The 56,326-nt window shown below is 39.7% G+C and overlaps 1 protein-coding gene across 4 annotated transcripts; it reads right to left on the minus strand.

The window, feature by feature from the left end:
* Positions 1–5,621: 5,621 nt before the first annotated feature.
* On the minus strand, positions 5,622–49,375 carry CCL20 (C-C motif chemokine ligand 20). Of its 4 annotated transcripts, none has more exons than XM_046643048.1 (6): positions 49,223–49,375; positions 48,997–49,056; positions 8,795–9,092; positions 7,594–7,705; positions 6,799–6,876; positions 5,622–6,105 (listed from the first exon to the last, which is right to left on the minus strand). In XM_046643048.1, exons 3-6 carry the CDS (start codon positions 8,871–8,873, stop codon positions 6,084–6,086), a joined length of 291 nt encoding a protein of 96 aa, XP_046499004.1. In that variant the 5' UTR covers positions 8,874–9,092; positions 48,997–49,056; positions 49,223–49,375; the 3' UTR covers positions 5,622–6,083. The 4 variants fall into 4 exon arrangements, with proteins under 4 accessions (XP_046499004.1, XP_046499003.1, XP_046499002.1 ...); XM_046643047.1 differs by having other exon boundaries at positions 7,594–7,708; XM_046643046.1 differs by lacking the exon at positions 8,795–9,092.
* Between the last annotated feature and the right edge of the window lie 6,951 nt (positions 49,376–56,326).

Genomic DNA, 56,326 nt, shown 5'->3' on the forward strand with positions numbered 1-56,326 from the left:
AAAATAGTACCTACCTCATGTTTGAATAAGGTAATACATTAGCGATGTCAGCAAGTGATATTAGCACATAATGCTTACTAGTCTAGATGTTATTAATGATGTGATTACTACCCAAACCCAAACCCTTGCATTCATCTTTCCTTTCTTGTACTTCTCATGCTTCTATCCCAATACTGTTGTGTGCCCCCAACTCATCTCCATCATGTCCCACTCTGACCTTCCTTGGCAACTCTTCCCTGTCCTTTCATCTTTTACTCCCCTATCTCCTTGCCTCCGTTGAAACCTGAGTCTATAGCAAGAACATCACTTTCCCTATGGTCTTCTCAAGACGATCACAGTGCCAGGAATAAGTGGCACTTCTTACGCTTCTGTGCTTCCATGATGGCACTTCTCTATTCCTACACACCTTCCCTGTCTCTTCTTTTGAAGTACATGTACATCATTAAACCATCTACTTCCCCTGCCTCTGGCTGTCAGTTGAAGGTCTTGAGCAGTTTTTCATGTTGCTTGAAGACTTTGGCACAAGCTCACAATCTTCCCTTTCACTCCTGTTGCTGACATCAGTTTAGGCAAATTTATACCCATGTGGCAAAATGCCACTTCTAAAGTGGTCTTGTTTCCCTCTGCCAATCAATCTTCAACCCAGCCTCTATTTGTAGCTAGGAGTCGAGAAACATGCTAAATGACACAAGAAAAATGCAATCAACAAAACCCAGAAGGTGGAAAACTATAGAACAAACATCTTGGTTTCTCCAAAACATAAATTGCAAAGGAAAAGAGAGAGGGTGGGGGTGGTGGTAAGAAAAATCGATTAAAAGTGAAAAGAAACAAATTTTTTAAATGCAGTGTGTGAACCTTATTTGAATATTCATTCAAACAAATCAACTGCAAAATGAATAATTAAAAACAATCTTTTTTTGGAACAAACAGGGAAATTTGGACACTGACTGGATATTTGGTGACATTAAGGAATTGGTGTTGATCTTTACATCTATGGTAATGAAATTGTGTTTTTAAAAGCCCCTGATTATACATACATACATATATATATATATGTGTGTGTGTATATATATATATATACAAAATAATTTGATATCTGGGAATTGATTCAAAGTAATTCAATGGATATAAGTGGAGAGAAGTGAGTTGGGTGGTACAGAAGTAACAAGACGGCCATTAGTTTGTTGGAGGTGTGTGACGGGGGCTCCTTATATGCTTTTCTACTTTCCTTAATATAAGGTGGGGAGAAAAATCCAAGTGGACAGCCCATCCAACCTGGCAGCCTTCCAATCCCCCTTCCACTTGAGCCACACACACACAGTCATACCAGGACTCCATACCTTGGCTCCTGGAGCCTCCCCTCAACCTCCAGCCCACCTCACTCTCTTACTCACTGACCACATTGGAGTCTTTTCTCTGAGGGCTTCTCCATTTTATCTTAGTCTCTCAGATACCTTTGGATGTCATCTCCTTTTCTCTGGTCTACATGCCATGGTTCACCTCTTCAACCCCTCTCTCCACCCTCATTGTTGACTCTCTTGTTCTTTCCTTGCACTGCATCCAGGGGCAAAGGCTAAGCCTGAACTAATCTAATTAGTTCTCTGTTCTTACACCCAAGCTGCAGCAGGCTGTCTGGCACACGTTGATTGGAGGCCCAGCACATTGATTATCTCTGACCTCAGTAAAACCGCAACACAGTTGAACAACCCTTCAGCGTGTCCCTGTGTCCTTCGCTGGCTATCTCAAAGCTTCCCCTTTCGTCTCGAAATCCCACCCCTGTCTATTCACTCATCACTCTCAAAAGACAGTGAGTCTTTCCCCAAGAAAAGCAAGACCACCTGATGCGAACTCCAACAATTTCCTGCACGCCAAATCATAAACCTGTCTCTATCTACTCCCACTCTTTTCTTAGTGCCTCTTGTTTCAAAAGAAGAGATACCTCAACTGACTCATGTTCTGGAAACCATTTCTCCCACCTCTTGAGGGAAGTCGAACCACAATTTAAGCTCCTCTCAGAATCTTCAACTCTTTAATATCTTCAATCTCTTCTCAACATCTCTCTCTCTCTCTTAACTCTTTCAATATTTTTCCACCTTGGGGGGAAAAAAAAGCTCTTCTTCTGGTTTTCATCTCCTCTTACTTTCACTGCCAAACCACTTGTCACTACTCATTCTTCAAGGCACTACTTTCCAAATCACCAATGACCTACATACACCAATGACCTATAGAGTCAATTGCCAGAGTCAAAAGAGATTATCCCATAGTTATCTTATTTGACCTCTTAATGACAACTGACACTAATGGGAAGCGCTGATGAAGTGCTGAGGAATTTGGAGACATCCTAAGAATACAACAAATCAAATCCACATATCAGGGCTATGGCTATGGTCAGGCTTTAGCAGTTTTATACGAAAGACTTTGGGAAAATATATGACTAAAAACCTCAAAAACGCTCAGGTGATCAGAGATTAATTCCAGTGAGAAAGGATAGACTCTGATTATAAATTAGTGGTGCAAATCTGTGCTCTCATGAGGACTATGCAAATGGAAAAGCCTATTAGACTAGGAAAGAGTAAAAGCCATCCTGTAGAGTTATGTCTGGAGAGGCAAGGGCCTTGATGGAAGTTTAAAGGAGGCCTTCGCTCCTTCACTATAACTCGAATTTAAGAATGAGAACGAATTCATGTATTACACGTATAATTAAAAATAAGTTAAAAAGACAGAAGATGCTAGTGAAAGGAGCCACACACCAAAATGTACATTCCATATAGTTTTACTTACATGATATCAAGAAGAGGCAAACTAATCTATTGCGAAATAAGACAGAACAGCTGTTAGCCTGGGACTGGACAAGGTAAACGGGCATGAGGGAGCCTTCTGGGTGCTGGAAACATTTAATCTCTTGAATGACCCAGAGTTTCCACGCAGCTATGTACATATGGGAAAATTCATGAAGCTGTACGCTTAAGATTCATGTATTTTACTATACGTAAATTATATCTCAGCTGAAAATTAAATAGAAAGATATATATTTTGCAAATTGAAAAAAAAGAAAAAGAAGAGCTGTGATTTGGGCATGACTTCCCTAATCCAAGAACATGGTTAGCGCGGTAAGACTAAGGAATTAAACCTTCAAACTGTGTTTGAGACTCTGCTCTGCACTCTGACTGCAGGCTTAACAATCTGGCTTTGTGAGTCCAATTTGACCTCATGAGGGGAATGCACTGATCTGCCCATCTGCTTATGCCCATGCACTTAACACTGGAATGTTTTCATTGTTGCTTAATAAATTGGCTTTCTGGCCTGAAAATTTCAGTCTGCAGGAACTCAGCTAATAGTTATTAATACTCCTGGCCCCAAAAGATTCAGACACCTTCAGAACAGTAACAAAATGTGCTACTTTCCTGGTTCTGCAGAGCTCGCCTGGTGAGGCCTCCCAGCAGTTAGCCAAATGTGTCATCCCCTGACAATGGCCCTCTCTGGCTGTGCTGTTCCAAGAGGGAATGACTGGAAGGGGTAGGAGTGAGGGCTGTCCAGGATGATTCTCAGGAATCCCAAACCCATCTCTTCTGCACCTTTCTTTTTGCCATGACTTAAATTGAATTCTCACCTTACTCATTGCAGCTCTCTCTGGTGCCTCTGCTTCCATCATCTGTCTCTCCTCTCTTTCCTCTTCCTTTGACTTTTCCAGTGGTTCCCCACTGTTTCTACATCCAAGTTCAAACCACTAAACTTAGTTGAGGTTACAGTTTCACCTAATCTGCAACTACTCCACCCTAAGCCCCACTCTTTACATAACATTCCACTTCAACCAGTATTGCTCAATTGGTGGCACAATCGACATTCTGGGTAGGACGGTTTTTCATTAGCCAACCCTTGTGGTCTTGTGGTTAAGATTTCGTGCTCTTTTCACCATGGCCCACGTTCGTTTCCCACTCAGGGGGCCACACCACCCATCTGTTGATTGTCATACTGTGGTGGCTGCATGTTGCTGTAATGCTGAAAGCTATGCCATGGGTATTTCAAATATAAGCAGGGACACCCACGGTAGACAGGTTTCAGTGGCGCTTCCAGACTAGGACAGACTAGGAAGAAGGGCCTGGTCTCCCACTTCCAAAACAACTGGCCATGAGAAACTTATGAGTAGAGTGGGGCATTTCTTGATACAGTGCTGGAAGGTGAGAAGATGGCACAAAAAGACGGGGCAGGGCTCCACTCTGCTGTCCACAGGATCATTCAATGGCACTAACAACAGCAACAAAATTCTTCATTGTGCAGGACTATCCTGTGCATTCCGATAGGCTTAACATCTCTGTCTCCTGCTCACTGAATGCCTATAGTAGCCCACATTCAGACATTGTGACAACTAAAACATGCCCCCAGATATTTCCAAACAGCCCCTGCTGCCCTTTTCCAACTGGGTGGTGGCTACTGGCCCTTCAGCTCAAGTATTGGGCTGAACCATATGCAGTTGTCACCTTCATACTTCAAGAATATTGAATATTGGGGCTGGCCCCGTGGCCAAGTGGTTAAGTTCGCGCGCTCCTCTTCTGCGGCCCAGGGTTCCGCCAGTTCAGATCCTGGGTGCAGACATGACACCGCTCATCAAGCCATGCTGAGGTGGCATCCCACACACCACAACTAGAAGGACCCACAACTAAGAATATACAACTTTGTACTGGGGGTCTTTGGGGAGAAAAAGGAAAAAATTAAAACCTTTTAAAAAAAAAGAATATTGAATATTGGCTGTTTAATATGCTTCAACCAGGGACCCAGCCCCACGGCTGAGTGGTTAAGTTCACGGAGCATACTTTCCCTGATGACTCAATGTTGTTGTTTCTGGGCACAGAGCTGCCTTTAGAGCCTATTGAGATACTTCCAGATCTTGGCCATACACCAAATGACCCACCATTGCCCTGCATTTCGGACTTGTGAGTCTTGCATCACATTGTCGGTGTGCCTGCCTCCAGTAACCCTTCGTGGCCTTGGGAATCTGAGCACTGTGTCGAGATGCTCCGGGAACTCTGGGGCGTGAATGTTGTCGTTTTGTCTTATTTCTGGGTTCTTGCTGGGTTTCACACATTGGAAGTCTCTCCTATGCTTAGTGAGGCAATTAATTTCTAAGGCTCCTCTGTGTAGTCATGTTCTTTTTGGAAACTACTTAACGATGGCTCAAGAGGACTTCCAAAGTTTAGAAATGTTCCTGGGCTGAGATGCCCATTCCTAGCTCCCTGGTGGTGGCAAAATGATGGACTAAGTGATTTCCCAAAGTATTTTCTAAATGGTGGTTGTGTCCCTGTAGTCACAAAGTGTATGGGTACATTTCTTTATTTTAAAAAGTTTTATACCAACAAACACTGAACTATGAATCTCAGATATAAAATCTTTCTAATTTTTGCTTTGGAGGATTTCAAATCAAAAAACGAAAAAAATCTTTCCATTGTAATTTATATAGAATGATGTCCAGGACCATGAGGGACAGAGAATAAAGGCAGGGGAAGAAGTAAATGGGAAATACAATTTTTGAGAAAGTTTTCATATTTACTATACCTTTAAATATTTTTAATATACAGCTTAATATATGCTATATAACTCAATCAACAAACAATTTTTGGTTCTTTTATTTTTAATATTTATTCTTCTCATCATCACTTTTCTCTTTTACAAAGTAATTACAACAAAACCTTTAGGAAACAAAAGTAAGTAAACAGAAGAGTGTTAAACAGTTTTTTAAAAATAACTTCCTGCTTAGAAGAAAGTCCATATGATCTCTTTCCTCCAAACATGATTTTATAGCTCAGACTAAACCAAGTAGCTTATGGGAAATTAGCATTAAATAGCGAAACACAAAAAATGCACATATATAAATAACTTAACATAAAATAGAGTTTGACTCTAACATGATGCTTAACAAAGCAAACTATGATGCAATATGAATCAACTTCATTAACTGGACAAGTCCAATGAGGCACGAGTCAGATAAGTGCTAAACCATGAACGATGTGCAAGTGAAACCAGCAACTCCAGCCAGGTTCTTTTCACTCTTGGACTGTATCCAATTCCATTCCAGAGAGAATCAGTTTTTACATCTTCTTGACTCTTTGGCTGTAAAGAGAAAAAGGACAACAGAATAAGTGAAGACAGAGTGACTGGCTATCAGGAATGGCTTTGGTACCTAAAGATAGCCTCTCATTGCCGAATCACATCTGCAAATGCCAAGCAGCTCAGAGTGCTTATGAGGTAATCGAGGTTCAGAGAGGATGGACCTTGCCCTACATAAGTCAGCTATCTAATGACAGAAAGAGGATATGAACACTTATTTTGTCTTCAAGTTCAGTGTCTATGGTACCCTGCTGTTAGGTGACTGCTGTCCATTATTACGCCTCTCTATTGTCACCAGTGTGAATCAGAACCACTGATCTCTTTTAACTGTTTATTTTTCAGTGTTTAACAAACAATCAAATGTCATGTAGTCTGTAAATTATATAAATAGTAGGCATCTTTGCAACAAGAATCAATCAACTAGTGGCTATCACTTAGATTGCTCTACACAAAAAATCACTAAATTTAAAAAATATAAATAAAATATATATTATGTCACACACAAAATATTTTTAAAATAATAGAAATGATCTATGAGTGGAAAAAACTAATTTTCATTTTCATGGTCCAACTCAAATTTCCCCTTTAAAAATTATGCCATTTTCAGGCTAAAGAATCTCAGTGATCCACCACTCTGCACAAAGCCCTTGCCCCACACATTTGGAGAGAGGCTAATTGATTGTGAACGTTCCATACCTGAGGATATGCACAGCTTGTTTCACCCATTTCTTCTTTGGATCTGCACACACAGCTAATTTTTTCTTTGTGTAGAAGCTGAAGAATCAGAAAATTCGATTTGTGCTTAAAGAGGTTTTAAATGGCTTTTTTCACAGAATGTGCAATGGAAATTTCATATTCCAGTTGATGGCTCTACACACTGAACATTTTATTTATTTCATTCAGAGGTGAAACAAAATGCACGAAGAAAATTGCTTCTGATAAAGCTCAATGCAAAAAATGAAATCAATTCTCCCTAACTTCTGCAGTTTAACAAATGGTTGTGCAATAGCGGGAGATAAAATCCTAGAATTGCTATTTAATTTTGTTGATGGTGGTTACATGAAATATGTATATATCTAATCAATAACTTATACCATTCTAAAGTATAATATCCAGTATAAATCAAGAAGATTATATGTGACAGTATAATTACTGAGTCTTTACATACAGCGCCAAATGTTTTCTGGTATAAGATGATCATTTCAAAGTTTATATCTTCTGTATTTTCCTGAGATAGCATTTTAGTAGCCTATAAGTTTATCTTAGAAAGTGATTTTCTACTCAACTAAATTCTTTTTTTAAAAAACTAAGCTTTGTCTTATTCCAGTCCTATTTAAAGTGGACTTTGAAATAGATCTGTACTATTAAAAGAAATCTATCTTTGCTACTTCAGTTATTTCTGAATGAAACTCCAAAAAGGCAAAAAATTTTTATATCTGAAATTCCCATGTACTCTTGATGCAATTGAGTTAAAATCAATTAGTAACTTACATGATTGCATTGATGTCACAAGCTTCATTGGCCAGCTGCTGGGTGAAGCCCACGATAAATTTGGGATGAAGGACATGTGCTGTATATCGGAGGCAGCAGTCAAAGCTGCTTGCTGCTGAAAAGAAATAAAAGGTATTGAGTCCACATGAATGAACTTGTTCTGTGATAGGTATTATGGAACTACTTGGAGTCATGGAAAACCTAGAATCTGATTTATATGGTAAATAAACTATTTAGAGGCACAGTTACAATGTCTTTGAGACCCAATTCAACATAGCGTCCAATTCTCTTAAAAAAAAATAGTTTGTGTACTGGGAAATTTCGATTCAATAATACAGTTTAGAAACATGTGACTTCTCATAAAAGGAGTATCTTTAGTAAAAAATACAAACTGACAATCACGCAACAATATGAGTACCTCCCACTTGAAGAAACTCTTATAAATAAACTTCCAAATTCAGAAAATGAACAAATTGGCAGATTTTAATCTATTATCTGGCTATGAGTATTGAGAGGAGGGGGAGGACAAGAAGGAAAATGTGATTTATAGGAGTTGCTTATAAGAGCTACAACTAAAGCACTTTAGTTAACGGGAATTTTTGATTTTGCTCATAAAAGTTCAACATGTGCATTTTCAGGAATGTAGCTGTTGCTAAAAGTGATGGATTCTCAGTAATAAAGCAGTCCTTAGACACTCCCCCAAGTTAAATTATAACCTGCTGTAAGGTGATGGACAGATGTTATCTCAAAGTTGGCAAGTGATATCCCCCAGGCCTTGCAAGGTTTAAAAAGTCCAGTGCTATAATCTACCCCTGAATCATGAGTTTTGAACTTTACTGATACTATTTAGTCGGGAGGTGAGAAAGTTGAAAGTGTTCCCTGCATTTCCTTCACTGTTAATGTTACACAACTTACATCACTCCCAGAAACAGCACTTTGAACTTGTTCTGGAGCTTGAGGTCTCTAAGAGTCCACCCACCTCCAAACTCTGCTGGGATTGATTGACAGTATAAAGGAAATCCTAATCAGCAGCAGTAAGCTTTCCTTCCTCCACTCACCAATGAGCTGACAACACCCATCACTGTCCTTTGAAGACTTTCTAACAGCCTTCCATCCCTTGCGGACCCCCAGACGAGCTCAAGGCTTAGCTGAGAATGAAAATAGTTTTTCCTCCTGTGCTAGCAGAAAGAGTGGCACTTACCTTCTGACTTGCTGCAGAGGTGGAGCAGCAGTACTGACATCAAAGCAGCCAGGAGCAAACTCTTGCTGCCACACATCATTTTCAGCTCAAAGAATAGACCTGCTCAATGCTGGGTACTCAGTACCTTGAGAGCGCTGTTATGCTCTGATAGCAGCCTGGGCTTGGGATGGCTCTACTTATAGTAAACATTGGGAATGTACAGAGAAGGCGTGTTCTCACGTGGGGTTTTCCCCATTGATCAATCTGCCCCGTCATTTCGTCACACAGCAAAACCACAGGGAAAACTTCCTTCCTTTCCCTAGTGTTGGGAAGGTGTGAAGGTCAGGGCGGAGGGCAGGGGTTGAGAAGGGGAAAATCCTGTTAAATCCTTTGGATTTTCAAGGAGGGAAAAGCAGTTCAGTCCTGTAACCTAGTAAAGGTTTCTATCCAGTTTAACTTAATCTAATTTCTCTGAAAAGAGAAGACAAGGATTAACCATGATGCAAAGGTCAGCCCCACACTGGAACATTCCAGAACTCCTATTGTTACACTCCGTTTGCTTTCCAGAGCCATTGGGGGAGGAGGAGAATGAGGTAGGATGCCAGGCATACTAGGACATGCATTACCATTGCATAGCTGGTGCTCAGCTATCAGCAAAGACCTTGAATTTCTAGGATACCATTCAGATCAGGTAATACAACACCGTAGCAGTGTCCCCAGTTTTAGTGGAAAATGCTAGCCCTTAAGTAAGACTCAAGCCTCAGCTTCCTCTTGATTTTGTGTCAATTCTTCTAAGAATCTTCTACATTTACACAACTCTAATCAATATTGCAGCCCAGAAAATAATCCCCACCTGCCCTTAACTCTTCATGCTGATGTAGTTACATAGCTCAATACAAAGCCTCAGAAGGGTTGAAGAAAAAAGACTATCAGCAGTGGTTAATCAACAAAACAAATGTCAAATAATAGTGATAACAATAATAATGTAATACGAATTCCTAACTTATGATGGTTAATAAGAACTCTCCACTAGGGAGATTATCGTTGTATGCTAGGGATTGAGTTTGCAGGAAGGGTGTGAATGTAAAGGATAACACAAGGGAGTTCTAGGGGGTGATGGAATTATTTTCTATCCCATTATGGGCATGGTTACACACATCTACACGTGTTAAAATTCACAGAACTGTACATCAAAAGAAAAGTGTGAATAGCATTATATTATCATTTAAAAAGTTTAAAAACATTGAAATCATAAAAAAGAACTGTCCACTAAACATAAATAGGTTGAAAGTAAATGGATTGAAAAAGATATACTATGCACATAGTAAACAAAAGAGAACTGTAGTGGCTATGCATATATCTGACAAAATAGACAAAAATTTTAAAACAAAAATGTTACTAGTGGTAAAGAAAGAGTTCCACATGGATAAAGGATGAATCCATCAGGAAGATACGAAATTTATGACTGCATATACACCTAACAACAGCACCTCAAAATACATGAAGCAAAACCTGACAGAACTGAAGGGAGGAATAGACAATTTAATAATAAAAGTTGGACAAGAATTAAAATGAAAACACAACGTACCAAAACTTATGTGATGCAATGAAAGCAATGCTCAGAGGGAAACTTATAGTGAGGATAAATGAAGTAGGAAATAGCAAAATGATAGAGGAAATCAATGAAGCCAAATTCTTTTTTTTTAAATGTCAGCAAAATTAACAAGCTTTAACCAGACTAACCAAGAAAGAGGGGGGAGTAGAGAGAAGAAAAATCGCTAAACTCTGGAATGAAAGAGATGAAATCACTAACAACTTTAAGAAATAAAAAGAACTAAAAGGAAATACTATAAACAACTGTATGCCAATAAATGAGATAATATAGACGAAAGGGACAAATTATTAGAAAGACGCAAATTACTGGAACTGACTCAAGTAGACACAGAAAGTCTGAATAGCTCTATAATAAGCAAAGATATCAAATTGGTAATAAAAATATCCCCACGTAGAAAAGCCCAAATCCGGATGGCTTCACTGGTAAATTCTGCCAAGCATTCAGAGAAAAATTAAAATCAATCCTTCACAAACTTTTCCAAAAAGGAGAAGAAGATGGAACAACTTCTAACTCATTCTACAAGGACAGTACTACACTGATATCAAAAAAAGATGAAGACATCACAAGAAAACTACAGACCAATATCCCTTATGAAAACAGACACAAAAATCCTTTAAAAAATACTAGTAAACTGTATGAAGCAACATAGAAAAAGGATTACGCACTATAACCAAGGGGGATTTATCACAGGAAATGTAATACACAGTATTAACAGAATAAAAAACAAAATTGTACGAAAGACATTTGACAAAATGGAACACCTTATCATAATAAAACACTCAACAAATTAGAAATAGTAGAGAACTTCCTCAACCTGATAAAGGTCATCAGCACAGCTAATATCGTACTTAATGTTGAAAGACTGAATGCTTTCCCCCTGAGGTCAAGACCAAGACAGGGATGTTCACTCTCACCGCTTCTATTCAACATTGTACTGAAGGTTCTAGACAGGACAATTAGGCAAGAAAAGGGGAAACCCACCCAGATTGGAAAGGAAGTAGTAACTATCCAGTTTGCAGATGACATGATCTCGTATATAGAAAATCCTAAAGCATCCACTAAAAAACTGTTAGAACTAGTAAATTCAGCAAGGTTGCAAGATTCAAGATCAATATACAAGAAATCAACTGTATTTCTTTACGCTATCAATGAAAAACCTGAAAATGAAGTTAAGAAAATAATCATTTTTACAATAGCATCAAAAAGAATAAAATACCTGGGTATAAATTTAACAAAAGAAGTGAAAAGCATAACTAAAAGTGACAAAATCCTATTAAAGAAGTTAAAGAAGACTTCTAAATAAACGGAAAGACATCCCATGTCAAGGATTGGAAGACTTAACATTCTTAAGATGGCAGTACTCCCCAAACTGATCTACAGATTCAACACAATTTCTATCAAAATCCCAGCTGGCTTCTTTGCAGAAATGAAAAAGTCAATACTCAAATTCATGTGTAATTAACAAAGGATCCCAAATAGCCAAAACAATTGTAAAAAGGAAGAATAAAGCCAAAGGGCTTACACTTCCTGATTCCAAAACTTACCACAAAACCACGCTAATCAAAACATGTGGTACTGTCATAAGTGTAGACATATAGATCAATGGAACAGAACTGGGAGTCCAGATATAAACCCCCACGTCTGTGGTCAACTGGTTCTTTTATTACAGTGCCAAAACCATTCAAGGATGGAAAAAACAGTCTTTTCAATGAATCATGGTGGGACAACAGGTTATCCATCTGCAAAAGAATGATGTTAAGCCCCTACCTCACACCTTACACAAAAATTAACTCAAAGTGGATCATAGACCTAACTATAAGAGCTAAAACTAAGAAACTCTTAGAAGAAAACATAGGAGTAAATGTTCATGACCTTGAGTTGGGCAATGGTTTTTCAGATACAACACCAAAAGTTCAAGTGACAAAATTAAAAACAAATAAACTAGACTATATCAAAATTATAAACTTTTGTGCTTCAAAGGATACTATAAAAAATGTGAAAAAATCAATCCACAGAAAGGTAGGAAATATTTGCAAATCACATATCTGATAAGGGACTTCTAGTTGTACAGAGAATATACGAAAAACTCTTACAACTCAATAATAAAAAGAAAAATAGCCCAATTTAAAAATGGGCAAAATATTTGAATAGACATTTCTCTAAAGATATATAAATGACCAACAGGTACATAAAAAGATACTCAACATCATTAGTCATTACAAAAATATAAATCAAAATCACAATGACATATCACTTTACACTCACTACAATGGCTGTAATCAAAAAGATAAGTGTTGGCAGTGATGTGGACCAATTGGAACCCTCATACATTGTCGATGGGAATTAAAAATGGTGCAGTCACTTTGTAAAACAGTTTGACAACTTATCCAATTGTTAATCATAAAATTAACCACATGACCTAGAAATTCCACTCCTAGGTATGCACCCGGGGGAAATGAAAATATACATCCACATAGAAACTTGTATATGAATGTTCATGGTAGCATTATTCATAATAGTCAAAAAGTGGAAACAATCCAAATGTCATCAACTGATGAATAGATAAATAAAATGTGATAAATTTGTACAACGGAATATTATTTGGCAATAAGAATGAATGATGTACTGATAGATGCTATACCATGGATGAACTTTGAAAACATTATACTAAGTGAAAAAAAGCTACATATTATATGATTCCATTTGTAAGAAGTGTTTGGAATTGGTAAACCTACAGAGACAGGAAGTAGGGCTACTTCCTGTGGTAAACCTACGGTAGATGGATTGCCTAGTGCTAGGTTGTGGTGTCAGGGGAAAGGGACGGGAATAGAGAGTGACTGCTAATGGGTATGTAGTTTCCTTCTCATTTTTTCAATCTAAAAATAGATAGTGATGACATTTGTGTAACACCATGAATACATTAAAACACATTGAATTGTTCACTTTAAAAGGGTGAATTTTATGGTATGTGAATTATATCTCCATAAAACCTGTAATAACAACAAAAAATTTCTCCACCTACCTACATCTGACACTCACCCCAGCCCATAGATCCTCTTTCTTTATGACTCCTCTTGATTGCTGGGAATCTGTGTTCATTTATCCCTCTTCCTCCATTCCTGTAGTCTCTCTTCTTCTCCCTCTCTCTCATCTCTTAATCACATCTCTTTTTTTTAAATTATTTTATTGAGGTCACATGGGTTTATAACATTGTGTAAATTCCATGTGTACATTATTATATTTCAGTTCCTGTATAGACTGCGTTGTTTTCACCACCAATAATCTAGTTTTTATCCATCACTGTACACATGTGCCCCCTCACTCCTTTCACCCACCCCACACCCCCTACCCTCTGATAACCACCAATCTGTTCTCCTTATCTACATGTTTATTTGTTTATCTTCCACATATGAGTGAAATATGTATTTGTCTTTCTGTCTTATTTTCTTCTCCCTTTAATAACTGTAAGAGAGAATTGATTTTTTTGGTACTTTTTTGTATTGATTGACATTGTATTAGCCTTTGCTTAGTTTGATAGATGTATTATTTCATATTTGTCACCTAAAAACTCTTTAAAAGGTGATCTTCAGCTGATCCTTTGGGTCAGTCAATGAACATGCTAATGAAAAGGTTCATATAAGAAAATTATTTCAAAGCTAATTTATTAGAAGGCTATTTATTTTGTAGACATTCTTTTCAAATATCCCAGACACATTCCTAATGAGTCCTAATTCCTGCATGTAGTAGTCTCAGTGTTTTACTCAGTTTTTCTGTTTCGTTTTTCAGAAAAAATTTGACAAGTGTCTTATGTGGAAGGTACTTAGTAGTATATACATATGGCTATAACGTGATGACTGAATTCAAGGGAATTTATAATAAGACAGTTAAAACTCACAAATAACTATAAACCAAAGCAATAGGAGGTAAGCGCCATATTCACATTATATGAAACATTTTCACAGAAATTGTTAACAAAATGTGATCATTTAAAAGTTACTTAACGCTCCTTCCAGTTTTATGGCAAATGAACATGAAACATATCATGCTAACGGAATGCCCATCAAAGACCATTCTCTTTCTGATAGGGGTTCCTTGAAAAGTTTTTTGAAAGATGGTAGGAGTTCCTTTTAAAACAGCATTTATTGAGCACCCACCAGGTGCCAGATATTTTAGTAGGGAATGTGCTGTGAAAGCAAGGAAGAACGATATTTGATTTCTACAAGGGGGAGTGGGGACAAAGGACCAGCCAGCCTGGAGCTTCCTGGCTTCCACACAAGTGGGTCCTGACTGCTTCTGAGCTCCGGGGACAAACACGTTCCTTACTGTGGATTTTGAATAGTATCCAACTATACAATTGCTAAGCTACAAAAGAGTGGAGACCCTCTCATTCAATACCTTAATTGTAAAGATAGGGATACAGAAGCCAGAGAGATCTTTGACTTCGTCAGCGTCAAACCACAAGCACTAGCTGGATCTACAAATCAGATCTTCTTCCCCAGTCAGTGGATTGTTCCTCATTTCCTCCTCAAGGGTTTATTATCCGATTATCAAATGAGTGGTATTATATATCATTAACTTCCCTTTAGTTTCTTTTAGATAGTAATGCAAGTTGTAGTTTCCATATAGCCTTCATCATATACACCAAATACTGCAGTATTCCATAAATCTCTAAAAATAAAAATAATGAACCACAACTTCAACAAAGAATAGCAACAATACAAATTCCTACAATGGCTGCTCAAAAACAATCAAGCGTCTTGTTTCTTGGCATCTTAGTTTGGGTTCCCCTGAAAGCCGAGCCTCAGGTGCAGATCATTTATTTGTAAAATAACCTCAGGAAACAAGAGTGAGGCAGGGAGGTGGAGAAGGGAAAAGTTTTCAAGGTCATTCTATGGGCACTGGAGAATTGATTCCGCTAGAGCCTCTTGAGAAACAAACAGATGTCTTCCAGAATTACCCCCCTGAAGGATGACGGACAGAGAGTTTGTCAGCTGGCTCACATCCCTCATTATTTGCGGATCGTCCCCAGGGGCATTAACCCCCCAGAGTTTCAAGCTGTGTTTGGGGGTGGGGAGATTGGTCCAGCATTCTTCCTCAGCCCTGAGGAGGTCCCAGAGCAGAAAGACAAGCAGAGCACGCTCAAGGTAAGTTGTCAGTGTGATGTGCTCTGAGCTCACTCCACTACGGCTGAGACTGAAATCAAAGGTGGCTGAAAGAACGTGACAAAGGGCTTCCAGAAATACCTGACACAAATGGCTTATGAAGACTTTTTTAGAAACAGCAATTTGAGGCAGACAACTGTGAAGAAAATAACTATCATCCATGCTAAGGCCAGATGGTCCCTCCTCAGACCCCAGGAGGACAGCTTGGTTTTGTAAAAAATCTTCCCCAAAACATACTTCACATCCACAAAACTTGTTTCATTATGTCCCATTTATTCCAAGACAAAAGCTTTGCCCCATAAATTCATTTGTTACAAAACTATGTAGTCACACTGAGGAATACTTATATATTGGATCAAGGAAAACCAAAGCCTAATGTTTCTGAAGTTCACAAAGAGGCCTGAAAATATTGTCATTACCACTAAAGAGACAGTCAAGAGAGATAGTTAAAGGATGTCACTCTGAGCTGCAGTGACAGCCAGAGCCAAGATGCTAAGGGTCAGTGGAAGCATCACGAGAGAAAGCACCATGGTAAGAAAGGCTTTCACCTTTGGCTTCAGTCCCAACATTAAATACGATATATTTGTCAATGGGATACCTCATAAAATTCTTATAGGGAGTAGGTCAGATATCAGCTTTTCAAAAAATATGATGCTACTCTATAACAGCCACTGATAGACTCATGCATAAATTGCTTCTTTTCAGAACCAAAAGAGATACCACTGGCAGACTGCAGGTCAAGTAAAACAGAAAGCAAGCTCCATTTTGAATTCCTGCAGTGTTGTTCTTTAAACCGAAGTAAAGAGCCCCTATAACCAGTCCCATGATAACGGACACTATTGTCTCAGGAATGGAGTCTTGAGGGTTGCCAAGCAAATTTTCAAGTGAGCATCTGGACACCCACCTGAGTTGATGAAAGAAAGTGGTATATGTCATATATGTGAAAACCATGTACTCCTTTTTTGATCTACTGAAAGAATAGTAGTTTTGTATGAATTGGATATTGAATGTGAAAGAAAAAGAAAAGGTAGGAATGACTGCAAATATTTTGTCTTGAATAACTAAGGGAATGTTAGTGGAATTTAACCAGATGGGAGCACTGAGGGAGGAGTAGATTATTGGGGGAAGAAAAGAACTGAGAGTTGTGTCACGTCTGCAATGCCTCATGGATGTCCAAATGGACAAGTTTCTTTGCCCCACATATGACAGTCTAACCTTGATTTCATTCATCGTAACTCAGGTACAGCTGAAACCAGACACAATCTTGAGAAGCATGAATGTTAGGTTGGAACACAATATAAAGTCACCTTACAGACCATTTAATCATTTTTTTAACATTAGTTTTAATTCAGTTAAAATTCAAACAAACAAATAAATCCTAACTTTCAATATGAGTGGGGGGATTGGTTTTGTTTCACGGTATTTTTTCAAAACACTTGTGACAGAATCTTTGCTCTTAGCGCTACACAGTTTGTTATCTCGATGAGAAAAAAAAAATTAGAAAGCAGTGATGAACATTCAAGGGGAAAATGTTATATGTCATTCAAAATTATTTTTTGGAATTCTGGTTTTTCCAAACTATGAGTCATTGCTTAATTCCCTAGCCATGTCAAAAATAAAACATGACGTATCTACAAGAAATAGAAACCACAAAATTTGTACAGGAGAAGATATGCTACCCTGGGAGGAAAATGCTCCAGATACATATGCAAAATTTCTCCTATACATGTGAAAGTGAGCCACGTTATTTAAAAATACTTTTAAGTCCAACTGCATTTCTTTTAATTTTAAGGTTCAATGTTTTGTGATCAAAAGTTTGTTGTCATTAGATAGTATCAATAAAATGGGTTATTCCTGACCCACCACTTTAAAATTCTTTTGATTAGCTGTCTATGTTTTGCTTCTACTGCACGAAGAAATTGGGGACTTAACTGCCTTTCAAGGAACTTCTCATTACGGGGGAGTCAATTCTAATTATCAACGTACACAAGGGCTCAAAAAGTCTTAGTAGGAATTCCCCACTATAAGTTTTGAAGCCAATGTGTCTTCCTTGCCACTTCAAAATAATTCGCATCACCAAGCTATCAACTTCCTATGATTAAATTTTCTTTCAGATAAAGAATCTGATTCATGGAGACAACTTCGTTCCTTCAACTTAACTGATTTTTTTATTTTCAAGTCTTTTAGGAAATATGAACTTTTCAAATTGTAGTATTGGCAAACTGACTGGACCTTTCTTTGCTCGTTCACTAATAGAGTGCCCAAGCCTGGCTTGCTCAGTCAAGATCTGTGCCTTGAAATCCAGGTTCAAGAAGGGTTAAAAGCCTACATAAAACATCATGGGATTAAAATTCCCCTAAGAAATAAGATACATACCATACAACATACCAAAATATTTAGTGTTCATGATGGATGTGTGTGTATATGTGTAACAATGAGAAGACATCTAAATTTTCTAGGTGTACCCTGCTAAAACATGTACACGATTGACATACTGTACTCCAAAAATATTCTTCATTTTCTGTATTTGCAACATTTATTTTAACTAAAATTAGGTTTTACTTCTATCTTTAGACGTTCTGAAGCATTGATCGCATTTTCCTTAGACAGCTGTCACTGATGAAACGCTATGCTTCTTGGTTTAATAGAGTTTCCTTATAACAATATTCAGTGGAAAATGCAATAAATACTATTCAACAGTTTTTTATGATTGATCTTAGTATGATAATTTCCTGATGTGGCAAATAGAAACCAACATTTTACGAAACGTGCTGAGGATGCTGAGTCTATGTGAGGAACATTGAGAAAATAGTATCATGATGTATTAGGAATGGCTGTTGTGAGGCTGGGGGAATGACGACACAGGGGCAGCATAGTTGTAGACCGTAGAGACATATCTACTCCTAAATTGTTTTAATGAAATGATTGAATGTTTAGTCTTTTCTTTGCAAAAAGATTTTATCACAAAGTGTATATGTCAAGCTGAATATATAAATCTTCTAGTGCTTTTTCTTCTCTTAAAGGTTGTAGGAAATCTACAAGGCATAATACAGAAAGCACAGAATTTTAAAGATATTTCTGCACATTTAAAAAAAATTATCATACATGCTCTGTTGAAAGAAAAAAGATATAAATAAGTCAAAAGAGAAACACAAAGGTTAACCAAAAATTCATCATCTAGAGAATTATTCTAGACTTATTTCTATTCATGTATTTAACATAAATTGGATCATAGTGTACATGTTTTTAAAAATCTATCCTTTTCATTTAAGAATAAAGATACAGTCATCTGTTCATATAAAAAAATGTACACTTGGGGCCAACCCTGTGGCTGAGTGGTTAAATTTGTGTGCTCTGCTTCAGCAGCCCAGACTTTGCTGGCTCGGATCCCGAGCACAGGCCTACACATCGTTCATCAAGCCATGCTGTGGTGGCATCCCACATAGAAGAACTAGAATGACTTACAATTAGGATATACAACTATGTGCTAGGGCTTTGGGGAGAAAAAAATAGAATAATCCTTTAAAAAAAAATGTACTCTTATACCATCCATGATTTAATTCCCTAGATTGCTTCTAATTTTTCAGTTATTATAAATAATACTATGAAGAACATTCTATGGATTAATCTTTGTACATATTCTTAATTACTTTCTTAAGATAAGTCCAATAAATGGAATTTTAAGGGTCAGGAAATGTGTACGTATTTAACAGTTTTGAGATTGCAAAACTATACCTAAATCTGAAATACGGCAAATGACTGAACACAATCAAGTCCTGCGATATGTCCTAGCCTCTACCACGTTAACTGCTGGGGACTTTTTCTTTTCTTCTGAGATAGAAAGAACATGCTCTGTGAAAAGTACGTGCCACGCCCTGAACTCTTAAAGTAAATATTTTGCCAGGGAAATCGAAGAACCGGAAAAAGAGAACCAGTGGAAGGGAGGAGGACCATTCCTAGCACTCCCGTACTTTCCAAAGGTGCTTCTGGTACTGAGTGTATTTATTTAACAGATCAAAGGTTTTAAATATGTAACTGAGTTATTGCTCTGATGATGAAATCTTGGTAGCTCCCTATTGTAAATTTGAAAATTCCCCTGCATGCTTTCTGAAAGCTGACATGAAGGAGCCAGCTTTAATAATGTGACTAGGCTGAGAATGACTTGCTGAGGAATGCTGCTTGGTCAACGCAGAGATTAGACCAATGGTTTCATGTTAGAGCCAGCAATTTCCATTTGGTCTTTGTGAATGGCATCAGCTAAAAGGCCAGCATGTTGACATGTTCCAATTTCTAATATGTGATGTTTAAATACTCCAATATTAAGTAATTTTACTATGCTCCCGTAAAGAAGGGTTCGGTCGTCCATTTGTCATACGTTTCTGGAGTTCTTCTAGGAAAGACTAAGCCTCACTACTTATTTAAGGCAATTCATATCTACTAAGAAGATAATCAGAAATGTTTGCAAAACTTACACACAGAACTGCTCATCACAGAACTATGTAAAATAGGAAAGGAAATGAATATATTCAAATAGTTAATAATTAGTGATTAAAATAATTAGAGGATATCCAGAAGATTGAATAATCTTACCATTTAGATAATTTTGAATAATTTTCTGCAAGGGGAAAATGCTATGATATAATGATAGCGAGAATAGTAGGACAAAAAATTGTAAATATCATGTTAACCTATTACGGGAAATTGTGTATAGTTATACTCATGCATTTTTAAAAAAACAGACTGGAAAGAAATTCACCAAAATGGAAACAGAAATTATCTCCAGTAGTGGGAGTCTCTCTCTCCTTATTTTTGTATTTTTTCTATATCAATTTTTACAATAAACACCTATGGCTTTTATAATCAGAGGAGAATAAACTATTTTCAAAACCACCTATAAAAAGAACCCCATTTTCTAATATATTTAGTAATGAACTTAGAAATATGATTTTAAAGGGCTACTTTTATCCAGAGTTCTAATACTTTGTAATAAAAATTGGCACTAGAAGATAAACAATCATCTTATTTTTTGGAATACCTCATACCAGGCTTTCAAGAAAATATTACAGTAAGCCTTGCAAAATTTTCACTGTCCTCCTAACTTCATGCATAGCCCCAGAAGAGACACAATTATGTCAAGAGAAAATCAATATATTACATCTTGTTTGGAATTTGCTGGATGAAAGAGGTTAAAGCTAACTGAAAATAATTTGCATGGGCTAATAGCTTTTTCAAAATTTAATTATGAAGTTGCTTTATTAGATTAGGAAAAGGTGACAGTTTCAGAAAAACATGTTCCTTTGCTGGTGAGAGCTAAAGAATAACTAGTTAACCACACCAAAAACTTGCTGCAGGATTGGACAAGTCATTGTGTTCTCTGGGTCTTAGCATCTCCATCAGAAAATGAGCAATGTGCAAATTCCTGCTCTCTTAATTCTTTTTTGGAAGTAATACACCATTCAATGGTGTAAAGGAATTCTTTTATAGATCTTATCAATTAACAGCTTCATTTCCACTAAATAAGGAGAAAAGACTGTAAAGTCTTGTAGTATTATAGCCCTACAATTGTTTTTCGTGGTAAGAACATTTAAGATTTAGTCTCTTAGAAACTTTGAAATATGTAATATATTATTATTGACTATAATCGCAATGCTGTGCGTTAGATCTCCAGAACTTATTCATCCTCTAACTTTAAGTTTGTACCCACTGACCAATATCTCTACAATTCCCTACCGCACAGCTCCTGGTAACCACCATTCTACTCTTTCTTTCTACCACTTCTATATAGCGTTATGATTTTAACCTCCTTATGATAAGTCAGTTTAACCAGTATGCTTATAAATACTTCCTTGTGTTTCACTGTGGTCTGACCCTAAGCAAGCATCTCTTTTGAATCCTGATATTTTTCTTGACTGTGTTACATCACACCATCCTAATCATCCTTCCTCTCACAGTAAAAGTTAAGCAAAACCTAAGATACCTCGTCACTTCCAGCTACATACATTACCATTTATGACACATTACTTCAGAGCTCACAGGTACCCATTGGGAGTGAACCCAATGATGGAACCAGATAAGCACCTGGAATGCTCCACCATGCCCTCCAGCTCAAACCAAGAGCTATCAATCTGCCTGGAGTCTATATGTCAGTTCCGGAAGATTAAATGAATCATTGGCTTGGTTCAAAAGATGTTTCGATTGTAACTAGAACTAGGTGGGGTGATATAGTAGCTGGCCAGGGAATGACATCAATACAGCCAAAGCTTTGGACTCATTACTGAATAGGCTCATTGATTTGCATCTGTCCTACAGTTCTTAATACAAGCCTGCCACACATAAGGAGGCTTGGATGACTGATGGCAGATGGGTCAGAACAAAATGTGGTCTGTACTAGAATAACAATCAGTACAGCATCTCCAAAATAAACCTGAAAACTTTTATGAAGCTCAACCAAAAAGATATACCCTTCGTGATGATTGAATTTAAGCATCATCTGAAATGTTTGCAGCAGACTACTGCATTCCCTCAGTAGAGATTCAGAAGTGAAAATCGTCAGACTCTTGCAAACATCTGTGTCACATAGACTAAGTTTCCTAGTAAAGAACTTTCTCCCAGAAATGAGTCAAGTGCAGCAGATGATTTTTGCCCAAGCTGAAGAGTGAGCAGGACCATTGGGGAAATAAAAAGTTAAGAAAATCTATATGATTTTAAGAAATTGTGTATCTCATCGTGAAAATCGCTGGAGACTTTTCCGCTCTAAAACTATTTGTTACTAATTAATAGAGATTCATAATCACTTTTAAAAAGACGATTGTAAAAACAGGAATAGGTAACTCAAAACCCCATTGGCCCTGCGTAGCATATGAAGTATCTTCATTTGGGTCTTTTTCGTTCATTTCTCCTACTCTCAATTTACCTTATTTTAATATCACTTCAGCTTTCTTTTAGGATTTAAGCTTATTTTCTCTCTCCTTCTTCCTCTTCCTTTTCTCTCTCCTTTTCTTCTTTCCTCACCTTTCCTATTCTTATTTCTTTTAATGTGTAAAATATAAGATGAATTTTGCTCTCTTTTCCTACTTCGCTTTTTTTCCTTCCTCACTTTCTGTAACAAATAATAGTATTCAAGAGCAGAATTTGCTTAACCAACCCTAGGAAATATGTTGGCCCTTTCACTTATCAATAAAAATATATGTATTTACTTCCTACCTCTGTCCCCAGTAGAAAATATATTAGCTGATTCTTCCACAGACTTTCGGGAGATTAGAATAAGTTGCTGGCATGGACACATAATTTTAGCCATTACAAATGAAAAAGTTTTTGTTTTAGAGTGAAGGCAACTAAGAAAATACTTTAGACTTGATATTCTTCTTTCCTCCAACTCCAAGGAAATCTGACACTTGTTGAATGTCACAATAAATAAATGAATAATTACAGGAGAGTAGAGAATTATGTTGAGCACCTCGAAAGCTAAATCTAATGAAAGCTTTCATTGAACGAGGAGCAAGGGGAAGAAAGAGACTGAATGTTATGCTTCCTGTAGTTTTTATCAATAATATACATTAGTAAGAGTGAAAAACCTCATCTTTCAAGAATTTCAATCATGCCAAAATACAGAAATAAGAAATCAACACTGAATGGTAAAAATGTTCAAATTACTCTATAGAATGTGAAAAAAGAAACGTGTTAGAGATACACACAAACACACACAAGTATTTCTGGTCAGGTTGGCTGGAGGAAATAGCACTGAGCTAGAAGTCAGAAGGATTAGGTTCTAGTGGTCACACACTAGCTACGTGGCCCTGACCAAGCCGCTAAGTTTTAGGCTCAGTTCTCAGTTATAAAGTGTGGATAAGTATGTATCCAAGTATCATTGAGAGGAGTGGTGAGGCAATCTAAGTAAAAGCACTTTGTACAGTGTAAAGTATGAATCAAATGCAACGTACTATTGTTGATATTGTTGCCACCACCCTAAGCAACGTGGTCAAGACAAAGACATAAAAGCTACAGTCTTACTGGTAGAAAAGCTTATATTTTAGTTAGAAAGATAAAACATAAACCAATGAAAAACTTACTGGCAGGCACTTTTACAAATACTTTATGTATATTAATTTGCTTAATCATTACAATAACATTATAAGATAGATACCTCTATTATTTATATATATTATATATATAACACAGTCATGCTTCACTTAATGATGAGGATACATTCTGAGAAATGCATCATTAGACGATTTTGTCTTTGTGTGAACATCATAAAGTGCACTTACACAAACCTAGATGGTATAGCCTACTATATATCCAGGTTATGTGGGACTAGTCTTATGGAACCGCTATTGTATACACCGTCCCTCATTGACCGAAACGTTGTGATGCAGCACGTGACTGCATTAACTAGTATTATTCTCATTTAACAAGTGAGGGAAACGCAACAAAGAAATATGAAGTAACTTGCCCAGGGTCACAGGTAGTAACAGAAATGAGATTTGAACCCAAAAGTAGAGGGGGAGACATGGAGAGGGAGGGGAGGAAAAGAAGGAGGAGGAAAGGAGGAGGAGAAGGAGATAAATAGGAGAAAGAAGAAGAAAGGAGAAGAGAGATAAATAGAAGAAAAGAAAATTCTCAGTTCTGTGTTTCAGATTTTATGCTATTAAAGGAGACTTTTTTTTAAATTTAGATCTAGTTTTATTACCTAAAGTACAGAACTTTCGAGTAAACCTAGATTAGAGAAGATGACATAACCTTCTACTTCCCACTTTATTTTTTTAAATTATTTTATTGAGGCCACTTTGGTTGATAACATTGTGTAATTTTCAGGTGTACATTGCTATATTTCAGCTTCTGTCTATAGACTTCTGAAGATGATGCATTCTATACGGAAGTTGAAATATAACAATGTACACCTGAAATTTACACAATGTCATAAAACAAAGGAGACTTATTATTTAGGTAACAAACAATCTATTGAAAAATGACTCTGATGAGCACTCCAGGAAAGCAAAGACATTTAAGAACTACTCTGTCCTTAGAGAATTTAGTGAAGTCTGAAGATATTAAAAATAAGTTTGTGGGATATGGAATTCTAAAATGTGACATTTTACACAAAAGGAGAAACCAAGTTCTTCACTTTTTCCCTCACTATTATCTCAAAACTAGTCTGCGACATTAACAAATGTTAGTGTTTCCCTGGCTAAGAGAGAAAACACATGCTCGAAATGGGGAAAAATGCTAAGAATAAATGAGTAAAACATTCTCACTGAATGCTGAAGAGAAAAAACTTTTGAAAGTTCCTAGATGTGGAAAGATCACCTCCTGGCACCTGTAAAAATTTGTCCTGTACCATCTCTCAAAAAAAAAAAATTAAAAAGGCAAGCCATATCCCATTCCTATCCTGTCATTCCAAAAGAGTTTACAATTCACCCACCGTGTGTGTGACACCCTCTGTCAGAATTTTCCCCAGCACATGTGCCCTTCCACCAGGAGGTCTGGCAAGGTCTCCACCAGCTTCCTCCTTGGGTTCAACTCCTGCAGTTTAAAGGTTGCTGATCTTTTTAGTCTTGCCTTTCTTGTGACCTATTTATCATTTCCTGTATGCCAGGAAGAGACCTGATTTTGGAGTAGAAAGTAGTCCGTCAGCATCAAGTCACAGTAAATGTTTTAGAACTTGAACCAAATCCAGTTCCCAGGAGTGACTAAGACCAGTTTAGCATGATCACACACGAGCTGTCTGATCCCTTCTCCAGGGCCGTGAGAATCATGTTCACAAAATCAAACAGGGAGTCAAGATGAGCTTCTCAGAAGCAACACCAGGGCTGTCATTAAGATGAAAGAGGAAAAATTGATGTAACTCAAAATAAGGATCCAGAGATGAAGATGGAGGGAAGACATTGCTTAGAAAAGTGAATGCAAAACACATGTCAGCCTCAGACATAATACAGAGTCAAAAGTGGAGGCAAAAGGGAAGGATGTGCTTCTGGGGTTGCCCAACCCTTTTTGGAGCCAGGCCTTCGGGCCCCCCACTATGGAGGTGGTGGTGACGAGAGTGGGCAACATTCATATCTACATATTCATATCTACGTACAACCATACATATCTACAGGCTAGGGGAGACCCTCAGGAGGTGGGAGGGTCCTCACTTGCCGGAGCTCTGCCCACAACCCTCAATGTACAAGTCTATCATCCCAAGAGTCTTTAGGAAACCTGAGAATCCTTCTGATCTTGTCTCTCACCCAGCAATATGAACTATTGATTTAAGGGCCTTTCCCCAAAGTATCTTCCCTCATTCCTGGAGTAACTCCTTTTACCTCCTCTACTCCCACCTGGCCCATCACTGTTGTTAGATGTTCATATCCTATTTATCATTTAAGACTTAATTCAAAGGCTACTTTTTCAGGGCAATTTCCATAACTGGATAAAGCAGTCCTTTACTTTGAACTCCCATTAGATTTTGCTTTTCACACCACCTAAGAACCTGTATTATCCTGTCTTTGTCTGTACAGCACCTGACAGAGGGTAGAGGTTCAAGAACCTGTGGCAGGTGAATAAACCAGCTGAAGTCACCTTTGGCTACTCCCTCCCCTCATTGGTAATTAGAATTAGTCACATTCTTTTACGCACTTTGTTTCCAACTCATTTCCCTCTCTCCCACCACAACTGACCTGGTCTTGAGTCTCAGAACTCCATGTCTGCATTAATATGGTGGTTTTCCGAGGCAGCCTCCTCCTTCATCATAGAATTGAAGCATGTTATGGTAATCACATGGAGAAACATGTTCTCCATCGTTCCAATTAGTTGATTTCTCAAGGAGAAAGAGGATGGTGCACCAGTCCACCTTCCCTATGGGACTGGTTTTGGAAAAAACAGGAAAGATCATTTTGTAGGAGTGGGATCTTAAGAGAAGAAGTAAATGAGAATGAAGAATAATGATGGAGGGGTTCCATAAACAGAGTGAGGCGAAGAGATTTTTTTGGCAGCAACCATGAGTTTGAAATTTTAGAGAAAGGGAAAAATTAAAATTAATAGCTCTTTCATCTTTACAATTTGGCATTAGGTCCTTCATAGACGTACCACTTCCTCTCGAGATGTACCTCCCATTGAAATTAAGTTGGCCTCCTTTGTCATAATAATGGCTATTAGTTATTGAGTGTTCTTATGTAACATTTTACTTATATATTCATCACTCTTTGGGTACATATTTATATACCTCTCTTAGAGATAAGCAATTTGGATACTGAGTAACTTGCCCAATGTCACCCAACAAGTAATATCTAGACCAGTTAGCTAGGAATTGAACCCAGATCAGTCCAGACCCACAATCTATGCTGCTTCTCCATCACCTGCCTCTTCTATGTTGGCCGTAGAAGGAGAAATATAGAGGTTTTCAGAGCACACCTTATTGTCAAGCATCATGCTAAGCCACCCTTGTCCAAGTTCATATGGCTAGACTGCAGTAGAGTTTGAATTTCAATCCTGATCTACCTTAGTCTGATCTCCAAGCTTCTTCAGCTGTTCTGCTTTGATTTCCATCTCAGTGATCTTGCTTCTCTCTGTTCTCCTATAACCTTTCCAATCTTCCACGGTATTGCTAGAATTAACCCTGTCTTCCACAAAGCCTTTCCTCACTATCCTTGCTTCATGATTATTTATCACTTATTGCAGCTTGCTGCAATACTCCTAAACTGAAGGATTATTAACATCAACTTTGTGGATCCCTAGGACCCATTGATGGTCTTCAAAATATTTGTAAAACCCCAGAAATTGTACGTAAAATATTGAGTCTGGCCAGCACAATATTGAAGAAGAAGAACAAAGTTGGAGGACTGATGCTATATAATGCCAAGACTTATTACAGTAATTGAGACAGTGTAGTATTGGTGAAAGAATAGACAAGTAGATCAACAGGACAGAACAGAGAGCCCAGAAATAGAGCCACATAAATATAACCCACTGATCTTTGACAAAGGAGCAAAGGCAATACAAGGAAACAAAGATAGTCTTTTCAACAAATGGTGCCATAAGGAGACACCCACATGTAAAAAAATGAAATCTAGACACAGACCTTACACCCTTCACAAAAATTAACTCAAAATGGATCATAGACCTATATGTAAAATGCAAAACTATAAAACTCCAAGATGATAAAATAGGAGAAAATCTAAATGACCGTGGGTATAATGATGAATTTTAGATACACCACCAAAAGTACAATCCATGAAAGAAAGAATTGATGAACTAGATTTCATTAAAATTAAAAGCTTTTGCTCTGTGAAAGATTGGGATTTCCCTGATGACATATGATGTGGAGCATCTTTTCGAAGGCTTATTTACCGTCTGCCTGTCTTCTTTAGTGAGGTGTCTGTTAAAGTCTTTGGCCAATTTTTTAATTGGGTTTTTGTTTTCTTATTGTTAAGTTTTAAGAGTTGTTTGTGTATTTTGGATAACTGTCCTTTGTCACATGTGTCTTTTGCAAATATTTTCTCCTGGTCTGTGGCTTGTCTTATCATTCTCTTGACATTGTCTTTCACAAAGCAGAAGTAATTAACTGTAATGCTGGAGAGGATATGGAGTACAAGGAACTCTCATTCATTGCTGGTGGGAATGCAAAATGGCACAGCTACTTTGGAAGACAGCCTGGCAGTTTCTTACAAAACTAAACATACTTTTATCATAGATCCAGCAATTGTACAACTTTGTATCTTCCCAAAGGAGTTGAAAACTTATGTCCACACAAAAACCTGCACATAGATGTTTATAGCATCATTCTTCTTAATTGTCAAAACTTGGAAGCAATCAAGATGCCCTTCAGTAGGTGAAGGGATAAATAAACTGTAGTAAGTCCATATTATGGAATATTATTCAGCACTAAGAAGAAATGAGCTGTCAAGCCATGGAAAAGACATGGAGGAAACTTAAATGCATATTACAAGTCAAAGAAGCCAATCGGAAAAGGCTACATATTATATAATTCCAGTGATATGACATTCTGGAAAAGGCGAAACAATGGAGACAGTAAAAAGATCAGTGGTTGCCAGGAGTTGGAGGTGGCACAGGTGGATGACTGGGTAGAGCACAGAGAATTTTTAGGACAGTGAAAATACTCTTATGGTACTCTAACGGCGGATACATGTCATTAGAGGACATTTGTCAAAACCCATAGAATGTACGACACCAAGAATGGACGCTAATGTAAACTATGGACTTTGGGTGACAATGATGTGTCAGTGTAAGTTCACCAATTGTAACAACTGCACCGGCCTGGTGTGGTATGTTGATGGTGAGGGAGGTTGTGCCTGTGTGAGGACAAAGAGTATATGGGAAATCTCTACCCTTCCTCTCAATTTTGCTGTGAACCTAACACTGCTCTAGAGAAATTGTCTTTAAAAAACACGTTGGATGGGGCTGGCCCTGTGGCCGAGTGGTTAAGTTCACGTGCTCCGCTGCAGGTGGCCCGGTGTTTCATTGGTTCGAGTCCTGGGCACAGACATGGCACTACTCATCGAACCACACTGAGGCAACGTCCCATATGCCACAACTAGAAGGACCCACAACGAAGAATATACAACTATGTACCAGGGGGCTTTGGGGAGAAAAAGGAAAAAAATAAAATCTTTAAAAAAAAAAATTAAAAAAAAATGTTGGATCTATATGCGTAAGTGCATTTTTTTTAAAGATTTTTATTTTTTTTCCTTTTTCTCCCCAAACCCCCCAGTACATAGTTGTATATTCTGTGTTGTGGGTCCTTCTAGTTGTGGCATGTGGGATGCTGCCTCAGCATGGTTTGATGAGCAGTGCCATGTCCGCGCCCAGGATTCGAACCAACGAAACACTGGGCCGCCTGCAGCGGAGCCATGAACTTAACCATTCAGCCACGGGGCCAGCCCCCATAGGTGCATTTTTTGAGGAGGCAGGCTGCAGTTTTCATCAGAGCTTTTAAGGATTCTATAACTCCAAAAGCTTGAAGAATAACTGCCTTGGAGTATTTCTGTGTATGCTTGGATTTGCTCTGAAAAAAAAGAAAGTCTGTGCTTTTTTCTTTCGATTCATTTCCCTGAGCCCTATGCAAAGGATTTTCAACTTCCCAGAGTATTCTCTGTAACAAGATGGGCTCCAAATTGCCCTTAGTTGTTTGCTATGGGCAGAATTACAGGATTCCTCTTATTCAAAATGGTAATTTCCCAGGCTTGGCACTGATCTCCTTCTTTCCTTCATAGTCATTCATATAATCACGCTGTGCTGTTTGCATGCCACTTAATTCCCCCTCCTTAGAAAATGTAACTGCTAGTCTGTTCCCAGGCCCTTTATCTCCACCCTTCTCCACTCTGCTTGGTTGAGCAGGTAGTTTCCTGGTCCTGGGACCAGAGCCAATCAGTTCTGGTGGGTTTTTTTTAATTCCCCAAAAGGAGAACTCAGACCTATTGAGAGAGGTGGTAAATGTGAACCCATTTTATTCCTGTCATCTATTTTTATCAGTTCAGAGCTTCGAGTTAAAATGTCAGATTGGTTTGGAGGGAAGAGAGTGGAATGTTCAAAACCACAGTAAGATTTTAGTGTTGTGAGTGACTTTGGAATTCACTCACCCAACTCAACAGATAAGTCAACTACCGCCCAAGAGTTTTGTCAAAGTCTTGAAAGCAATTAGTTACAGAGCCAAGGAATTTTTTCCCAAACCATTCTGCACCACCAACTCCAAAATACGCACTTGCTCTTTTCTTACTTGAATCAATATTTTTCTAAGGCCATGCACCAAAGCTTCTTAGCCATAAAACCAGGAGTGTGGATAGATTACTTGGGAGCAATTTTCCTGGCTATATGCCTAAGACGAATAATACGGATACAGATTAGATATTCAGACTGTGTTATCACCCAGTCTGAAAAGATTTATACTTATACAAAAAGAAAGTAAACAAAGATCAAAGTTGTGGACACATCTAACTGCACGTAACTGAAGATTTGCCACCTGGCTTCATGGTTCAAGGTCTAGCAACTGACTGTTTCTAGGCACAGCAGTAGAATCCCAACCCCTCACTGAAATATTATATCTGCGAAGACAGCTCTACTGCAAAGGGCTGGCAGCAGCTTCTGCTGCTTATGTGGTTCAGCAGCCCTCCAAAGGCAAGGCAGAGGCTCATTGTTCAGTAGCTCATTTCCTTCAACTTCTTCCCAGTAGGAAATGATCTGCCCCAAAACTCCTATCAACTCTGCCAAACCTCTCTGCCTCCCACTGCAGCTCCCCCGGGAGAGAGGAAAAGGAGAAACTGCTGACTAGTTTCTCATTATACCCTCTGGAGGCCACCATGGAGTCCATGTTCGGGAAAACGCTGACACAATCAGAACACATTTGTCCTTAGGTTTAGGGGATTATCTCTCCCTGGTATCATGTGGTTCTGAGAAGGTGAAATGGGGGACAGGAGGGAGATCAAGGGGGAAAAGTTGTGATACTGTGGTTGAAGCTGAGTGGATAAAGGGAGGCAAGGGGGATATTCTAATAAGAAGTTCAAAGGTCTTCAAGATAGCACTTGAGAAGAGGGTGGGTGCATGTGGGATCGCTACATGATTTGAGAAACATAAGTATGCCTAACATCTACTTAGTTTTTCTTTCCTTTGGGTGAGAGGATTTCTTTAAAAGTACAATTAAATTTCTCCTCTCAACTAGTACAGTTCCCAGCTCCACCACGCTGTTTGGGGTTCCAGATATCTTCTGTGGTCCAGGGTTACTGTGGCGGAACCCAACCAAGGCAGGGCATTGCCCTCAAGTCCTGATGTGACTAGCAACCCCACGTAAGTGATTTTTCCAATTTCTTCTCTAAGCCAGTGGCTCATAAGTCTTTACTATCTAGAAGAAAGAAGAAAGAGAAATTTCTCTGTTTTTAATACTTACATAGTACTTATGCACTTTATGTACCAGGCTTTATTCTAAGTGACTTTTAAACATTAACTCATAATATACAAAGTTCTTTGCTAAGAAATTTCGTATCTATTATTTACTGCAGCATCTCTCAAAACGCTATTTGAGAACTACTTATACCAGAATCATAGGATTCTTGTTAACAACGATGGTATCTAAACCAATTCTAAACCAATCCTTACAACAACCATGTGAGGTAGGATAATTAATCCTTGTTTTACACATGAAAAAACTGAGGCTCAGAGAAATTTGTATGCAGCCCAAGCTCACATAGGTGTTAGTGTTAGAACCAGGATTAAAATCTGAGTCTGCCTGACTCTAAAGCTTGTGGTTCTTCAGCAACAAGGTGGTACAGAAATAAACCCTGAGAGAAGACGAGCTTTCCCATCCAGGAATGGAGTGGATGGAAACTACAGCAATTGGGAGTTGCGCAAGTTGTAGGTCATCCAAGCAGAGGAAGATGTTGTCAGGACACTAAGCATGAAAGAAACTGGAGTGTCTGGAGGGATGACAAACAATCTGCAAAGGGGCCTACCCAGTAATGTGGGCAAAGATGCGGAGAACAATGGGGAATTCCAACAGGAGCAAGCAGAGCCTTAGTCCCAGGGTTGGGGTCCCTGGGGTGAACCAATAAGAACAAAGCAACATGGAGAATAAGACAGGACAGTCTCCAGAACCGTGACCTGAGGTGTGGCCTTGGCACCAGCAATCAGGCAGAAGGCCTATAATTACAACTGCAGCATGTGGTCAGGCTGGGCCAGTGGCAAGAAGGCAGAGGCGCAGAGAGTTCCCCAAAAGAAGCATCTTCCATGCTTTTCTGTGGACCACTATTCTCCCTGGAGATGGTGAGAGGTAGTCTTGGGTGGCCCTGGGCTAAGCAAAGTTAACCAACTACTTTACTGATGTTTTTGCAGAGACACTCATCTAAACTCAGACTCATTTTAATCTCCAGAAGGAGAACAGAAGGCATTTCCCAAGTGGATTTTATCACAGAATTCCTTTTTTGTTTTTTAACAGATAATCTATTGTTATCTTCTGGAACATCAAAACACTACTTGGGAAACAGTGAGGTATTGTCTCTTAAATCCATTCTCCACCATCAATATTGAAAATGGGTCCTTAAAATGGAGCCATGCTATGCTGGCAGGTGTGGATCCAGGTGGCCCAGCCGCGCAGAGGAGGCCGTGGACCTGGGAACCAGGCAGGGGCAGACCAACACAATGCACATGATACAGAGAAACATCATTTCTGCTTTCAAGAAGTTGACACTCTGTGGAAATCCAGTCCTTTCATAGAGGCAGCTATTCCTTTTGTCCTATTTTATGTGGGCCACACCATCATCTATGTGACAGTTCTGCCAGCTTTCTCCTCCCCTTTTCATGGAGTCAGTCATTAAAAATAAAATGTGATCTATCCATACAATGGGATACTTATCAGCAAAAAATTAAAACGTGAAGTGCTGATACACGCTACAACATGGATGAACCTCAAGAACTTTACACCGAGTGAAAGAAGCCACACACAAAAGACCACACAGTGTATGATTCCATTTATTTGAAATGTCCAGAATAGGCAAATGCAGAGAGAGAGAAGGTAGATGATGGTTGCCAAGAGCTGGAGGAGGGGGAATGATGGGGCTGACTGCCAAAACACTGGTTTTTTGGGGGGGACAAGGGGGAGAAAGTGTTCTAAAATAAGATTGTAGTGATGGTCACAGAACCCGATGAATATATTTTAAAACGTTAAATTGTACACTTTAAACAGTGTGTGAATTAAATCTTAGTAAAGCTGGGGGTTTTTTTTTAAAAAAAAAGAGAGAGAGAGAGAGTTACTGGTAACCTCCCACATGCCTGGTTCACCCTGGGAGCAATGAGAACCCTGTCTTTCCTTTCTTCTTGCCCAGGGTTTGAAGAAATTGACTTTTTTTTTTTTTGTTAAGTTGCTAAAACTCTGAACTGAGGAAAAACAGTCCCCTTCCAGCTCTACCCGTGGAACATTTACCCTCAATAAAATAAAGTGATTTGCTGGACATTCTCCCTAGGAGCCTGCAGTGTTCTCCTAGGCACATCCCGTCATGTTTATCTTTGAACAACATCAATCCAATGGGTGGCTTCACAGCAGGTCATGGTGATGAAGACTTCTATTCACCATGTATTCAGTGGCCATCTTTTGTTATAAAAAACATAAAAATAAACTTTCTAAAAAGTATTTTTATAAAATAATTCAATTACAAAAGATACACAATTAAAAATGCTTTGACTCCTCAAAACTGTCAAGGTCATGAAAAACCAAGACTGAGAATCTGTCACAGATCAAAGAAGACATGCCCACTCAATGCCATGTGGTCACCTACAGGGCATCTTCAAACAGAAGAAGGACGTTAGTGGAAAACTAGTGAAATCCAACTAAGTCTGGAGTTTATGTCACAGGAATGTTCCAATGAGAATCTTGATAAATGGGCCACAGTTACATAAGCCGGCCACATTCAGCAACCTGGGTCCATGGGAACTCTGTACAATCTCCCTAACTTTTCTGTGAGTACGAAATTATTCCAAAACAAAAAAGCAAAATTTAAAATAAATAAAATGTCTATGCACAAACTTGAGCCCAGTCAAAGCAGACTGTTATTGTTATCTTCTGTGCTTAATCTTGTCTTTTCTCCTGTGTTTCAGGGAATAATTTAACTTTCACAAGACGTTTTTGCACAACCAGATGCAAGAACCATTTCTCCCTCCCACTGGCTCCTAATGCCCCGCCCATGCCTCTCTGCTCTTTTTCTCTCTAGCTCATGAGAAAAGATTTCATTTCTTTTCCTTTTCCATGCCGTCTTCACTGGAAGAAGAATCCAGAGAAAACAGAGTCACTCTGGGTCTGCAGGCTGGTTAGCCAAGTGACTTCTCCTCAATCCTAACTCTACCACATCCACCTCAACACACACACACACACACACACACACACACACCATCTCAGCCAGATTTATGTAATACTGCCAACCTCATAAAATGCCATCTGCTTTTTACCAGACTCTCTTTCAAGGTCAAACCACCCCATAGCAACTTAAAACCTTGGAGCAGAAACCATGAATTTATAGGGGCACATTCTTGCACTTTTTTCTTTTTAAACAAATGGCTTGTTTGAAGTGATGCAAAGTAAGGAACCAAAAGTAGAACATTAATCATGTGGATTGGGGCTGCACCTGTCAGCATATAGGCAGGAAGAAAAAGTTGAACTGAAACATGGAAATGTCGACATCTTCCTTTTCGTTACAAGAAAGACCTATAATTCCAGGTGAAACAGAAATGAAAGATTATTAATCAATGACAGAGACAAATGAGAAGCCCTATGCCCTTTTCATGATTAATGGAAATTCTGATAGAGTTTACCATAACTTTGATTTTAAAAATTAAGAAGTGGAAAACAGTAGACTCATCATTTCCTCCCTTATGTTCTTTGCCCCCCTTTTAGAGCTGGCTTACCCAGATTTAAGAAGTCTTTCTAGGGTCGACTTAGATGTGGAAAAATCTACTATGAAAAGTGACCTACTTAGAGCTCAGTGATATTTTCATGGAAACTTTAGAGGTCATTCTAGCACAACCACGTCTGGCACTCATGTTTCAGAAAATGAAATGGGGGCCCAGATCTGTTGAGTAACTTTTCCAGGGTGAGTTTTCTAGTGAGTGAAGAACTAGGACTCCAATTGAGGTCTTGTAACACTGTGTCTGATGATCTTCCATCGCCCCCCAGTCTCCTTTCTGCTTGTTTCACTTTAGGCGAAAAAGCTTAAGTGTTCAGATATAAGGAAAGGTGAAGTAATTCACCATTATGTTAAAGAAAAGGCATGCAAAACCATAAGAAGAAAGCCAAAGGAAAAATTGGAGATAATAGTTATCTGTTATTGAAATGCAACTATTCAATTATTATGTTATAAACTGTCGATTTATTTTGTGCTATTTGGTTCAGAAGAAAAGCAAGGCTTCCAAAGCAAGATTACATTCATATTTGAGCGCAAGATTTTCCTACCCTGGACAATACCCTACCCTTCCCTCCATGAATATTATAAGAGCAGTAAGTATGCAGAGAATAAGTATGCCACTCTCTTAACACCTGCTGCCAGAAATATCCTCAGAGAGAGAACTGTTTTCATAAGCAAAATGTTATAATAAGTGGGTAAGCTCACCATACACAAAGACAAGAACACAAATAAGAAAGCTAACGTGCTTTACATTAGAAAATCAACAGAAACTAAAATGCAAAACTATAAAACTTCTAGAAGACAACATTGGAGAAAATCTAGATGACCCTGGGTATGGCAATGATTTTTTAGCTGTTACACCAAAGGCACAAACCATGAAAGAAATTATTGATAAACTGGAATTCATTAGAATTAAAAGCTTCTGTTCCGTGAAAGACAATGTCAAGAGAATGAGGAGATAGGCCACGGACAGGGAGAAAATATTTGCAAAAAATACATAGGATAAAGGATTGTTATCCAAAATATACAAAATAAACTCTTAAAACTCAACAATAAGAAAAAAAAACACAATTGAAAAACGGGCCCAAGACCTTAACAGACACCTCACCAAAGAAGATATATAGATGGCAAATAAGCATATGAAAAGATGCTCCACATCATACGTCATCAGGGAAATGCAAATTAAACCAACATTGAGATACCACTCCATACCTATTAGAAGGGCCAAAATCCAGAATACTGACAGCACCAAATGCTCTCATACATTGCTGGTGGGGTTGCAAAATGGTACAGCCAATTTGGAAGACAGTTTGCTGTTTTTTACAAAACCAAAGGCACTCTTACCATACAATCTAGCAATTGTGCTCCTTGGTATTTATCCAAAAGAGTTGAAAATTTATGTCCACATGAAACCTACACATGGATATTTATAACAGCATCATTCATAATTGCCAAAACTTGGAAGCAACCAAAACGTCCTTTGGTAGGTGAATGATAAATAAACTGTGGTACATTCAACAATGGAATATTATTCAGCACTAAAAAGAAATGAGCAATCAAGCCATGGAAAAGACGTGAAGGAACTTTAGATGCATATTACTAAGCAAAAGAAGCCAATCTGAAAAGGCTACATACTGTGTGATTCCAACGATATGACATTCTGGAAAAGGCAAAACTACCGGAGACAGTAAAAAGATTAGCGGTTGCCAGGAGTTGGGGTTTGGGGAGAGATGAAAGGCAGAGCACAGAGGATTTGTAAGGTAGTGAAAATACTCTGTATGATATCATAACAATGGATAAATTTCATTATATGCTTGTCCAACCCCATAGAATGTACAACACCAAGAAAGAACCCTAGTATAAACTATGGACTTTGGGTTATAATGATGTGTCAATGTATGTTTGTCAGTTGTAACAAATGTAGCACTCCTCTACAGGACGTTGATGGTGGGGAGGCTGTGCACGTGTGGGGGCAGGGAGTCTATGGGAAACTTCTGCATCTTCCCCCTCGATTTTGCTGTAAATCAAAAACCACTCTAAAAAAAAGTCTTAATTTTAAAAAATGAACAGAAAGTTGGGTTTGATGACAGAGTAAAGGAAGGAAAGAAGGTTGACCATAAGAATGCACTGTAGCTGGACACATCCCCAATGCTGTCAGAAAACTTGGAAAAGATGGTAGACCTGGTAAATCCCCCTGAGCAGATTGTCTGAGTTTAAGCATAAGGAACAAAGCCTATGGCTCACACCATACATACGGATATTATGGTATGTGGTTAGTAAAAGAGGACTTGGTGTTCGGCCAATGGGGTGGGCTGTGTGGTTTACAGGGCTTGACTAGGCCACTGAGAAGTACAAATTTTTTCCATACACTATAACTTGCCCTTTCATCATACAGGCCAAAGAGCAAATAAATATGACTTCCTGTAGCTCTCAAACCCTCTCTCTCTCATCTTCTGTTTGTTTTCTTGTTTTGTTTGCTTTGCACATTGAGTGTTATTCTTGTTCCTCTGGGAATCTCAAGAGGAAAAGTACCGAGAGGAGGACCTCAGTAACGACCCAGAAGTCCTCACGCAGGTCTACAGATAACCTAGGAAAGTCCTTTGCTTTATAGTGACGAACCAATGGCTAAAGAAGGTAAGTGGCCAGCCCAGAATTAGTCAGCTGGATTAGTCAGCAGGTTACAGTACAACCAGATGTCCTGATATTCAGACCAATGCTGAAGACAACTACATTTACCCATTTTAAAACATGTCTCTACCTCCATCAAGCATTTGACCATGTTTTTCAGGACATTCTCTGTTTCTGACGTGGAAGAAATTAAATACTCCTCCAAAATCCAGTAATCTTCTTCCTCAGCTGAAGCACGTTCCCTACACAAGCTCATGTGGGCAAAACAGAACTTCAACACAGCCCAAAGGTCAAAACTCATGATCAGAGGAGACAGGAAGTTCCAGAAATGAGGAAACTCTAAGGAAAACATCCATCATACAAGGCTGGGAGAAAATTGGCGGAAGTCATCGTGACAGTGCCAATTGTAGCAATACAAAAAATAAAAATATGAATTGTAGTAAAAAGCTGGTATTCATATAAAATGTATTTTCAGCAAACAAATGTTTTATTGGCTAGCAGGTTGAATTCCTAAAGAATTCTAAAGGAAGTATTTTCTTTGACCAAATAACACTTCCCAAAGCTACAACATTTGCTTTTAGGGTAACTATGTCAGCCTGATATTTTGCAAATATTTTCAGATCTTACGAGGTTTTCCCCCAAACTAAACACGATCCCCTGAGTCATCGGGTTTGACTGATATTAAAGGAAAAGATGCTGTGGTCGGCTGAATAATGACCCCCAAAGATATCCAGGTCCTAATCGCTGGAGGCTGCAAATGTTCCTTACAAGGCAAAACAGACTTTGAAGCTGTGATGAAGGATTTTGAGATGGGAAGCATATCCTGGATTATCAGGGCAGGCCTTAAATGTAATCACAAGAATCCTCATAAAAGGGAGGCAGAGGGAGCTTTGACCACAGAAGAGAAAGAAAGTGATGTGACAATGGAAGCAAGAGGTTGGAGCGATGTGAGGAGGGAGTTAGGAGTCAAAGAATGCACGAGGCCTCCAGAAACTAGAAAAGGCAAGGAAGCAGATTCCTTGCTCAGAGCCTCCAGAAGAAAATAACGCTGCCAACACCTTGACTTGGACCCAATGAGACTGATGTCAGACTTCTGTTCTCCAGGACTGTGAGAGAACAGATGTGTGTTGTTTGGGGCCACCAAGTTCGTGGTTATTTGATGCACTGGCAACAGGAAACTTCATACAGGTGCTAAACGTGATTAACTTCCACGTGGTGATGCGAGACACGTTTTCGTTTAAAGATAAAGCAGCAGAGACAAGCTTATAGAACTCGCAGATTAGGTAGGGATGCAAACCCATACCTCTGGTTTGGCCCCTGAAACCTCAGAACCTGTGTACACACTCCTTCAGGACATATTTCTCACATGGCTTTTCCAGGCGCCTTAAGATTGCTTCCAGAGTCTAAAGAATTTCCAAATTAATAAATGAGCCTAGAGCATACTGTTATTGACAAACAAGAAAACACACAGAAACAATTTCCAAGCAATTCCCTTTCAATACTGTTTTAAATCATGAACAAATCAAAAACGTCAACAGTAGTCAGCAAGAGTGATTCTTCTCATGAACGTTAGCAGAATATGAGCGTCACAAAGTTGAACTATTCTGCATCTTAGGATTCCAGATCTTTCTTTTGAAAGTCTGGTATCAGATAGACCGCCCCCGGAATTGAGCCAGGGAAAGTTAAAGGCAGGGGAAATTTTATGTCTAAGCAGGCTGTCACATCAAGCTACTCTCTCATCTCTGCCTTGGGACCCAGGTGTCAAAGCCTGGCCATCCAAACCAGCCACAGAAGAAAGAACACTCCCTTTATGAAGAATGTGGAGGTGTGGGCTGCCTGAGCCTTGGTCAACGGCAGGATAGTTCATTTCATCTCTTCATCCTCTTCCTTATTAAACAGAAATAGCTGAGAAGAAAAACTGTGAAGAGAGTTGACCATGGTGAAAGGAATTCATTAGAGGATAATAAACCAATGAGACTCCATAGCACTCCTTTCCATTTCCCCATTTCATATGAAAGGACTTGCGAGCCTTTCCCTATCGTATCTGAAGAAAATAAAAATTAGCATATTGTAGCTAGAGGGAGAAATGGGAGGGGGAAGAAAACTTTTCATATTTCTCCTTTTTTTTCTCAGGTCGGGTGGATTAAAGTAAACACTCCTTACCATGTTTTTTTATTATTATTCTTTTTAAAGGTATGCTTTTTGGTGAGGAAGATTGGCCCTGAGCTAACATCTGTTGCAATCTTCCTCTCTTATTTTTTACTCCCCAAAGCCCCAGTACATAGTTGTACGTCCTGGTTCTAACTCCTTCTAGTTCTTCTATGTGAGACGCTGCCACAGCATGGCTTGATGAGTGATGTGTAGGTCCATACCTAGGATCCAAACCAGCAAACCCTGGGGCCCCAAAATGGAGCATGCAAACTTAACCACTATGCCACAGGGCCGGCCCCTCATATTTCTTGACATATAAGAATAATGTATCAACACTGGCCCAACAATCTGCATTTTGTTCCACTTACTTACCCTTGATCTATTATTACAAAACATTTAAACAATGGCTCCCACGCCACCCCCAGTATAAGCAAATATTGTCATTTTTCAAAACCACTGGAGAAACTGAGTCAAGTAGCATTCTAAAACCACAAAGCTTATTTCTAGCAAATGTGAGCTAGCTGTGCTTTTCCCACGCTGTCTTGTTTTGTCTCTCATTTCATAGATATCTTTGGCACCCAAGAAGAATGTCTTTATCTTTAAAGAATCTCCATCTCCTATTGCATCAGCCATCTAGACTTTAACTTGTGATTTTTCTATCTAAAACTGGCACCCAAAAGTTGCAAACTCTTGTCTTAAACATTTGCCCCAAGAAAAGAAAGTAATGTACCACAGTCCGTGCAAACTGTCAATGCATGAAGCATCTATGAATTCCTATAAGGTAGTTTTCTCTTTGTCCTTCAGATTCTCTCACATACATAAAAAAGGAATGGTTCTTAAGAAAATTGTTCCCAACAGTAGCCCCAGTGTTATCAGTTAGCGGAAACAGGTTACTTTCACCCAAACAGCACAGTGAGCTTTTAGGGGTCCTTCCCCCACCCTCCACTCAGCCACCCACTCACCACTGTGGGTTTGCAGCATTATTCTGGGAACTGCAGTCCGTTTTCTGGCAATTCACAATACAAACGGTGAAGAATAATTCATCTTTTGTCAAGAATCAGTCCAAAGTCACTTGTAAAAAGGATTTTCTCCCCCTAGATCAATCCAACAAGTGATTTTTATGCACCTGGCCAAGTTGGCTGGAAGAATAACATTTAACGCACAGTCATGGCTTCCCATCACTGAGAAAAAATTCTTAACAAGACCCATTGCCTGGGTGGCCTGGCCCCTGCATACCCCTCCAGCCTCATCTTTCTCGAGGCCCCACTCCTGCCTCTCTCCTGAAGCCGTGTGATCTGTGGAAGAAAACAGCCCTCCCAGAGAAACCCATCTTTCGGTCCCCGGCTTATGCTGATGCTCAAATCAGAGATCAGCAAACTTTTTCTGTGAAAAGCCAGATAGTAACTATTTTAGACTTTTCAGGTCATGTGGTCTTTGTCATGACTAGGCAGCTCTGCCCTTGTAGCATATAAGAGTCCATGGAGGATGAGTAAATGAACGGACATGACTATGTTCCAATAACACTCCATGACACTGAACTTGAATTTCATATAATTTTCATATGTCATGAAATCTTGTTTTTCCCTTGATTCTTTTCCAACCATTTAAAAATGTAACCACAAGTCTTAGCTCTTGGGCTGAACAAAAACAGGTGGCAGGTCAGATTTGGCCCACACGCATGGTTTGTCGGCCCTTGCTTAAATCCGACCCCCCCTTGCAAACTCCAGATGAGGTGCTCCTACTACCACGAAAAGGTTTTACGGCAGTAAACTTCCCTGAGCCACCTTGTCAACAGAATGAAATCTTAGGCATTAAATGACTTGGAGTCTAGTGGAGAAACTATGAATTGACGGGATTCACTAGCCATCACTGTGTGTTATCATTTCACCAAGATGCCTGTATTAGTCTGCCAGCACTGCCACCAAAAAGTACCACACACTGGGTGGCTTAAACAACACAAATCTATTGTCTCACAGTTCTGGAGGCTGGAAGTCCAAGATCAAGGTGCCGGCATGGTTGATGTCTGCCGAGCCCTCTCTCTGTGGCCTGTAGATGGCCGTCTTCATCCGGTGTCTTCACACGGTCTTCTCTCTGTGTGTCTGTGTCCTAGTCTCTTCTTAGAAAGACAACAGTCGGACTGGATTAGGGCCCACCCTAAGGACCTCATTTAGCCTTAATTAAGGCAAAGAGAGACCTCTGGTCTCTTAACTCTGGATGGTCCTAAGTCCATGCCATGGGGTTATCCTTTGCTCTCCTCGCTCCTCTCATCCACCTCTCAGGCAAGCGGCCATAAAACTCATTCCTCAGTGGATCCAGTCAGAGAGGACCCAGGCACTGGTCTTCCTGGCTTCTTCCATAGGGCCAATGGAGGCCCAGTGGATGACTGGCTATTGATAGGAGATGGGACAATGGCTGGAGGCTGGGACTCCATTGAGCTAGCAGGCAAGGTTGGCGGGCAGGGGGCCAGGGGAATCTGGGGAGACATGTGAACAGAGTCCAATACACCTGCCTTCTAATCGGTACACACTAAATCTGCACTGCTGAGAGATCCTTTCTCCTCTCAAATGTAAAATTGTTTCCTATTTTCAGGCATCCTTTTAACTGAAAATAACTGTAGAAATACGTTATGGCCAGCTGGATTTAAATTGTCCCCTGACCCTCTACAACCTATCTTGACCACAGGACCACCCTGTTGGACAACTAGTAGATAGAGCTGCAGCTCTCATAGCCTAGAGGTCCCAGTCTCTGCTCCAAAAGGGAGGTCCTGGATAGGAAAAGAGGGAAGCCTTGAACATACCCTCAGAGCAAGCTAATACCCACTTGAGGGAGAACCTTCCCATTAGTCGCCAATGTTACCCAGTGGCTTCCCTGAAAATAAAGCAGTAATCTAGTTGTCTGGGCCTCAGAATGCAGTTCTGAGCCCACAGAGGCTTATAAACCCCCCATATGGGAACACTGGATGAAGACAGCCCAATCGTGGGCCAGGGGCCTATGTGGGATGCCCTGGGAATCTGTATAGAACACAGGGCCTTGTTTCTACAAGAAGGCATGTAGATGGCAAGTGCCTCCTTCTGCTCTGGCTCCCTGAGCATAGAGGGGGTGAGCTCAGTGTGACGGAGCCAGGCAGCAACCTGCACCAGCATTCCGCGCAGTAGCCATAAAGCTGAGCACCAGCACCATTGAGCTCGGTGCATGCTGAGGCCAGCACTATTGACACTTGGGAGGCTCATAATTCTTTGTTGTGGGGGCTGTTCTGGGCACTGTAGGATGTTTAGCAGCAACCACTAGCACCCACCACCACCAGCTGTGAGGAGAAAAGATGTCTTGACATTTTCAAATGTCTCCTGGGGCCAAAACCTCCCCTGATTGAGCGTCACCACTATCAAGCTTCAAAGACAATGAACAATTATAACAATGTCTTTTTCTTGGTGTCCCTGAACCTGCTTCCCCTGCTTTCTCTCCATTTCAGATGATCGATGCCATCATTCAGACTACAAACCCAGTCATCAGCCGTCGCTAGTCTTCTCCCACTACTTCACATCCACTCACCAAGTCCTGACCTCCTTGCCTACTAAATGCTTCTTGAATACATGCTCTCCTCCCCATCCATCTGCACCACTAACATCCTGGCATTTCAGCAACTCATCGTCTCCTTTCTGGTTGTTCCTCATTGGCCTCCTGCCCCTGGTCTTGTCTCCCACATCCATTTTTCTCCTAACAACAAGAGAATTTATGTCAAATGCTAATCTTGCTATGTGACTTCTGTGGTTTCCCATCAGCCCCAGGATAAATTCCAAACCCCTCGCTGAGCCTAGGAGGTCTCCCATAACCTGGTCCTCTGCAACCTCTCCACTTAATCTCCTGACAAGTTCCACTTTCCTCCTGACTCACCAAGATTGTCTTGTTCCCCAGGCATGGAGCCATGACTGTAGCCTTCCTGCCTTGGTGCGTGCTGCACCCTCTGCTTAAATGTCTTCCAGCCTCACCTTCCTAATTTCTGCTCAAGTTCACATCTTCTAGGGAGGCTTTTCTGACCTCCCCAGGCTGGTCAGAGTACACTTCTATTATTGCACTTTGCACTTGGAACCGCGTGGTGGCAGCACAGGGCTGTGTTTACGAGCTCCAGCTCAGGGACCAAGCTGCCTAAATTCAAATGCCAGCTCTGCCAACCGCTAGTTAAATGGTAAGTCACCTAATGCCCCTATGTGTCTCATTGTCTTTATCTGTAAGATGGAGGTAAAACAGAATCTACTTCATGAAATTGTTTCATGGAATTATATGAACTAATTTATGAAAAGCGCTCAGAAAGTTCCATGATAAATGCTCCACAAAAGTAACTGTTGTTAAACCATAATTTTCTATTGAGGCGTCCACCTCTCCCAGCAGACTGTGATTAATACTTCATGTTTAAACATGAATAGCAGAGAGTTCCCTTCACAGGAGTCTCTTCATCCTCTCCCAGGAGTTTCACGTTCTCCGAGTTATTGGCGAAGTTTCCTGGGCGTTTGTAAATACGCCCCACCCCTGTGAACTGCTTGTTCAAACCCTTTGCCTTTGTTATTTCCTCATCAGAGGGACTTTCAGGAGCTCAGTTCTGCACACGCCACTCCCCTGCTTCAAAGTCCTGTCCAGTTCACGGTTGCGGGAGGATAAAGTCCTCCAGAGAGTGATCGAAACTCCAGCCACTGTATTAATTTCTTATTGCTGCTCCAACAAACTACCACACACTCAGTGGCTTAAAATACACATTGATTGTCTTACAGTCCTGGAGGCCCAAAGTCTGGGATGTTTTCACTGGGAGAAGGTCAAGATATCAGCACAGTCATGTGCTCTTTGGAGGCTCCGGGATGGAATGTTTCCTTGTCTTTTCCAGCTTCTAGAGGCTGTCTGCGCTCCTGTCTCAGGGCTCATTTCCAGCAATCAGCTCACTCTGACGTCTGCGTCTGTTATCACATCTTCTCTGACTCTGGCCTTCCCTCTTATAATGTGATTACATTGGGCCAAACTGGACACTCCAAGATAATCTTTCCATCTCAATATCCTTAAGGTAATCACATCTGCAAAGTCCCTTTTACCATACAAGGTAACTTATTCCTAGATTCTGAGGATTAATAAATTGACGTCTTTGGGAGGGTGTATTATTCTGCCTGCCCTACCCATTCGATGCACAACACATATCAAGCACAACGGAAATCCCAAAACAGTTATAGATGGGTCCACAATCTCTAGAAAAGTCGAGCAGAATGAAGTCTGTCTTCATCTCTCACAGAATATACAGAATCCTGGGAGCACTGTTGCAGGAATTCTGATCACTCAAACTTAGAGCAGAGCCCAGGAATCTGCATTTTAGCTAGACTCTAAAGTGATTCCCAGGCAGCAGGCCAATGGACCACACCTGAGAAACACTACTCTAGATATTAACAAACGCTAAGAAAAGGTCCATGTGTTTGAATCTCGTAGACTAACTAGATACAAATCTTGGAGCTTCTTCTTTTTAGAATTTATATTACTGCTTTTTAATATAAACAAAAGCCATCAATTGATCTATTCTGAATGTCATATTAGTTGACCTTTTAGAGTATAGACTAATTACATAGTAATTATTACTTACAGCTGTCTAAGGGTTTGTTTAAAGCATAAAGAGATCAATAAACATGAGGTATTATTTGGCTGCATTGCCAGCAATTACAGAGAGATTGTATCATTTCTTCTTAAAATCAAGGTAATAGGGTTGAAAGTAAATCCTTTTGTAGCAGTGCTGAATTTAGGCATAAGGAAAAGTTTAACAAGCAACGTGGGCTATGTATTAAAAAAAAAAAATGAGTTTTCCAGGACCATTGCTCTTTTCTACATTTTACTAGTGGAGGAAAGCGTGTTGTCCTACTACATGAAAAGATACACTAGCAGCAGTGTCCTTTTTCCGGCCAATAGGAGAAAAAATACATTAAGAAGGAAACAGATTATAGAACAGAGAATCATGTTATCATTTCATACACATTGTTTAATTCTCTGCATTCAAATTCCAATAATAACGGAAGAGGGAATTACTAAGATAACTTGGAGCCACATGATGCAGATTTGGGGGGATTCTTTTCAAGGCCACAGTGACCTCTGGGCCACATTTATGAGACTGTTGTGGTGCTTTGGTGGCAAACCACCACTCAATAAAACAAGTAGTCAAGTCTTTTTTCTTTTTGTAAGGATAGTCTCTGGTAGAACCTATATGTCCATATGTTCAAGGATGCTCATTGCAGACCTTTTTACAATACCAAAAACTTGGACACAACCTAAATGCCCATTAATGGCAACAAAGTCAAAAAATGTATGGTAAATCTATAAGATGGAAAACTTTGCAACAATTTCTAAAAGATACACAGAGACCAGACAGGGGCCAGTCCGGTGGCGTAGTGGTTAAATTCACGGGCTCCACTTCTGCGGCCGAGGTTTCACAGGTTCAGATCCCGGGCGCGGACCTAGCACCACTCATCAGGCCATGCTGCAGTGGCACCCCACATAAAATAGAGGAAGATTGGCACAGATGTTAGCTCAGTCAATTTTCCTCACAAAAAAAAAAAGAAAGATATGCGTAGACCAGAGAGATAGCAGGCAGTATTGACAAGTGAAAAAAGCGAATGGCACAAAAGTATATAGAACATAGTCTCATTTTGCAAATATTAACTATATATTAATCTATGCTCGGAAGAAATCTGTGAGAGTAGCCACCTCGTGTAAAAGTGGTTCTATTAAGGTGATAAGATTCACAGTGGATGTTTGTTTTTTATTTTGTCCAGTTCCGAACTGTCTACATTTCTCCCTTACCGTGATCTACCTTTGCAACTTAAAATTAATGTAGGTTTAGCTCGAGTGGTAGACAGACAGGTGTGTGTGTTCTTTGTAAAGATGCATTGCCTATGGGCCATCTCAGTACAGATCACAGTTATCCAGGAAAAAAAATAGCAACATGAATCATCGCTGCAACCTCTTAGCCAAGTTCAAAGTGGGAAGTAAATTACAGAAGCCAAAGAAAAGCATCCTAAGCATCTTCACCCTTCCGTCTCCCCAGTGCCCTCCACACAGAGCATGGCTGAACTCCTCATCTCTCCCCACCTCTCAAAACTACCCGCAAATTCCCAAAGCACTCAGTCTTGGCGTCCTTCTCTCAAGATCCCACCTATTTTCTCTCCTTGTCTAGTCCTGCCCTGTTATCCAAATACAAACAATTTTGTCTTTCTGGATTTCTTTCAGTTCTCCGCTCTGAGAGCTGGCAAGCAAACTCAGAAACTACAAGGTCGAGGGGCAGACATGTATTTATCCATGACCAGCATTTATGTCTGTAGCACACGCTACATCTCACCTACGGGGGCTGGGCACCCACATATGTGTACCATGATGATCCCACTTCAGTAATTTCCCCTAGAAATAAGTGAGAAAACAGACTAAGTGCAAGAAAAGAGAACAAGGAAGCTTCTACGTTATTTGTTAATGTTTGACTTAATTTGCTCACACAAACGCACATTTGCACATAGTCAACAAAATGCCTCACGCTCTTTGAAGACAAAGAACAGTAACTATGAACCGTGTTAATCATTTAAGAAGCTATCTTCCCCACTGTAGAAAGAGCCTGGGGAAATGGCTATCAAGATGCCTCATAGCCAATTATTAAACTTTGCTCTTTCCTGGAGCTGGTGCACTTTACTCCTGCACTATGTGACAAAGGGTCAGGACACAAATGTTGGATAATTACCTAGAGTGCTGTTAATCCTTATTTTGCATAATTATCATTCAAGCGGGTTAACATTCTTTATGCTATCTATGCAAACAGCTTTCCTCTTAGACCAGAACTTGTACAGAACATCACAAAAGTGCTCCAACCCCAACTAGTAACCATAGTTGACAGACTTTCAAAGGCAAACAGTTCCCAGTTAAAAGCAATATGTTAAATGAAAATTTGTCTGGGACCTGTCACCTTCAGGGAAGTCACACAGCTTTTAATAACTGACGTCTGCTACCAAATAGCTGCTGGGAGTAGGCTTTGTAAAAGAAAGCAAACACATGAGTCACTGGACACAGGTGACTGCACAAGCCCTCCCCTCACCCCCCACCACCAACGTAAGCCACGGAACGGGGACAGGACGAGAACACCAAGATCAGCCTTCATCTTCTTCACCAATTGCTGCAGGATAGCCCTGCCAGCTCCCTTTCCCGGACTCCCACCAAGTGCCCCTCATAACATAACATCATCGGGTTGTACCGCGTCTATGGACACAGCTCCGCACACGGAGGCATGCACATTCGCAGCTGCAGAAAGCGAGCTGTCTGTGGGGTCTGCTAAGTGTCTTCACCTACAAAGTTTAGGTTCTGGAGAACAGGTCCTGTGTTCACTGAATCCCAAACGTCAAGAAGGATTGTTGTGATTACAGTCTTAGCCAAAAAAGTCCAAAGAAAAGGAAGTTATCTCTTGAATAGAGAATATGCATTGACAATGTGGTTGTGAAGATATACAAGTATTCATAAGCTGGTTTTAAAAACTAATAGGGGCTGGGCCCATCGTGTAGTGGTTGAGTTCTGTGCACTTCGCTTTGGCAGCCCAGATTTGGGGGTTTGGATCCCAGGCTCAGACATACACCACTCATCAGCCATGCTGTGGCAGTGACCCACATGTAAAATAGAGGAAGACTGGGATAGATGTTAGCTCAGGGCTTGCCTTCCTCAAGCAAAAAAAAAAACCAAAACAAAAAAAAAGAGGAAGATTGACAACAGATGTTAGCTTGGGGCTAATCTTTCTCAGCAAAGAAAAAAAAAAAACACAAATAGAGCTGAATATTTTCACTATCAAAAAAGGCCACCAGAAGTTATTTCTGTTTAGTGTAAAATTAAAGAAGAAAAACTATTTTTCTAACATTGCATTCTTTTATTTATTAATCATGTACCACTTTATTCCACACACATATATACAAGATTTTTTTCAAGTGCAGAAACAAGAATGGAGAAATAAGGAGGAAAGAAAAGATAGAGCAGAGTCAGGAGTGAATTTCATACAGAAAAAGGATGCTGTGAGGTCTTAATAAGGGATCTCAAATTTGGGTTTGACATTTCCAAAAGCAGTATTTGCACTAACGAGTTTGAAAAAACATTAGGGAGTTGCAATTTGGATTTTTGGGAGAGGGCATGCATGCGAAGACAAGAGGCAGATGCTGAAAGCTCCAATAGGATGTCAGAACAAGAAGTTGTGGTCTGTCTCAGGGGAATTCAGCCAAACCATTTTTCTCCCCTATTTGAATGGACCATACTCACAGTCTTTGTTGGCAAGTATGGCCTTGAGGGATGGCAAAGTGGGACAAGCGGAGAACAGTTCTGAAATACATAAAGAAAGATGTCTACATTGAAGAAGAATAATTTACATGGATCAACAAAACATAACTTATCTGAATTTCTACAAAGAAGTATGACTGAAAATCAACCTCAGCAGACAAGGGGAAGGCTGGTCCAGCTGAAGTTCATCTCTTCCAATCTCACCTACCTCTCTTCGACGTTAGGCACAAATGACTCTTTTGAGGAATTATTGGGTCCATTTTTCACAATGCATCAAAATAAGGTAGGTGGAAGTTTGGGGGAAATGAACGTAGAGAGAAAGGTTTTTCATAAGTTGTGTGCTTGTCCTGCAGGAAGAAAACTGCTCAGGGTGGATCAGCAGGAACCAATCAGAGAAGCTGAATTCCAGGAAGTTCCAGCAAAGAAAAGGAGCTACCAACATTTTTCTTGGCTAAAGCGCAGACAGCTTTTGTTTGATTGATTATTTTCTTGCTTGCTTATTTATATTCCACTTCATTTCACAATGAAAGGGCACCTGGACCTCAAGCAGTGACTCGGGCTCCCAAGCACAAACAAGGCAGTCACATAGACCAAAAGTGATTGATTTATAAAGGAAAAACGTAACTGCAAAGGTGCAGTAACTCTTAAATCCCCTGAATAGCATAGCCTCTTAAAATAACTACTTAAGTAGTTACAACAAAATTAATTACAGGGAGCCCAGAGGATCATGAGAGCTTTCCTTGTCAGCCCTGGATTCAAGAAAGTGGAATTATGTGGAGGATCTTAATGTCCACAGAGATTGAGCTTAGATGGGCCTAGATTTACTAGAGAGATGTACCCGCCCATGGGACCAGAGAGGGAATGCCACCTGTCAGTGTGATGGCATACTGTCAGATTACTGTCCCTCAATCTCTGCTGTCAAAGATGCCATGTGGCTCATCCCTTTATTTTACCAGCAAATAGTAATAATGGTAATTATAACACCACCATCATTTATAAAGCCCTTACCCTGGGCCTGGGCTGGGCACTCTGCTAAGATCTCTATGAGTGATATTAAAAATTTTCTTTCCAGGGACTGGCTCGGTGGTGCAGCAGTTAAGTTTGTGCGCTCCGCTTGGGTAGCCCAGGGTTCACCAGTTCGGATCCCCGGCATGGACATACACACCGCTTATCCAGCCATGCTGTGGCAGGCATCCCATATATAAAATACAGGAAGATGGGCACAGGTGTTAGCTCAGGGCTAGTCTTCCTCAAAAGAAAAAAAAATTTCTTTCCATAACAATGCTATTGGTAGATATTATTGCCCTAATTTTACAGATGAAGAAAGTAACACAGAAAGGTTCAATAACTTGCCTAAAGCACATGAACAAGAAATTGGCAGAAAAAGAAACAGTGATGATAAATAAACATGAGAAAAAGTGCCTAGCATCATTGGCATTCAAGTCAATGCCCTGATGTACCTTTCAGATTGGCAAAAATAATATCCAGTGTTGACAAGGGTGAGCAACAGTCAATCTCAGACACAGTAGGTCAGGGTCTAAATTGTAACAACTTAGCTGAGTCTATCAGAATTTAAGTTTCATCCCAGGAATTCCATTTTTAAGCATTTGTCACAGAGGAATACTCGGCATTTGCATCAAGAAGATATGACCTAAATGTTTATCAATAAAGAAATAGATTTTTTCAATTTTCAGCCGGAGGCAATTTTGCCCTCCAAGTAACATTTGGCAACGTCTGAAGACGTTTTTGGTTGTCACATTGGTGGAGAGGAGGGCGGTGGTAGCACTAGGGACATCTAGTAGTAAAGTCCAGAGATCCTGCTGAAGATCCTACAGTGCGCAGGACAGCCCCCAACAACGAGTTATCTCGCTCACGATGTCGATAGTGCCAGGCTGAGGAACCCTGATCTAAAGACAGAGAAAGAGAACAACTAACACGTCAAGAGCATGAGGTAAATCTATATAAACTGGCCTGGAGAAATCTTCAAGACATAACGCTAATGAAAAAGATCAATTTTCTGGAAAAAAAAAAAAGATCAACAAGATATGTTTCTGAATGTGCAAATATCTGTGTTTAGGGACAAAAATGACAAAGGCAGCTGTCTGTCAGGATAGGAATGGGATTGGGGGAGACGAAGAGGTGTCTTGCTCCATACTCCATATCCTTCCATATCGTTGCATTTTTCCATGCGTGTGTTCATAGATTATCTGTGCCGTTTTTTAAGTGTGTCTAAGGTGACAAAAGCTCATTTTATCTAGTTCTCCAAAGACAGCATTGACTTAAGTTCTGTAGTTGTAAACTCATTCCAGTCATTTCTCCCTGAGGTTATGCTCACACCAGCTTGTTCAGATTTGGAGTATTCCTGATGCTCCCTCCTCGTACATTTCCAGGCAGTTTCTTGGGTGAGATTATTTCTGAGTGAACTGATTTCATCATACTTTTTTCTCTCTGAAAAAAGGGTGTAAAATTTTAAATGTATAAAAAAGACAATGAAAAGTAAATTTCCCTCCCTCTCTTGTCGTTCGGGCACCCACTTCGCTCCCTGTCGTTATCCTGGGCATCTTTCTAAAGATACTCTATACATACCCCAGCACAGATGATAGCATCATATACCATTCTGTCCTTCACTTTAATCTTCTCATCAAAATTATTCTAAAATAATACAAAGACAGCTGCCCCATTTTTGTTCATTGCTATATTTATTCCTTTTCATATATGTACTATAAATTAACTAAGTCTTCCTTCAATGGATCTTTAGGTTGTTTCCAATCTTTTCCTACTACAAATAATGCAACAAATATCCTTGTGCACACATCATTTTGCCACTGGATGCATAAATTATATTTCAAATATTCCTAATTTTATTCTTAGAGGTTAATTTGAATTCTCATTTAGGGTGCCCTTAATACTATGCATTCAGATCAAACTACCACACCATTGTGGGTTTAAAATAATGATATGCATTATGGACTGAATTGTCTCCCCTCAAAATTTATGTGGTGAAGCTCTAATCTCCAGTGTGACTGTATTTGGAAAATAGGACCTTTCAGGAGGTAATTAAGGGTAAATGAGGTCATTAGAGTGGGGCCCTGATCCAATATGACCGGTGTCCTTATAAGAATGGGAAGGGACATCAGGGATGCACACACACAGAGGAAAGGCCATGCAAAGACACAGCTAGAAGACAGCCATTTGCAAGCCAAGGAGAGAGGCCTCAGGAGAATCCAAACCTCCCAGCACCTTGATCTTGGCCTTCCAGCCTCCAGAACTCCAAGAAAATAAATGTGTGTTGTTTAAGCCCCCCAGGCTGGTATTTTGTCATGGCAGCCCTAGCAGACTAATACAGGATGTTATTCTTGGAAGAGGATGTACTTAAAAGAAGTTAGTTAAGAAATTGTTCAGTATATTATAGTATATTCCTTAGTAATTGATCCTTGACATTTATCTAACATAAAAACTAGACAGGAAATATTATTTTTCTTTATCACAGGAGGTTTGGTTCCGTAACATCTGATTTTAGTTTAATTAGTCTAACAAGTATAAAACAACAATCATTACCTGAATCAGTCGAAAATAAAGGATAGATTTAAGGCACCATGCTCTTAGCTCAGGGTCTCGCCAGGGTCTAAGACACTCTCAGGTTGAGAGAAGCTGAATTACAGACTAAGAAGGAAACTCAGTAAGGCTCTGTTTTTAACTTCAGGCATCTGTCCCAAAACTAGTCATTTTACCTCTAAAAGCAAAGAGAGCTAAGTTTCAAAATGTTTAAAGCTGGGAAAACCATATATGCTCATATGACAGACAAAGCTTAATAATTTCATATGTAAAGAGTTCTTACAAATCCATATGGGAAAAAATGTGCAAGATACAGAATTAGGCATTATAAAAAGAAATATAAACCAAGCCTCCTTGAAAAATGAATGATTCTCAATTTGGCTCAAAAAATGGACAAGATGAACCCTGAAGATCTTGTCATGCTAGAAAACAAGGAAGCTGCGAAGAGTGGTGGGATCATAACAAGAAGACAATTTGAGCATCGAAAAGAATAATAGTTGCAATGAACTGAAACAAAAAATATTTTTAAATTCATGAGTTCATAATAATACCAAAAAGATAATAAATAAACCTCATCAGTCATCTTTGAAAGATGCCAGGAAATTAAGACACTATTTTGAAACTGGTTTTTAAAAATAGTCGGGGGAGCATCAGGCTTTTTTCCTGCCTTTCCTAAATCAACTGTACCTCATAGTTACCACAGAGCTGAAGAGGGAACATTTCTCTCTGTAGAAGTAGTCCAGGTAATAAAGAGGAAGGAAAATGCATACCACTATTTTGCAACCCTAATGAATTAATGGATGTAGGCAGTGACTAACAAAGGATGCCAATATTACACAAAGAGAGACACATAGAACTATGTGTCTTCTAAGGGAAGAACTCAACACCATGAAGCAGTCTTAGGCAAATAGAAATAGTCTTCTATGAAGTAGTCTTGTCCAAATATAGAAATGGAATCATAGGCGTCCTCTAGGTCTAATTACCAGTTCACTGGAAGTGCTGAGTGTTAAATGATTCCATGGGGATGCAATCATCACACTCCAAAATCCAGCCATGGAAAATTCTACAGGAAAAGCAAGTTTGAAGGAGAGAGAGAGAGATGGAGGGGGAACTACACACTAGAAGAGACCGTAAGAGACACTTCAACCAGCTGCAGTGACGTATGGCTCTTCTTGGAACTCTAACTCAGGCTAGTTTACTGTATTTAAAAATGAAGTAATTGGGGAAATTTGAGCATGACTAATTATTAAAAGATATTAAAAATTATTCGTAATTTTTAGGCATGACAATGGTATTGCAGTTATGCTTTAAGTCATGTCCTTACATTTTTGATACACATAATAAAATTTGTGTGCGTGAAATATCTTAGAAATTTGCCTCAAAATAATTAACCATGAATTAATCATTTTTGAAGCTGGGTAAATGGGAGTTCATTATATACATTTAATTTTTTTTCCACAACAAATAGCTTAAAAATACAAAAGATCAATAAGTAGTGTATAATTAGAAAAAGATGCTCAACTTTAATAATCATCAAAAAAATACTAATTTTTCCATCTGCTGTATTAACAAAATATTATTTTAACCCAACTGGTGTTGGTTGCAGAATAAAAAGTTAGCATCATAAACTGTGGGTGGGAATAACTGATATACGTTTTATGGAGGGCAATTTTGTAACTTTTATGACTATACAAACCGAGGATAACCTTTGATCTAACATGTAATCCCACCTCTAGGAATTTGCTCCAAGGAAACAATCAAAAGAGAGAAAAGATGTAATATATAGCTAACATTTATTGAGCTCTAATTTTGTGTCAGACACTGATTCATTTAATCTGCGTAATAACTATGAATTCGGTATTATTATTATTATTTCCATTTTAGGAATAAGGACACCAGAGAGGTGAAGTTATTGCACCAACTAGTAAACATTAAAGCTGAGATTCGAACCCTGGGAATCCGAGCCCAGGCCTGCGTATTTCATGTTTGGACGTTCATCACGGCCTTGTCAGTCCACTTACATGGGTTTAGCCAAATAAATTGTGCTACATACGACTGAGAGTTAATATACAAGCATCAAGCATGTTTTACCCTCAGACCTACAGTGTCTGTGTGTGCATATATACAATGCCAATATTCCCTATATCATAGCATGCAATATATTTCAAACCAGGACGAACTGTAGCGACCTGCTTCACTCCGCCCAAATGCCCAGGCCTGTAATTACAGCAGCATCACACTTCTATTAAATGCCACAGTGGTGACGGCTGGATCCACCCCCAGCCTTTTCCTGGAATTTTGTCCCTCTGGTAGTGTGCTGCACTGCCCTAGGTGCCCTCTCAGCTCATCTTGTCCTGAGAGATCCCTAGGGTGCCGGGTCACATACCAGACACAGCTGCCCCTACCAGACCACACCTCCACACGCATTCCTCCACTTCCGGCCTCCTCACCAGGGAGCTCTCTGCTGCCACCTACTGACTCTCACAAGTCCTGCTCTGCTGGATTGTGCATGCTCCGAGGATGTCCACTGCTCTTAAACTCTTCGGGCCCTCTAGCCTTTTCCCTCTTCCCTCCCAAGGATGGAGCAAGGGCTTCCTTTAATTCCCCACAACCTTTCAGACCCCAGGTATAACCAGGTAAGTCTCCACTAAAAGTTCAAGGACAACAGAATGTGATTTAAAATCGTGACCAAGTACAGCCATGCTCTTTGCCCCGATGCCTTTGTGGCTCCGTCTCTCCCACCTTGCTGCCTGCCCAGTAGCACCAGCCAGCTCCCCTCCTCCCACAGGAATGCTCTCAGGCATTTTTGCTCCCTTTGGAGTCCAGACACAAACCGAAAATAAACTCCAATGAAAAGAGCAGGATTGGCTCACCCTAGGCAGGGCCTCATCCCACGTCCTATTCTTAAATCCATCTCAGCTGAGGTTGGTGGATTGTCTGCTCCCTTCAGGGAAAATCCCACTTTACTCCCACCCACATGGATGTGGTCTTGCCCCCAAGCCCCGGGTTCACAGCAGGATAATGACCTCAGAATTCAATAAACCAACTGCCATACCTCCTGATGCTTGGCGCATTTAATTTCAAGTGTCACATGTGTAGGATATCAATATTACGCCCCTTTTGAAAAGTGCCAAACTCTGTCCTATTCATTTTCACACTCCCTCCTTCACTGTGGGTTAAAATTGAACTGGGACATCTTTTCTAGAGACTTGAGGTCAGTGCTCCAGACCATTTGTGAGCATGGGCTTGAACCAGAGCACATGTACTACCCTCCCCCCTACCACCACCCCCACTCACCCCAGGCAAGGAGGCGTCTGAATCCATGCAAAGAAAAGAAGTAAGTCTACTGGAAGAGTTCCATGTCGACACAGTGAAATACTTGGCAAATCAACATGCCTTGATGGGACCTCCATATCTGCCTCTGCAAGAAGGGGGTGAATGCTTCTCTACCTGTGGACTCAAGTCAAAGGAGCAGCAACCTGAAGGTAACTTCAAGTCCCTACACCCAAGACAGATACTGCCTTGAACTTTTATATGAAACCTTTCCTGCTGTCACCCAGGTTTTACAGGGGCACAATTATAGAAGGGAAGACAGTTGACAACTTAAGCTTTACACGTTCAAAACTGACTCTTGATCGTCGACCAGTAACCCCTCCCCCCCCCCCCCCCCCCCCCAAAAAAGTGCTCTTCTCCCAGGCACATACTTCCTGGTCAGTCTCAGTTAACAGCAGCTTCATCCTTTCGGTTGCACAGGCCA

Source organism: Equus quagga, chromosome 17 (assembly GCF_021613505.1).
Source record: "Equus quagga isolate Etosha38 chromosome 17, UCLA_HA_Equagga_1.0, whole genome shotgun sequence".
Lineage (NCBI taxonomy): Eukaryota > Metazoa > Chordata > Mammalia > Perissodactyla > Equidae > Equus > Equus quagga.

Excerpts from the sequence above, each read along its gene's own strand:
- CCL20 (XM_046643045.1), bottom strand. The coding sequence starts at position 49,274 with ATGGACCCAATAATTCCTCAAAAGAGTCATTTGTGCCTAACGTCGAAG. Across the intron at positions 49,057-49,222 it reads GTGCCTAACGTCGAAGAGAG|AACTGTTCTCCGCTTGTCCC; the intron begins GTAGGTGAGATT and ends TATGTATTTCAG. Across the intron at positions 6,877-7,593 it reads TGTGACATCAATGCAATCAT|CTTCTACACAAAGAAAAAAT; the intron begins GTAAGTTACTAA and ends CTGATTCTTCAG.